Here is a 72,089-nt window from a genome sequence, read left to right on the forward strand (position 1 = left end):
GAACAAAAAACAACAACAAGTAGAAACAGACTCACAGGACTCAATATAGGAATAGACTAAACCAACAAAATAAGAGTCTCTATATGGTGATTTTTACAGTAGCTTTTATGACAGTATCAATATCAAGTCATTGGGATGAATAAAACATTGCAACTGTCATTCTGCATTCATGCCCAGCCAACAAGCTGAGCTTCAGTTAGGATTTTTAATTCCCAGTAACATTAAGCGTGTCCATGTATATTTTGACAAGGCAGATTCATAAAGAAATACCTGGCAGCATCACTTCAGTATCACTCAGTACCCTCCAGTCAGCAGTGTTACCACTTCTTAAACTAACACTTCAGTTTAAACGAAAAAAAAAAATCTTTAAAAACTGTAGGAAAATAAGCTTTTGAGTAGAACCAAGGACAAGTTCCCAAAGAAAGCCACAATCCTAAACCCTCACATAAATCTCCACTTGGCATTTAAGTCTGCAATTTTCTTTCTTTAGAGGCTGTACATTTTCACCATGCTTGTAGATGATTTTTAAGTCTACCAAGTCTACCATACCACTACTGGCATGGTTGGTTTTGAAAAGAGCCAGTGCCACATTCTCTGTCTAAATCTACTTCCTCCCGTAATGAGTTGAACTTCATGGTGAAATGTAAATTAATTGCAAATGAGCTTTTCCCTAGGCATCCATATGCTATAGTGAGTCCAGAGTTCCTAACTGGTTGAAGTGAGAGTAGCAGCAGAAGGCACAGCTGGATTCATCTACAAGCCATACACCACAGGGAAGAGCAGCTTAGAGGTTTCCTTACACACTGTTCTGTGAATGAATCACAGAATCACATCACAGAACGGTTGATGTTGGAAGGGACCTCTGGAGATCATCTGGTCCAACCACTCTGCCAAGCAGAGTCACCTAGGGCACGTAACACAGGATGGCATCCAGGAAGGTTTTGAGTATTTCCAAAGAAGGAGACTCCACAGGCTCTCTGGGCAACCTGCTGGCAACACTCTTCTTAATGCACGCCAAGATACCGTTGGCCTTCTTGGCCACTAGAGCACAGTGCCGGCTCATGGTTAACCTGCTGTCCACCAGGACTCCCAGGTCCTTCACAGTGCTGCTTTCTAGCAGGTCAGCCCCCAACCTGTACTGGTCCACGGAGCTGTCCCTCCCTAGGTGAGGACCCTTAATTTGCCTTTGTTGAACTTCATGAGGTTCCTCTTGGACTAGCCTGTCCAGGTCCCTCTGAATGGCAGCACAGCCCTTTGGTGTATCAGTCAGTCCTCCCAGTTTTGTGTCATCTGAAAACTTGCTGAGGGTGCAATCTATTTCATCATCCAGGTCATGGATGAATAGGTTGAACAGGACAGGACCCAGTACAGACCACTGGAGTACACTGCTAGCTACAGGCCTCCAGCTAGACTCAGTGGGCTACTGATCATAACCCTCTGAGATCTATCATCCAGCCAGTTCTCAGTCCACATCACTGTCCACTCACCCATCCCACACTTCCTGAGCTTGCCTATGAAGATATTATGGGTGACAGTGTCAGAAGCTTTACTGAAATCAAGGTAGACAACATCCACTGCTCTCCCCTCATCCACCCATCTAGTCATTCCATCATGAAAGGCTATCGGATTGGTCAAGCGTGATTTCCCCTTGGTGAACCCAGACTGACTACTCCTGATCTCCTTCTTCTCCACCATGTATTTGGAGGATGAGTTTTATTTTTTACAGGAAAAGTTGTCTGAAGGGGCAGACTCATCCCTGCTTACCCATTCTGTCCTGCTTTTTGCCTATAACTTCTTGCTTTGTCATGCAAAGTAGATGTAAGTACAGCCTGGACTATCCCCACCTGCCTTCAGCATGCACAGCTGTTTTATTGGCATCTTACTGTAAGCTGGCCAACAGCTTGTGGGTCACAAATGTGGTCTATCCAGACAGGTGTGCTTGGGCTTGGGCACTCTGTGTGCTTTGGAAGATATGCCTCAGGTGCCAGACTTGCCACAGTATGATCCACATGGAAGGGCATGCTGGTCTTGAGGCAGTGTGGTCATGCCCAAAATGCCATGGTGTCGTTAAGGGTGAATCCTGGTAAACAGAAGCTTCTCGTGAAATGATGGACTTTGGCTGCATGCCTCTGACGCCCAAGGAGCCCTGCAGGGAAATGACCTAAGCATGCCCCAGCCCTCCACCCCTTCGCCTTGGTTTCCACAAGGAGGAACACAAGAGATCAGGCAAAATGGAAACAACTGGACCTTGGCCAAGGCCTTACTCAGATGGCCATGGGCAAGAGACTACAGACAGCCTGGTGGAGCTCAGTTGAAGTACAGCCAGCACTTACCCACTTCTATGTACAGAAAGGCCAGTCTTGCCATTCTTCAAGGCCCAGCACAGAACATCAAAACGATTATTTAGGCCATGTTTTAAAGCATTGATTTACTTCACTGGCAGTAATCTGCACTGTGAAGTAAAGTGTGACTAATTGTACCCAGAGCACCTTTAATCCCACAGATTCAGGTAACCAGGTTACTATTATGTCTCTAACTTTTGTGTGAGCTGCACAAACCTGCTTGGGACTGTGGGGACCTCTATGGCAGCCTCTTAAACACAGACACATCACTGGGCAGAGCACAAGATAATGAATAACAGTGTCTGCCTGATTTTATCCTCTTTCTGATGCAATTGAAATTCTAGCATCAAAATAATATATCCTTAAATTACAAAAAAACAACAACTTCACATTTGAGAGGCACATATTATCAGTTCACAGAATCACAGAATTTCTAGGTTGGAAGAGACCTCAAGATCATCGAGTCCAACCTCTGACCTAACACTAACAGTCCCCACTAAACTATATCCCTAAGCTCTACATCTAAACGTCTTTTAAAGACTTCCAGGGATGGTGACTCCACCACTTCCCTGGGCAGCCTGTTCCAGTGCCTCACAACCCTTTCAGTGAAGAAGTTCTTCCTAACATCTAACCTAAAACTCCCCTGGTGCAACTTTAGCCCATTCTCTCTCGTCCTGTCACCAGGCACGTGGGAGAACAGACCAACCCCCACCTCTCTACAGCCTCCTTTAAGGTATCTGTAGAGAGCAATAAGGTCGCCCCTGAGCCTCCTCTTCTCCAGGCTGAACAAGCCCAGCTCCCTCAGCCGCTCCTCATAGGACTTGTTCTCCAGGCCCCTCACCAGCTTCGTCGCCCTTCGCTGGACCCACTCAAGGACCTCAATGTCCTTCTTGTAGCGAGGGGCCCAAAACTGGACACAGTACTCGAGGTGCAGCCTCACCAGAGCCGACTACAGAGGGACGATCACCTCCCTAGCCCTGCTGGTCACACTGTTTCTGATACAAGCCAGGATGCCGCTGGCCTTCTTGGCCACCTGAGCACACTGCTGGCTCATATTCAGCCGACTATCCATCATCACTCCCAGGTCCTTCTCTGCCTGGCAGCTCTCCAACCGCTCATCTCCCAGCCTGTAGCTCTGCTTGGGGTTATTGCGCCTCAGTTGCTGCAGCTCAGCTAGATGCAGCCACATCTTTATCTCTGCTACTCTTACCAGGCATCCAAACATTTGAGCCTGAGCTCCCAAAAGTACTCAGAAGATTTCCAATGATACTTCAAACAGTGTTGGGAAACTAGGTGGGATATTACTCTGATGTCCAGACAATTTGGGAAACAAGCTAAGCTGAACTGAGTGGCTACATCAATCATCCACTATACAGTGGAAATGAAAAAGATGGACAGGACAATCTCTTAGTCTGTGCAAGAAACTGTCAGGGTAGTTACAGTAGGAGAAGGTGGTCTTCTAATTTCTGTGTGTTTCATATATTTCCCTTACATATTCTGACTGAAATTTCCAAAGCTGTGTCCTTACATATTCTGACTGAAATTTCCAAAGCTGTGTTATGATGTTGACCCACCATCCCTGTTAAAGATTAGAAATTTAATATCTGAATCTCCTAGGCAGATGTAAAAGCCTGGGCCAAAGTATTAAATATGTAATTCAACTTGTTTTACTGTATTTTACAATAAGTGGATGAAAACACAAAATGAAATTTCCCATGGTATTTTTCTGGCCTGTGGGTTTGAGCTAAGCAGCTGTTTGTCCTACCACTACTGTGGACTCACATGTGTTTTCCAGTGTAGATGTTGGCATGTTCATTACAACCAAAAAGGCAAATGCAGGCTCTGAACAGCCCACTTGTTTTAATCTGATCTCACAATGGCCTGTTTTCTTTCAAAACATGCCCTTTGAGAATGTCATTATGCTTGTTATAAACTAAATGGACTTCACTTCCTCACCACCACAGCCATTAGGCTGACAAGGACAGCACGCAAATATAATCAGCAAGTGTAGTCAACAACAGACGGAAATAAAATCAAATTTATTTTAAATAGCCTTTTACTAATGACAATAAGGAACATTCAGCACCTCAGATACTTATTTCCAGTATAGTACAGGAGGAAGGATATCCAAGATGCCATCAGATGTAGCCAAGAAAATCTGCCCTAATTAACACTTCATCCATAACTCATGGTGTTGTGGAAAATGGAAAAGGAACCATGATATCTATTCAGGACAGAAAATCACATCTGAAGTTTCCTGATTTTCATGAGTCTGGATGTGAAGAGGCTAAGGGGAAGAGGGTGAAGATAGATATTCATGATCTACACCTTTTTTTCCAAAAAAGCAACACTATTTTTAATCTATTTATCTATTTTTGAAACCACACACACACACATACAATTTCCACTGGAAAAAAAAAAAATAAAAGAAAGAAAAGTATAAACTGCTGAACATCCACAGTTTCAGAAAGTAAAGCTATTTTACAGCCTCTCTGAAATCAGGTCTAATCAAAATTATCCAATTCACTCAAAATCTATGTAACTACCTGATCTTTGACCAAATTTGATTATGTCATTTTATGTGTGTCTGATCTGGGATAACAATGGTCCCTTGAATACCCTGTTATCGAGTCTCGTCTGCCTACTGAGTCATTTCTTATGTTGTGGTCCTTCTTAAATCTCTTCAGCTTTACTTGAATATGCAGCTCAAAATTTCTGTTATCTTTATGTCACACTCATGTATCTTTCACAGAATAGTTTTGTTGAAGTGTCCCAGAGTAAAGGAGCTTGGAGATTACAAATTTTAAGAGATGTAGAAAATGTGTGCCCCTTAAAGCCATTTTTGTCTTCTTACTCTGACGGCTTGAAGGAAAACATTCTTTACCACATCACAATGCCTCTTCTGATGCCTGAAATGTCCCTTCTGATTTTTTTCTCTTTGTTCTTGACCAGCTGTTCACAAAGGCACTGTTCTGAGGTGCAACCAGCTAAGGCTGATATTAAAGGGGAAAAGGAAAAATCCCCAAGGCAGATTTTAAAGTTGCCTTATAGCCAAAGATACATATATATATATATATAGATTTACACACTATGAAATGCCACTGAATTAACCTAATTAATTAAGAGGTCAAAAAATCCTACCACTGTATTTGATTTCATCAACTGAAATCTCATAGAAAAGTACTATCTTCCTATCTATGGAAGATAATATGTCACATGTTTGAAAATGAAAGTAGAAAAAAGCCCTCCCTGACACAATATATGACATAATTAGCTTCCTTCATGTGTTGCCCTGGCCAATAAATTTTATGCCTGAGACAAAATGGTCGAGTTCTTAACCAGTATGCTTTCAAGAACTAATGTATTTTCTCAGACACACTGTAGTATGCTTCAAAGTCACTTTCTCATGCCAAATTACTTCTGCAGTGTAACTTATTTGCCCTCAGCAGAAATACACTTCCTAAATTAATTGGTCCTATTTGTTAGTTTTATAATCAGGCTGTTTGTAATATTTATACATTTTCATTAACGTCAGGACTCCAACTGGTGCATTAGTACATCTGTAATGTTTGGGAGTGCCCTGAACACATCAAGATTGTCATCACCGACCCTCTGTAGTTCTAGACTGACGATTTCCACATGGACTGGAAAGAAATGCAGTCACCAATTTAATAGTTAAATCAAAGTTTGGGAGGTTACCAAATTGTCCAGATGTATCTCTCTTGCTGCTGGAATCCCATGTTGCTTTGCATGAATATAGAGTTCCCTTCTAAAAGTGATTGCAAGTGTTTGTGTACAGTAATGTTGGGAGGAAATAAGGAAATAATACTAGAAAAGTTCATGGCAATCAGTTCTTCATTCCAGATAAATAACGCCCATAGTAAGGAGGGACTTCATGACTGCATCAAGAGTCTTATAAGACAGCAACTAGACATAATTTTAACAATATCAGAAGTTGAAAAATATGTTCACACCTTCCTTCAGTTGCTTGTTCTGTGACCAACTATAAATGTCCATGGAGAACAAGAGTAACTGAATAAATGATAGAATCATAAAATATCCTGAGTTGGAAGGGACTCACATGCATTATCAAGTCCAACTCTTGAGTCTGCACAGGACCACCTAAAAATCAGATCAAGTGTCTGAGAGCATTGTCCAAACACTTCTTGAACTCCAGCAGACTTGGTGTCACGACCACTGCACTGGGGAGCCTGTCCCAGTGCCTGACCACCTTCTGGGTGCAGAAGCTTTTCCTAACACCTAGCCTGACCCCCTCCTGTCCCAGCTCCATGCCGTTCCCTCGGGTCCTGTTGCTGTCTCCAGAGAGCAGAGCTCAGTGCCTCCCCCTCTGCTCCCCTCATGAGGGAGCTGCAGGCCGCCATGAGGCCTCCCCTCAGTATTGGTTCCCACAGTAGTTAAGAAGTGGTTCTTTCTTCTTTCCTAAACTGTTTGTTAAAATACTCTTGTCTGGACATTGTTCTGAATTGGAGTGATTTAGTATTTAGAATGCAGAAGGGATTGGACCAGGATCCTAGCATGCTATGTAATCAAAGACAAAAAAGAGAAAGTCCTTGCCCTGGAGAGTTTGTAGCCTATAACTTAAGAAACAACAGATAAACACAAACAAATGCAGAAAATTAGTGGGGATAACATGACTGCATTTGCAGTGGTAAACTAAATGGGTCTGCCCAGGACCAATTGGTTGCTCTAATGCCACTGGGCACACTATAAGCACGCTCATCTTCTGAAACAGGGGTGGCATACTCCCTCCACCAACTGGAAATGTCCTTGGCCTGCACTAATCTCTAAACCCTGCCTGGGGATTGTTTGGATGATGACCTCAGCAGACACTGTGCCATGGACTAATCCAGCAACTTGGCAGCAGAGACCGCTGAGCTCCTGTGTTCAGAGTGTTTTGGGGTACAGGCTAATTTACTAGCATAGATGGAGTCACTAGCATAGATGGAGTCACAGGCCATTCTGATGGGATTTGATCAAAGTAAACCATCTGCCTCTCCAATGACCTAAAATACAGGAAACTATATAAGAGTTGGACTAGATAATCCTTGTGGGTTCCTTCCAACTCAGGATATTCTATGATCCTGTGATTGTATATACAGTGTGTTCAGATCATTATAATAAAAATGTAATCTGAGCAAGTAGGCTCACTGCTTGGATAAACCATATGAACTTTCTTTTTTCCTCCACCAGAAAAGTTTGTAAAACAAACATATCCAAGAGTTTTAAAAAGGTTATGGACCCTCAGGCTTTTGTGCATAAATCATCTTCTAATGAACAGTGGGTTAGCAGGTGATTTTCTTCCAGTGCAAGTTATTACTCTGTACAACTTCTTTTTCTGTCTCTATAACAGATGGTAGAGTTCAATGTCTAAAAGAGATTAGTGAAAGAGATGGACACCTTAGGTTTCATTTTTTTGTGCATTTATATTAGACAAATCTATTTTATTGAGACTTATCTGCATGCACACATGCAGACGTTAAGGCCATTAACACCCAAAGTATGAACACACATGATATTATATAGAGCAAAGCCACAAAAGCAATCAAATATATCTTTCAACCATCTATTAGTGTACTGCAGTGTAAACCACTTATGCTTTTTTTCTGGAGGAAAATGTCTTCCCTGTCCCATAACCACTACATTTCAAAGCAGTGTATTATAACACTGTCTGTCCTGTAGTGGTAATGATGGATTGTATGATGAAACTGCCATCATAATCCCATAAAACGAAAGTGGGAAAAAAAAAATAATAATAAAAAATTAAAAAATAAAAAAGGTTTTACAAAAATCTTGGACTTGTTCACAAAAGGAAATGCATTAATTTGAGCAATTGAAAAATATATAGTCTGTGACCTGCCTTGCTGTAGGCTATGGTCCCTGCATGCTGATAATTGGGTCTTAATAATCCAAGGATATTACTAGCTGTACTAGCGCAGTCATACTCTCATGAATATCCAGTCAGACATACTCAAGCTACTGCTGCTTAACTGTGCACTGACCCTTCTCCCTCTCCTTTATGCCCCCACAGCTTTTTTTCCTTTCATACCATTTCAATTTTCTCTTAGAGAATCTTCAGGGAAAAGCTCCCTCTGGCTTTGCAGTAATGAGGTAAGAAATAGAGTTTCTGTTTTCATAGCTGTAGTAGCAATGTATCTCAAAGGGTGATAGTGGCTGCAGAATTTACAATACCAAGATTTCTTTGTGTCCTTTTGAGTTTTGATGGTGGTTATTTAAACACAGCACCAAACCTCATTAACCCTTAATTCTTTGCTATCCATTCATGTCAGTTCTGTTGGTTGTAATGATAGCATCTGTTCATGTTCACAGACAAAAACAGGCAGCATGCAGTACAAACAACTAGCAGATTCTTTCTAGATACTTTTTTCTTTAATAGGAAATTATTACATATGGACCAATTGGACCCTTTTTCTCCTCCAGACAACATGATTTTATTGGGCCAACCAGAGACACAACAGTGAAATTTGAATACTGCTAGAGTTTCCCAGTGTTCTGCAATTTAGCATCTAGTTAAGCAATTGGTATTTGAAGGAGCCAGTGTACTGCAGATGGTATCATTTTCTTCATTAGTGAAACAGAACTGATGGCTTATCTTCAAACTATTTTCACTGAAGAGCTGGTGGCTATAGTGGTGCTGGTCAGAGGTATGCTTGCAAAGCCAAAGGTTGGATCCTGGTCCCTAGACACCAGATCCCACCCCCCTGTTGTCCCTTTCTGTTTTATCATAGCATACAATAGAAATCAGTTCAATTAAATTATTGAGACTGAAAAAGAGAAAAAAAAAAAAAAGTATTTTTAGCCCACAGAATTTCACTGATTGAAAGCCTAGCATGAACTTCCCAGCAGTGGGACCAGCACTGAGAAGGCAGAGGGCTTTAAAAGAGGGGATGGAGCTGGAGGGGAAGAGGGAGGAAAAACCAGCCCTGTGGGCCACTTGAGATGGTGTCATTATAAAGAAAGAAAAAGTGGAATCGTTTTTTTCTGTGTCTTGGAAAATGACTGAGCAAAGTACCATTTAAGGAACTGGATGTGAGACTTATCAGGCTGCAATTCAACTGCCATGAATGGGGCAGAAATACTTTCTAATGAGCACCAGGCTTTACGCTGTGATTTAAAGCATAAAACCTCCATTTAAATGGCATGTAAACTAATTAATGGCAATGCAATGAAAATAAGTAATAATTTTTTAAAGGCCACAATGGAAAGAAGTTTAACTGCTGCTTCTTGTTAAGTAAAGAGTTCTAAACCTCAAACATAATTTATGGTACTTTTAATAAAAAGTCTTTAAAAATAATACAGAAAATTCATCCCCCTTTTTTAAACACAGAAGATTATTCAACTTCCACTATATTTTCTACCTTAACACTTCTTATTTGTATGTTACTAGAAATATTTCCCAATAAATATTTTGGGCTAATACTAATTTCTGAATGCCAGCAAGTTCAGTCCTGATCTATTATGTCTGATTCTTGAGACATACAAAGAGGAGCTTGAGGAGAACCAGAACCAGCCTTGAACATGAAGTAAATGTTGCTTCCATTAAAATCAGTGGAAATGTACTATTCACTGTAACTAAGTTTCTTGTATATTCATTGCAAAGAGAATAAACATGTTTTAATGGCTTTGATATGATCATATAAGATTCTGCCAGAATCTTGACAAGCAAGAATCTTGACATTAGTGTGCTTGATTGGACAATTTGTTATTTTTCCAAAACCATGGTGATGGGTAGACCTGTTTTAGTTATCCACCTGAAATCAAATTAAATATGCCAAAGACTCATAAATTGTTAAGGAGAAAAAATAAAATTAAAAAAAATTTCCAGGCTCCCTCTTCCCTAGTGCCCTAGTGTCATGCATAATTTACAAGTAAAATTAAATCTCTAAGCATGTTGTTGAGCTTTTTACAAAGCAAAGATCATACTTAGGTGTTGAAGAAATTCAGTTGGCCTCTGGAAGGAATCCTAGACATGTGGAAGAGCTTATGCCTGTGTAGGAGCAGAGCCAGGCAATGTACAGGTATGAATGATGACAGCTGTCCTCCTCTGCAGTGAGGGCATCTAGAGAGACAGCCTATGTAGCGTAGCCCTCCCCAGACAACTTAATGTAATCTTTTAGCCATGACATCCCTCTTATCATTCCCTTTTGCCATCACCTCATATATCACAGAAGTGTTATCCATTCATTATTAGAACTAGGCATTGACAAGTATATTTTAGTAACGCGTATATGTATTCCTTGCAAAGGCTGTTTATGAAGCTAATATTTCCAGGCCTCTTTACAATTAATCATAAAGTGTCTAAGACATACATTTTCATTATCTCTCTGGCTTTTCACTAGATCAAAGCCTAAAAAACTCGTATCCTAAGATGAGAATGCATTAGTACAACCATGTGTGTTTGGTACTTCATGTTTTGGTAATTCTCTTGCTGCAAGAACCATAACCAATATTGCACCTTTGCTGATTTATTGACTTGGCCAAGTAAAAATGCACTTTGTCCACTCAGTTAAAGAGAAAGAGAGAGAGAGAAGTTTCTAGTTTAAACATAATTGGAAAAAAAAACAAAACAAAAAAAAAAAAAACACACAAAGAGCAGATGTACTGCAATTTCCTTGAGAACTTAAAAACATAATATAAAGATAATCCTGAGACTGACAGCATTTTCACTGGCAGCCTTTCTCTGGCCTGAGCTGCAAGTTTTGATAAATCTGAAAGCAAGAAGCATCAAATAGCCAATGATTTTTTTTTTTTTTTTTTTTTCAATCTGAGATTTTGACTGCAATTTTAGGTCTGTTTTTTCAGTTTAAAGTTTTCTTACTGGAAAAAGATGATTCACATAAATCTGACTTCTCTGAGATATGGACCAGTGTTGAAGATATGCTCATTGAGACAACCTTCTCTGACCGTATTGACTATCTAGTAGTCCTGCAGCAACATTGGAGGCAAAGCTGAAAACTGACCTGGACATGGGAAATCTGCTGTAACTTACCTGCTTGTCCTGGTTAAATTATAATTTCTGAAATATGTGCAAAGAAATTAGAGCATAACTTAGTGACAATATAAATGATTAGTCCTGCGTTCATAACTTGCAATAGCAGAAAGATGTTAGGAGGAAAATAGATAGTATGGAAACGGTAAATTATCAGTGGCCTTAAAACCTCCCCCTTTCTACAAACGCGTCTTCACAAAACTCTTATTCCTGTGCAAAGCCCAGCTCAGATCTCAGGTGCATCACATGAATCTGGGTATCCATATAGAGGCAAAGGACTGAGGATTAGGAGCTTATTATTGGTCCTTGATTTTTCTATAGCAAAGCAGTCTACAGAACCTTTTAAAGCAAATGTTTCTCAGTTTCTTTCCCATAAGTTCATATGCTTTAACTTGGCCTGGTGACAAATGTTAGATAAAAATGGTGGGTGTTACAACTATCACACAGCTTTCTCCATACTGCAATTCTCCCCTACTAGAGAGATGCCTCTTTGGGCCTGAACCCTGTTTTCCAATGTGAAGAAAAAGCTCCTACAGCAATAAAAATTGAGAACTTCTCATAGCAATAATGGATAATTTACATATAATTTTAAGAGTTTCTAGAGTAGTGTTTGAATGGAAACGCCTATCTAGACTGAAGTCATAAATGAACTTTGTTATTTTTTTAATTAAAGCTTCTCTTGAAATGTGGCACAGTCTTCATAAATTTTCCATCACTACATTTCACAATGTTTCTGCAGAAATCTACCAAACATCATTTAATCTGACTCTGATTAAACAGAGCAAAATTACCAAGCATAATTGATTCCTTCCTAGTCTTCCCTGAAAAACTTAATAAGAATAAAAAATTCTAAAATTCCTGGTGTCCAGTCAGCACAGTATCTTCACAGAAAATGCAGGGAAAAGATCAGATATGCAACACAAGCATGTTGGGACTTTCTCTCTTTTGAAAGAAGTTCCTGAAACAAAAACCTACATAAAAAGCTGAATTAGAAGCTGTTTGGGCTCTTTTGCTAGTCAGTCACTTTCCCTTTCCCCATGACTTTACAAACTTACACAGGTTGGGCTTCCAGTGAAGCCAAGGATAAATCAAGGAAGGGGAATCCACAAGGGAGCAGGTAAATGGTTAATGAAGAAATATTTGTGTCATAATCTTCAGCCACCCAAAAGTAGCTGTCAAACAGCCAGTGAGCCATAAAATGGCAGGGGTCAGCTGTTCACTGGGGCTTGTTTTCTAAGCCAAATATAGTAATAAATTCAGGGCTACACTTAAAAGAAATTTAGATTCCTTGGGTACTGGATGCAGATGTTTACCAGATTTCTATAACATGATATTCAAAGATTTTATTCTTGTAAAAACACAAAAAAGCCTTCTAAGAAAATTAAAGAAAACCTGCAAACATTTTTTTTTCCTTGCTATTTTCATCGATCTTTCCTACTTTAGCATTTCTCTATCCCAGAAGCATTTGTGTTCATTGTCAGGAGTGAAATATGCCAAGAAACCTAGGATCCAGGAGAAGTCTAGTGGACACAGAGCTCTTAGTTTCCCCACTTCCCTAAAACAGGAAATATTTCTTTTTTGTACCTTCACTCACCACAAACTTTTCTTTTCAATATGCTTTTGATGCAATGCTTTCAGAACAGAAGAAAATAAAAATGCACACTGACATAGGCCGGTGGAGATTTTTTCTTATTACATAGCACTGTTGGTCTTGTTAACAAATGCATGTTTGTCTTTCTTCATTTCATACTATTTAAACTTCCTTTTTCGCTTTGGTTGGAAATCCTTTATGTATTTCTGAATCACAAGTTCTTGCCACTTTTTTTTTTTTTTTTTTCTCATATAGTCTATTCAAGTAAAACCCAGAGCACTTATTATTAACCTGGATTAAGTTTTGAAGCTCACTCTTCTAATTTCAAGACCAAAAGCAATGAGCAAACCATCAAAGCAATTGTCTCGATATCTTTTCACTTCAGCCATCAATATTTGAAATCCTTATAATGAAAGTGGAAAAAAAAAGAATTGTTTGAGATTGTGTCCTTATACAAACTTGGCAAATCATAGAATCATAGAATCATTAAGGTTGGAAAAGTCCTCCAAGATCACTGTCCCCCTACCAGCAATATTACCCACTACACCATGTCCCTAGTCTTTGCTTATGTTTTCTGATAATGCTAATTATTAGCTATTAATTTAATTAGGAAATGCCCCTATTATATCACACATTTGTAAAGAGGTCAGCACATTCCCCCAGTGGCATTCCTGACAACTATGGAAAGACAGCACTTTTATTGAGCCATCTTGACTTTCCTGTTAGACATACAAAGATTAGGCAAAGTTTACATGCTGCAGATAGGGAACCACATTGGACAGTGACAATAGCAGGGGCAGGGAAGAGCAAACCCTAACTCCAGATCTCTGAAGGCTGAAAGCAAAAGAACTGAAGGATACCAGAGGTACAGAAGTGAACCTGGGGACAGAGGAGGAGTGTAGGGCAACCAGGATGCAACACTGGGGTATGGTGTGGATGGCAGGTCTGGGATTCTAATTAAATCAACAAGAAATTTCAGGAGTTAGCTAGGAGTTGTAGTGTGCAGAAGTAATTAATAACCCTGTCTCTGAATCTTTCCAAAACAACCTTCTCTAACTTGTCTAGCATCCTTGTGTCTGTGCTTTCGTAGATCTTTATTATATTCAACCTTTTTGTTTACTGATGCTTACAGTAGAAAGATCCATTTCCAACTCTAAACTACCCACATTGCACTTGTGAAATTTCAAGAAGACACTTCAGTGCTTTTTCCCCAAGCTGTCCTTCAGTCTCAGGAGAAGATCCTATAAACTCCTGCAAGTTAACCTCATCAGTCTCTTTTAGATTCTTCTATAAAACCTTTCTTCACTCCAATAGATCTGATCTGCTAGACTGCTAAGACCATAAATGTTCTGCCTGTCTCTCTGACTGCCATTGTCTCACCCTGTCTTCATGATTTTAAAAATCCATTTATTGTCTCTGGCCTTACCTTTTGTTTGTAATTTCTTGGGGAAGGCTTCATATCTTATCAGCGCTTGTCCTGGCTCAGGTCAATGGATTGACCTAAACATTCAGGCACAATAGTACTACCAAAAGATAGGGGTGGCTTTTGTAGAAAGTTTTTTGGATTTGTACAAGTTTGGAAAGCCAGCTGGAGCCTATGGGACCCTGGTAAACTTGCCTTCATGCCAGAGCACTCAGGAATAGTCTGGAAGGACTCTTTTCTATGTGTGCTGGGAATGGATAATGTACTACAGAAGGGAAAGGAAAGACCAAACCTCCCACAAGATTAGGATCAGAGAATAGCCCGGATTGGAACAGACTGCAGGAAGTTGTCTAGGCCAACACAAAATTTTGTGTTGAAAAGTCATCTTAAAAATTTAGTTCCAATCTCATTTTTCTGTTGAGGGGAGGTGCTGACTTATGGTATTTGAACTCTGGGTTGGCAAGAAAACAGCGGCAGGATCACAAAGCTGGTTTCTGACAGTGTATTTTGTAGCTGTACATGTAATGGAAAGCTAATTATATGAAAGGACACAAATAGCCCATACAAGACCAGATTTTCAAAGCTATGCTTTTGAATGTCTCCTGGTTTTTGGTCCAAGTTATTAAGACATCTCATTCTCTGGAAGCACTGAGCATTCGAACCTTTGAAAATTAGGCCATAGAAAACTGATACAAATCAGGCAACAAAAATATACAGTTTCAGAACCACCAACTATTTTTTTTTAATCTTGCTGTGATTTAGATATTCCCTTTGTTGATAATCATTAAAATATGGTAATTGTTACCAGGCCTCTGCTGAATTTCAAGAGAAAACTGATACTCACTTAAAAGTAATAGGAGTACTGTTTTTTTCAGTTTTAAAAAACAAGCACATCCTTATCTAGTGATACTTCTCAATGAAGCATATCTCGTGTCTCCAACAGCCAGGCAAACAGGGAAATAAGCTGTCCAAATTTTGTGTAGCCAGATACTTGCTCACTCCAGGAGAACTGCCAGATTGCTCTCATTTGAAAAGAGTCTCCTTCAGTCTGGAGTTGACTTCCATTTCTCCTAGCTGTGGTACGGGATTTAGCATCGTGTATTTTATTAAGCATTGTGTTTTATTAAGGAATTATATATCTGTGAGGCTGCCACAGGCTGTGGTAAGCTGCCTGTTGCTCACTCTCTCCTCATCATAACTCTGTTTTAATACTGCTGCTTGATATTTCCTAACTGATACACAGTTCACTGCAAAGAACGGTTTTCCCCATTCCTACTTGTCTCCTTACATGACATGAAACGCATTAAGCTCTTCTGGTATTCCAAGGAATTTAATATACTCAGTTCTGTATGGTGGATCCACCCATGAAGGAGCTGAGAGAAAGACTATCTGACTGCAAAGTGATAAGGCAAAAATAGTTAAAAGAATACTGTTATCAGTAAACAAAGACTTCCCAGTCACAGCAACAAAGAAAATGTCATAGCAAATTTGTCCAAGTGGTGGTTCATCTAGCTGTGTTTCCTACCTCTAGAGTCAGTAGAAGCTTAGACATTTCATCTTGAACAGATTGATCTCACAGACATCAAGCTTGGTAATAGGTATAAATCAGACAGCAACAGCTACCTGAATGAACTAAGAACCTCCCTTTGCAGCAGCCATCACATTACTGGGTTTTATGACTTGATTACAGAGCAGACAGGCTCCAAATGGGTCTGATTTGGCATCCAAATCCAGATACACACACATAGTTTGGCAAGGATACTCTGAAAAATTGTGGCATTCATGGTGGCCTTGGGCACATGGAAAAGTGTTACAGATTAAAGTGATGTTTTAGAAATGTAGCTGGGATGGTTGAGACAGAGGAGCTGGTTCTCTAAAATAAGAAACTAATCTCTTTTTCCGGAATATATATATATTTTTTAATGATATCATTTTGAGTGCTACATATCAGGGGCATAAATTTCTCACCTCGAATTCAAAATCTACAGGTGCAGCCTCACCATTACTGAGAAGAATTGCTTGTGAAAAGACATGCAAAATATCCCTGTGGTTCACAGCCAACAGTTGCTGCCTTCTGCTGACAGCCCACGGTGGACACACCACCACTCAGGGACTGGAGGACCCAAATCGCTCCTGCCTTACAGCCCAGGATGGGGTCACTGCACAGACAGAGATTTTCACACCCACCAATGGAGGCTGCATTCTAAAAAATAAATAACAATATTCTCTTATTTTTTCCAGAATAAAATCCTTTAGGGACATTTTATCTTCTGTTTATCTTCCTATCGAAGGAAATATTAAAACAGCAAATCAGCTACTCAACTTATTAGCCACACTGGTTTCCGATAATCTTTGTCATCCCCCAGATTTACTGGCTAGTTTGATGGATAAGTATCTTTGAACAATTCATCATTGTCTTTGCAATCCTCTAGTCACCAAACATGTATTTATGTGTTGTATGGTTGTTGCTAAACAAGAATAATACAGAGCAGCACTCACGTCATCACGCCTGGGTTGCCATAGGGATGAGTCACAACATTTCTCTCTCTCAGGATCGCTTCCCGCTCTGGGAGCACTTGAGGGTTTTCCCTGACTTCACTACACAGTAAAAGCAGCTTTGTGTAGCAAAATTGGTGATTAAGTTCTGCTGTGCAGGCAGAACCTCCAGCAATGATAAAATTCCCTCCAGCAATGATAACGCTTTTATAAAATTGACTTCTGTAGCCATTCAAAAGCTCCCAAATTTATTTATTGTGTGAAAACAATTTAGGTTTGAATCCTAAAAACTTGTCTTCATCAAAGGCAAACAAAACAAAACAAAACAAAACAAAACAAACAAGCAAACTAAACAAAAACAAACAAAAAGAAAGCAAACACAGAGAAAACATTTAGAACAAACCACCCACCCTTTTGTTGTGCACTAAAGCTTGAAAAGCAGGGTCTGGTAAGGTCCACGGGGAGGCACCCACTCATATCTCAGACAGTCTGTATGTATGAGGTCCAAAGGAGAATTTAGGCAAAAATTCAGTGGCATTTGTGGCTTCCTTATCTTTACCACTGGACCCGCACAGCCCAAGCAACCTCCATCTCCATCTGACTCCATGTCAGTCTCAGCACATGATCACTGCTGTTGATTTAGGCAGAGCACTTTATTTTTGTGTCAGCAGCAGGAGGACAAGCAGTTCTGGACCTGGATGAAGCCAGTGATGAAGAAAGAAAATAAAGCCAGGAGATGTACCATTACCCCATTGCTATTTTTTTGGACCAGCAGGGATCCACGTTTTGCCTTTTGTTCTTTGTGGCATTTCAGATCCAATATTTAAAGTCCAAATATTTGCCATTTCCAGTCTCCTTGTTCAGTGCTTGGGCATCTTTCTCAGGCAAGTGGATATAGGGCCAAGAGCTGAAAACTAAAAGCTGCAATGCAAAAACTGCAAGTTGTGTGCTACAAATTCATTCTCCTTGCATTGACACATTGTCATATGTTTTACGTACTGCTCTAATAAGATTCTTTTTGCCAATTCAGAACAAAAACCACCACATCTTGAAACTTCATCTAAAAAAAATTTGGATACAAATATTTTTGGATTGAACACAGTGTTTCATTTTGATCTCATGTAACACGTGAAAGAGAAAAATGATGTAAACTCAAGGTAATTTTGAACTGAAAACTTGAAGGCTGAAATGGTACAGAGGTTTCAGCTGTGTCATTGCTGGTCCACTTTCAAAATGAAATCTAAACACAATCGAAATGATTTCACGAATGGTCTTTCGGTTTCAAAAGAACTGCATTTTCCAGCTTTAAAAAAAAAAAAAAAAAAAAAAAAAAAAAAGCATGAAAGATTTTCTAATCAACACCAGTGAAGGAGAAAACTTTAGCTGTTGGATACAGCATGCAAAGCTCAGGGAGGGTCTTTAAAAGTTCCTGAAATGGTGTAAACACAGAGAGCTTTTTTTTTTTAATAAAAGATTTTTTTTAAGATTAAAAAAAAAAAAAAAAAAAAGGAGACAGAGAGAGAGGGGGGAGGTTTTACATCATATTGGAGAGAGAAGGTTGTAGAGACCCCACCCTGCATCTGGCAGGCGGGGAGGTCACTGAAAGCTGCTACAGGCTCCCAGGAGCCATCCCATCACAGGTGGGAAGCCCGGGGTGACAGACAGGGGGTTCTGGACAAAAGCAGCAGGGAGCACCCCGGGGAGCCCTAGAGAAATGACTCACTTGCGAGGGGTGGGGACATATTTGGGAAGGGGGGTCTGCAGGGAGCATCATGTTTAGCCAGCCCCAGGGATCAGGACTGCAAAAAGCCTGGGAGTTTTTACAGCCTGAGCAGGCTGCTGCTTCTCTTTTAACGTGGGAGGGAACAAAAAGGGGAGGAGGTTGGAGGGAGGGAATTGTTTTCGTTTTTGTTTGGGTAACAAAATCAGGACAGACAGTGTGGTGGGCTTATCTAGCACTTCCAGATTTTTGCTAGCCTGTTTTGCTGACATAAAGCTATGGGCTGCATGCTGTAAGCAAGACTTATGCTGCATTTTTCTTGTTAAGTGTCCAATACTGAGCTACTTGGGCAAAAGTCCCTGTGTTTCTGCTGGGAAAAAAAAAGAAAAAACAAAACAAACAAACAAAAAAAAAAAAGCCTTACTGACAGCTTATTTTGCTCAGTCAAAGGAGATGTTAAGGGAGAAGAATTATCATGAGCTGTGCTGCTAAAAGACCGATTCTGCCACAGCTGTTCACATCAGAGCACTGTCCTGATTTTAGCATCCCTTACACAAATTATCCCTTGGTAATTGTCTCAAATTCCATATTTATCTGACAGGGAATTATTTTGCCTTTTGCACTATGATTGCAAGTGTTATAATATAGATTTTTTCACTCTAGTGGAGAAGGACTCCAGACTATTCTATGTTTCTTGAGAAATGAGGACAAATTAAATGCTTAACTTCATATCATGTTTTATATTTGAAACTTTTCCTGGAGTCCACTTTTAAAATAAAAAGATTTGATATAAATGTTAACTAAACAGTGGCCATTATGGCTAGACTGAATTATTTTAGTTTTCTCAAAGCCCAGCTCTTCTAGTGACCCAAAGTATACTGCTAATATATATATATATATATATATAATATTCCAACTTCAACTGAAAGTTAGTTGTCTTCTAAATTTAGATAAAATTATTTCAAGTAATGTTAATACTTATGAAATGAAAACTGTGCTACTCTCACTGTTCTCCTTTTGTTAGTTTTGTATTTAATGACTCACCTTTTTCCAAGCCAAAGCTAACAGGTATTATCAGATCAGTAAAAGTACAAAAATAGTTTGCATGAATGCCCTGGGATTGAAACCACTATAGCCTTCTGCATACATTTATAAAACTTTGTCAAATCTCCTATCACCTATCTAAAGTCTTTACTGATTGTCTTTATTTGCTTTTTTGAAGAAGTGACTTGACATTAAGAGAAGGAAATATGTTTTGGAAAATATCCATTGGGGCATGAGAAACAGCAAAATCTTCAAACTGCATCTACTTTTTTGCCTACTTACTGCATGCACCAAAGGAAGAGACAGCATGAGTGAACAAGAGGTTAGGATCCAAGGAAAGATGTAGCATAAATGCATCTTTCATTTTAGATAGGTTCACACACTCCCTCTGGTCATGTTGCAGGGTCAATGTGGCCATGCCAATGTTAGACTTGCTGGTCTGGATGATGGTGGCTGTCTCTTCATAGTGGTTCAGAACTGGTAGCCAGCCCAGTTCCCATCATTTTGAGGCTGCTGATGGTAGTTTGTGTGTGTCTCCACTGTACTGCCATCACTGCCACTTTACAGACTTATTTCTACAGGAAATGTTAAAGAAATTCGGTACTTACTAATGTCTGCAATTTCCTTCTTTTTGTCCTTCTCTCATTTCTGCTTTCCATTGCCACCCCAGCTCATACTTTCCTCTAGAGTCACAGCCGATGGCAAGATGCGGAGGACACAGTATTCCAGCATGATGCCAGGCATGAAATGAGATGTGGGACAAGCTGTAATGACAAGGTTGATCTGGGACTGTGTGTGGAGGTACTGTTTGCAAAGAGAGCTGGGTTACCACAATGAGTGCATTTAAGCCACGCCATCCAAAGGGTCCTGGCAAAACTGCACTCCGTCTTCTCACCCAAACAGTGGCATTTTCAATACTCACCTCTACAAATGTGGAAAACTGAGTTCAGTATATGTGAGTGTTTGCTGTTTTGGAACTGCCTTAACTTTTCAAGGATGAACTAAGCAATGTGTTGCTCTTCTTGGTGTCCTGGAACCGCTGCTCCCCAGCTGTTGTCTGTGAGAGCTGTCAAGAAATCTGTCCCAGTTCCTGTCCCCTGGTGGATGCACCCTGGTGGTCTGTAAGTTGGTTTGCAGCTTGGCATGAGTTAGTGGTTGGCTGTGAAAAGTTGACATTTACAATTGCAGAGGTCTAGGCCTCTCCTGCGTCTCCCAGTGTGTCTCCCAGTGCTGTCTGGTTCTGTGACTCTGATTCTTATATCTCCTTCCGATGGTAGTGGCAGCTCAGCCCTTCCATGAAGCAATGCAACTTCTCTTCAGCTTCCCCTCACTGTGCTGGGCATGGTGAGTATCCCACCTGTTCCACCCACTGCTGAGGTCTGGGGTACCAGCAAACCACAAAGCTGTGCAGATAAATAGACCTGTGCCATTACAGATACAGCATCCTGCCACAGCCCCCCTCTTTTGTCAGTGCCTGTTAAGAAGCAGAGCAAGAGTCTTATTACCCCCAATGTGAAGCCTTTGTGTAACAACAGCCTGAGGTCTGATTTCCAGAATGCTGTGTTCGATTGAGCATAGAACCCATACATAAGATACTGCCAGACTGCAACCCTTCTTCAAGGTTTGAGTTTCCAGGGTTTGGGCTCAACTTCAGTTACCTGTAAAGCTTAATCTCTTTAGTCAACACATGAATCTCACTATAGACAGGACTGAACATCAGGAACATCCTCGTTCACATACATGTCTTCTTCACTGTAAGGGGCAACATCACAGAAACGTTCCTGAACCATGAGCTTTGTTCCAAAAGGCTTTCCTGGCAAGTCCCTTCATCCCTTTACCAAGCCTCAAAAAATGTAGGAGATAAAGACTTATCTCTGTAGCTGGCATTTGCTGTGATAGGTTGACTAGATAGAGCTGTTTCACAGAAATCATGAATCAGAAAATAAACTGTCTAACAGACAGAAGAGAAAGTATGTTTTCTGTAAATGTCATCTGATTAAACTACCTCATATCTTACATGAACAACTTTTTATTACTTTTGCTTTCCATTTTGCTCTATCAGATGTATTTGTTGAAATGACAGAAAGACACATAAATGAAAGCGACTTCACTGCTGTAGTTACAAAGCCATTCCCCCTATACAATACATCTAGAGTGCTACAGGTTTTTTTTCTGTGAGGAGAAGGTACTAGATTTTATAACTCACTCCCTGGCCTGATGGCTGTGTTTCACCAATGAGTATATGAAGCCAGTATTTACAGCTGAGTTTTGTGTGCTGCAGCACGATAGTTCACTTCCTATCAAAGGACTGAGCAGGAGGTAATCACCCTATGGGGTCCCTGTTGGAACAGAACAAAGTGACAGTATTTTCTCTGAGTGTCAAAAGCATTCATAGATGGGTCTGCAAGAGATTAGAGACTGTTTTTAATTCACCCAAGGGTGGATTTCCTCTGGTTTCTGATACAGTTTCCTCCCCTGCGATCACTCACGATCTTTCTGCTTTTGGGTGACAGTAACAATGCCCCAGAAGAAGGTATTTCTCAGGGTGGTCATGGCCATGAAGGAGGCGTGGCTCTCCTACTGGTTGAATTGCCTGGAAGAAGTCACTTGGCCTCCAGCAGGCCAGGTATGTTTCAAACAAGTCTGTGGCACCATGAATGTCAGGGGGGCTCTTACCTACCTGAAAAGCACATGAGAATGAGGCATCCCGTTTTCAGGACATGTTTAGTTTCAGGAAGTTACATTGCTAGGCAAGCCCTATCCTTGTTGCTGCTGACCACCTGGCTGCATTTCACTTCAGGGAGAAAGTGGGGGCAGTAATGATTATATAGTACACACAGGAGAGTCAATAATAGTGCCAAAAGGCAACAAACAAAGGAGTATTGAGACAGGGTTTGTTGTTGTAAGATTATACTCAATTCAGTCATTCTATGACTACATATATTCTTCTGTTTATTTATGTAATAGGCTGCCCTTGTAAGACTCAGCAGATAAAAAAATGGAGAGCCTTTCCAGATGTGTGAAAAAGGCAGTTACTTGGAGAGGATTTTATACACTGTGTTGCTACAAGAGATTTTAACTCACCAATCATAATCAAGAATATTTGGATTTTCCTCACAAAACCACAAAAACCTTAATGGGAAAAATCATTAAACATATAAAGTTATAGCAATATAAATATTTGACTAAAACTGTTATTGAGATGGCTCTTGGGAACCTGTGTTTCTGTAAACTTTAAGGGCTATAATGAATATACACATACCCTTCTTCCTCTCTTCTTTCTCTCCTGCCATGAAAGGCCAAAATTGCTTCACATTACAACTGGAAGTCTGAGTGGCTTTGTGAAGTTTTCAATCTTTGCCTTGTCCTAAGAACACAATTTTCCTCCCAGTGTATGGAGTAGCAAAAGCTATGTTAATGTCCAATGAACAAATGTAAATGTTTAAAAATGAGCTGAGAAAGCTATATAATAGCAGAGGCAGGGAGGCCACCTTGTAGCTCCTGTGTTTTATGATCTGTGCTTTTAACGGCACAAGTGTGAGTATATTATAGTTCATATCTGAAAAGAAAAGAAAATCTTTTACACGTCTTACCTAAAATGTGTAATCATAGCAAATCTCTGCAAATTAACCCCTGTGAGGCTGTTCATATGAGGGGCTTTATAACAAAGAAAAGCTGTATGACGTATGACCCTCAACATAATTATCCATTTTTAGAGGGTATTTTTTCCCTAATATTAGCTTCATAGGTTTTTGTTTTTTTTTTTTTTTTTTTTTTTCCTTTTTTTTCTGGAGAGAGATTAGAACAAAACCTTTATACTATTCAGGCTTTGAAACTTCATTCTTTCCACTGCATGGACAAGGAAATTCACAAGAGAAAAGCTTAACTTGGATTTATTTTTATTCACATTTTAGAGATTTACCTAGGTTTAAAATAAGAACGAGAGCCTAAGATTTAGTGAGCATCCTCTGTATTACAGCCTGAATTGTGAAGGGATAAGGTAAGGGGAACTAACAGTGGGCTGTTTCCTTGATCGAGGATGCCACTCCAACTCCTCTGGGAGCCAAAGGACTGGAATATTCCTCTGGCTTGTCTTTGAGGAGTTAGTCTGTCATAGATCTCCCCCTATCTCACCCTCCTTCAGCTTTGAAACAGATTCCAGAACTAAATTTCACAGCTATCTCTGGTAGGACAGAAGAAGTCCTTTTGATCTCTCACCAGAACAAGGTAAACCCCTTCACAGGACTGCCGGGCATTGCCCTCTACCTTGAAGCTGACCAGTGCCTGTAAGCTCTGACCCTAACCTTACACAGCTGCTTTATGTAGGATGCACCGTTTGCCTTAAGAAAGAGCTTTTCTGATGCAGCCCAATTGATTTCCTTCTCAGCCCCCTTTGAAGTGATGTCACTGTTTCTGAATTTACGTGGTTAAACCAGAGTAGCCTTAAACACAGTTTTTTCATGTGCCAGGAAATTGTGGATTTAGTGAAAGCTCACAACAAATCAAAGCAAAGTATGAAGTTCTATATTTTATATCTTTATTAACAAGTTTAATAAAATTTTAAATTTAATTACCAGTATAATCAAACAAAGGCTCCATAGACTCTCAGTATATTGCACAATTTTAGGGCCCACAGATATTGCAGAGGGGGGTATGCCTTTTCCATAAGCCTTCAAGGGATTTAATTACAATCACATTTCAAAAGTCGTTTCAACTGGAAATTTAACTGGAAGTCATCAAATGAGTTTGCCTTAAGATATAGTACCTGGCTATAGTGTGCTTGTGTGGGAATAATGAAGGATATATTCTTTGCACACCCACCATACGATTTATATTCCCTTCCTTACAGTACATCTTAAGCAAAACACACAGTAAATTGCTGTTACTGGCTAAGCACTGACTGTCATTAAAGCATCCAGGACTCCCCCCACAAGCTGTGCTGTTCAATAGGAGCAACATCCTTAAGATATATAACCCTTGTGGTGCTCTCTTTGCAGGTCATGCTGTTTGCAGACACTGCAATTGCTGAACACTTTTGCATTCTTCTGGAGATAATCTTATACCAGTAGTCTGCCAGTTTGGCATCCGCTAGTGTGTATGTGAAAGAAATATGCCTTTATTTTACAGCATTTAGGATATGACATATGGGGAAATATGTTTTTTTCCCATTGCAGCATATGATTGTCAATACCTGCACCAGAACTTCTTTGGGAGAAACAGGTAAACAAAACAAAACAAAACAAAACAAAACAAAACAAAAAAAAAAGTTTTAAAATACTAAGGATAATACAATTTCAAAGTAAATCTGTCAAAATATAGAGATATATTATTCACAACACTCTTGAATGGAGTGGAAAAGATCCATCCAAGGTATACCATAGACATATAAGGACAGTTATGTCATTTCTTTGCATTGCAGTGAATACAAATATACATCAGAAGTTTGGACATCCTTTCCATGCAACAGGAGCAAAGTCTGGTTTGCCACCCAGATCTTGGTTTTCTCATATTGATGGTCATGACAGATATGGCTGGGGTAAACAGAGCCTTGGCCAGCAGCCTGAGGAGTGAGGGACTGTCCTAAGCATAAACGAGGTAGACACAGAGCTGCTGTGTGTGTAAGTGGGGATGGGGATGATCCTACTGACTAACCCTCCCACACGTCTGTAGCTGGCTTGTTGTGTTGGACAGCATGTAATAACACTAGCAATGGGAGCTGACCTGGTAGCAAGGCTTAATTTCTGTAAAATGAAGAATTATTCTCTACGTGGATATCTCCAGCTGACTTAGTGGACAGCTGTTGGAAAAAAAAATCTGGGAAGTAGAATAATGGATCTAGATGGGAAATCACTTGACAAAGAATAAGAGAGTCATTTCAGGACATCTCTGTGTTTCCTCATCGCAGGCTGAAACAGGAGAGATGTTTTGTCAGTGCAGAGCATCCCTGAAATAAAGAGACCTGAAGAAAATTACAGAACTAAAAATCCTTGCTCAGGAAAAAGGGGAGAAAAACAGATAGTCCAATGATGCTCTTTGCAATTCCAAATTTAAAAGAGATATAGATGGGGGAAGGTAATTTTCTTTAAACTTTATTGCTTTTTTCTTTTTTCTTTTTTTTTTGGGGGGAGGGGGGGGGGAGGGTGGGTAAGGGGGGGAGAGAAATACAGTTTGCTCTTAAATGTTTTAATTCTAAAATGTTCATGTGGGGTTTTCCCTCAAGGAAAACTGCATCAGTCAGTGCTTACTGTGCTGGGATTAAGTCCAAACTGTAGTCCAGTTAGTTAAAGAAATCACAGTAAATAACAGAAGACAACTACTGCAACCGAGCTATGACGGCTAGAGAGCAGAGGAGGTGAGCCTGGAGAAGCCACAGAGGTTAAGACTCTGCCCTGGGACTGTGGAGGGCATAGGGTGATGTTTGCTCCTGATTACCATCTCCTGTCCAAGCCAAGGAAGACAGAGGTAGAGAGCTTGGACTGCAAAGCAGCTGTAATAAAGAAACCTGCCTTTGATTTTATGAAATCCATTTCAACTGGCCATGGAAATCTTTCTATAATGAGATGTCTATACCTACCATGCGCTCTGTTGTTGTCCATTATACACCCTGGAAAATCAAAGGAGGAGGTGGTGGGGACTGCAAGACAAAAATTCCCTGGTGAACTTCAGCCTGCCACCTCAGACCATCAGCGAGGGCTCCCTGGATAACAGGCAGTCTGCTTCACTGCCTTGAACCCAAGCAGTTAAATTCTGTCTTAACTGGCATTGGTTTGCAAAGTAGGTGGTCTGAGCAGGAACGGCTGCTCCTGGGGAGGAGTACAGGTGGCTGACGGCTGAGCATGGCCCGCGGCCCCACAAATGGCAGCAGGGTGCAACCTTGCTGGGAGCTCGGAAACCCTTTCTTCCCTCTGAGCACACGTTTCCACTGCTCCCTGTCCCCAGCATGCTGAGCAGCCATAAATCCTGCCTGGGCCTCCTCGCTCTGCTTGGTTGTTAATTTTCACACATGATTTTTTTTCATTTTTTTTTTTTCCTGGATTTTGCAGTGCTGAAATTTCACCAGGGCTGCAGTAATTTCAAATTTTGGCCCATTTTGTGTCAGGACAACTGTCCAAGTCGATTTATTACAAACATGTGTTATGAATTCAGTTAAAACAAACAGTTTCTTATTTTCTTAAGTCAAAATAATCACACTCCAGACTTACTTAAAGCAAACATCATTTAAAAGCAGTATTTTTTTAATAGCAAAGCTGTTCTAGTAGTGGGTCTGAGATCAAAAGGTAGGCAAAGCCCTAATGCAGGCTAAATGAAACAATAAAATCTATCAGAAAAGGTGAAATCATAATGCTTGCAAGGCTCTCTCAGTCTTTATCTTCATCTTCCCACTTCTTTTCTTATTTTTTATATGCAAGACAAAACTAAATATATATATAGGTTAACATATGATATAATATATATTATATATATAGAGAGAGAGGATAGCAAAATAATGCAATGTTCAGAAGACAAATTGCAAACTACAAGCGGCTTGGAGCTTTTCTGCACCCTATCCAGCCTTGGTCCATGGTGCTGGTGGCTGGAACAAGTGCCTGTATGCAAGAACTGATAATGCTATGTTGTCTGTCCTTGCTTTTCTTCAAAAGAAGTCATCCCATAGCTTTGGAGTGGTCTAGGAACAGGGACAGCTTTTGAAGCGTACACTTTAGGCTGAATGATGCCACACAACTGCTTTAGGAGTGTTGCACTTGGATGCTATGCCTGTGACAAGTTTCCATCAGCAGAGCAGCTGAGACCTCTGTGACAAGACAGGCCACTGCCAGTCAACATCACACATTTTAAGAGGTCAAAGGCTGAAGGTTACCTCACCTTTACTGGGAGGGATTAGTTAATCTAGCAGAAAGCTTATATATCTCTTCATTAAGTATAAGCAGTCAGTTTAATAAATTTGGGTGTATGAGAACTGACTTAAAAAATGAAGGAGAAAATATTTTTGCAGTTCTCCTTCCTTGGATCAGCACAGAACAACACAGCTGGAAAGGTCTGGCAGGGTCTTTAGACTGTGACCACTGCTCATCTATCTTGTTTGTTGGCCAAACAAACCTCAGAGAACCAAGAACCAGTACCAAGGTACCAAGACACACATCTACCAAGAACCAGTGGTGTTCCCTGACTGAACAGGGAGAACTTATTTAGTGTTACTGTTTAGGGAGTGTATAGCATATAATGCCATTAAATCTTGTTTGGAAGTACAAATTGTCTGTGAAGAGTTTTCATGCTCTGCAAAGTAAGCTAGGTGATAGGCAGCTCCATAGGCTGGGGGACAATGCCCAGGCAGTCTGGATGACTGACCAGATGAGAGTCCATTTCAAGAAACAAAGTCATTCCAGTCATTCAACAGGAAAGGTGAAGATGAAAGTTAAACCATTATCCTTTATTACTGTGTTATTTTGTGTTACAGACTTCTGTCTCTGTCATCAAGGTGTCTCCCCACCTTGCTGTTTCAGGATGTCAGTTCCTCATGTTATATAGTACGGTACAAATGTGACTGTAAGACATAGCAGAGAGCTGAAGACTCCATCCTCCACTTACGTTTTGTCTGGAGTAGCTAGTGGTGGGGAGCACTCACTGCTCGTGGGAGTGAGAGGAAGAGGGACAGACAACACAGACACTTGGTGGTGGTAATCACAGAACTGTAGGGTTTGGAAGGGACCTCCAGAGATCATCAGAACCAACCCCCATGCCAAAGCAGGTTCCCTACAGCAGGTTGCCCAGGTAGGCATCCAGACAGGCCTTGAATATCTCCAGAGAAGGAAACTCCACAACCTCCCTGGGCAGCCTGTCCCAGTGCTCCATCACTCTCACCATGAAGAAGTTCTTTCTCATGTTGGTGTGGAGCTTCCTGTGCTCCATTTTGCGGCTGTTGCGCCTTGTCCTGTCCCCATAAACCACTGAAAAGAGGTTGGCCAAGTCCTTCCATCTCCCACACTTAAGATATTTGTAAACACTGATAAGATCCCCTCTCAGTCTTCTCTTATTAAGGCTGAACAGAACCAGGTCTCTCAGCCTTTCCTCATAGGGGAGATGCTCCAGGCCCCATATCATCTTTATGGCACTCCACTGGACTCTTTCCAGAAGATTTCCGACTTTTTTTTCTATCGGGGAGCCCAGAACTGGATACCATACTCCAAATTATTCAGTAGGTCATCAATCAGGTAGCCATCTGTCTGGGGCTCCCAATTTTTTCCATGCCACAATCATCTCCTTCTGTATATAGTTCTCTGAAGATAGTCTTCCTATGCTCAGGGCCTCTGCCAACATCTATCAGGACTATACTTTGACAAAAACCATGAAGTCTCAACACCAGGCCACAACAGAGGAGTAATTAAACATTTCTGCACTTCCACAGCTCTTTGGTGCACACGGGAAGGTTCCCAATAGGTGCCAGTTGGTGCTGTTCCATCAAAGCCTGTAGTAAGATGTCATTCCAGCCCAGCTGTGAATCTAATCCTAGTTTTGCATTCCCGTATACTGGTGCAGGAAGCTTCAGCTGAAAATGATGTTACCTAGTATTTTGAAAGGCATCTTCTACACGGAGTGGAAGGCTGCTCCCAGTAACTCTCTGCTTGACAGTTATTTAATACATTTCATCTCTGGTTTCAGTTCTACACTCAGATTTAGAAAAAAAAAAAAAAAAAAAGGATTCCTGACATTTTGTCAGCTTTTTCATCCATGCCTGTATTCCCACTTCATCTCACATTTCCTCACTTCGTTACAGCAACCCCTGCTATGACAGAATAGAGCCATATACAAAAAGCCCTTTCATGGCTACTTTACATTGATATCTATTTTTGAGACAGAAACTGAACTGAAGCTGCTTGACTCTTCAATTCACTTTTCCTCTTAGTCAGCAACTGGACTGACAGGACTGAGGTACAGACAGATGAAATGCCACCTCCAGTTTAAATGCTCCACTAGGAGGTAAATTCAGAGTAAAGGGAGAGAAAAAAAAAAAAATAATCAGTTCAGCCAAAATGTAAACCATATTTATTGTACATGCCAGATAAGGACAGCTATCATCTCTTTCTGTGAAAAGAAGCTTGCTTCTTGAGAGACAGCTTCTGTACTGGAGAAGAACTGGGTTGTGTACTCCTTAGAGATGTAAAAGTTCCCCTTGTGCTTGTTGCCTGAATGCCAAATTATCTCTGGACTTTTTCTTAGCAGGTATCTTTCTTTCAGTGCAATCTATTTAAAAGTGATTTGCTCTAATGCTTATTTTCATAAAATGATTAGAAGTCGGGGACTTTCTTTTTCTACACCTGATTCAATAAAGGTGGAACAAGCTCAGGAAGCTTTTCTGTTTGTTTTATGTCTTCTTTTAACTTGTAACATAGGAAGGAGAGATTTAATGAAATGCAAATATGCTAACTTCACATAGGAAGCAATAAAATAAGTACACTGATTAGGTGTCTTAATATACTGTTAAAAAAAAAAAAAAAAAAAAAAGGAATTTTTCAAAACAGGATTAAATTAGGCAATTTTTTTCTGAAGAAGACATAAAGACACAGATGGTAAAAGTCAATGCCAGAGATTTTTTGGAAAAGACTGGAACTCTGTTCCTCAAGATGTTTCTTCCTCTGTTCCTCTAGTGTCTCTTCAGGATTAGTAGGAAAACTAGGATTTAGTTGATAACACAACTGTTTTACAGGGCATTGATGGTATTTTCTCAGATCAATCAGTGTTGACCTTTGTCAGAAAACATCTTGAACTAGCCAGGCTTCAGAGCAACTGAGAAAATCCTACATTATCAATAACTCTACCTCCTCTAAACCTTTTCCAGTAGTGGTTTATGTTAGCCTAAATTCTCCTGCCAGAGAAATCAGGCTCCTCTGAATCCATTCTACTTCTGATTAGCTTTTCTCAGTCTTGAGCCTGGAAATGCCTCCTTGGCCCTCATGTTGCCCCTCTGTCCCAGCCCCTGAGCTAAAAGAATGCTGCTCACTTTGTGGCTGACTCACTGCTTTTCCCATTATGTATAAGTTAAACCATTTCAAGCACAATTTCTGCCATCAGGATGAAAACAGGTGCTGAGAAATAGGAAGTGATCCCTAAGCATTTGCTAAGTTGGGCATTTAATTAATATAATCATTTTAATTTTTTGACTAATTGAAGTAATGTTGGCTCAGACTGCTGAACAGAAGTAAGTTCTGTCCTACTGAAGTCCATGTAAACATAGCCATGCCAGAGAGGAAGGCAGTTCTGTATTGGACCCTCTCCCTTCTCCCTCATGAGCTTTTTTCATTGCCACAATGCACCCTTGTGAGTCTCCTGGTGCACTCAGGTCACTGCATCTAGCAAAGAAGGTAACACTCTTCCCTGCTTCAAGAAGGGACTGTGATATTCAGTACATAAGAAATGACAAAAGCACCCAGAGCCACTAGATAACCTGGTCACAATAATTAACTTGATAGACTTTCCCATGAGCTGAGGGTGAAGGAGTGAATCCGTGCACAATCGCACCTCAGACATGCCTCCACCAGCGTCAGTTGCTCTGTACAGTAATGTCAAACTCATCCCAGAGCCAGAGCCAAATTCCATGTCCAGCTACTCCCAGAAGGCCAGGGTCTGAATTTCAGACAACGAATTTTTTTTGACAGCCCAGACTGGCACACCCACTGACCTCATGGGGAGGTCTGCACATACTTCAAGCGTAGAACATGGATTTAAGTAGTAAATTGCTGTTTATCTGCTTAATGCCTTCTTGCAATCAGTCTGGCTGAAGATGTGTTCCCCTTCTAGATTTCCGTGCTTCTTTCTCTCCCACCTTCCTCCATCCCCTGTTCTTTTCTCTCTCTCCCCACCCATCTCTTCTGCCTTCTATATTTCCTTCCCTGTAATAGCTCTCATTTTCCATCACAAAGCAAAGAAATACTTCATGTCTCCATCCTTGGACTAAGAGCTGTTCTTTGATTAAACGTATTCACTCAAAAACAAACAAACAAACAAAAAACACCCAACATTAAAATGGATTTCTACTAGGTATGTTTTCCACAGACACAGAACCCACCCTTTCCTAAACCTTTGGTTTAACCAAACTTGTATTATGCCATTTTAGTTTAAATCCTATAATTTTAGATGAAAGTCAGGTGTTAAATTTGATTCCTAAATAAGATAAATCTTTCAGGCTGCCTGAAGACCTAGGAAAGAAATCCTGCCACAGCTACATTAATATAACATTTTGCCAAGCTCTCTTGCAGTTAAGGCTTTGGGAAGTATGTAGACATTTAGCTTCTGTGAATTGATGACACATTATCGGTGTTTCAGACAATTCTTTACAGTGAAAATGTTGGTGAAATTATCTGTTTTTAAGTAGCTGAATGTTGTTTTTCTAGTTCAAATGTATTAAGCAACAGTAATTCTTTCCTTCACCCTTTACTTCACTGGGAAAAGGGGCAGGTGGGAAGCTTATATTAAATGAGGAATGTTAAACCTGGAGAAGAAATGGAAGAAGACTATTAGGTATACTTTTTGGCATAAAATGCCCAAAGACTTCTAAGCATTTTAACAAAATAGATAGAAAAGATAATAGGAACGTCAAGGCAAGAAGCAGCAATATTTTACCAGAAGAGGAACTGAGGAGGAAAACAACAGAGGGTTTAGCCTTTCCTCTGTCATCCTACCCATGTTAAAATACAACCTGAGGAAATATCCAGTCACACATGGTGCAAAAGTCCAGTGCAAAACCAGCGGTGGTCCAAGAGGGAAATTTTGAGAAAAGGAGAGAGAAAAGAGGGTGGTAGTCAGCACACTCATGTGTTCCCTTCAATATGAGAAACTGGCTACTAAATTTAGACGTGTTAATTCTGACTTTGACACAGAGATATGCAGCCACATGGATCAGATGAATTAAGGGTCATTCTTACAAAGCCCAAGGTGTGTGATTCCTCCAGCCATGGGAAAACAGAAGCTCAGAGAAGCAGGTTGAGCAGACACCTTTGCCTGTAACCCCCTTGGAACTGTTTGGGGACAAGAAGACCAAAGCTCTGCTGTGCCACATGCCAAGAAGAGGCCCTTCTCCACTTGCCAAGAGCCATACATCAAGATCTCAGTCAATGGCCTTGATGTGTGGCTTGAGGTTCAGATAAACCTGCCCACAGTTTGATCCACTGCCTTTGTTGTTGATGGAGCCCAGAAGAATATGAGGAAGGCTGGTAGTGTCTCTTGTCTGTCACTATAGACCCGCAAACACTTCTCTCCTCCAGGTGGGCCAGCAGCAGCCATCGCAGGACTGGTACCCCCTTCACGGAGTTTAGTAGAAAACTCGCTCCTTGTGATTATGGAGAGTCTGCAACTGAATTACCCAATGCTCTGTCAGCCCTGGGTTTGTTCCCAGTTCTTTCCAATAGCAGTGGGGTGTCAGGGTCAGGGCTCCCAGAAAAGGCTCCTGCACATCATCCCAGAATCCCCACTTTGGGAACCTTGGAAGGTCAGGCATTTTCACCTCTCTGCCATGTTAGCAGCATCCCTTTCCAAAGCATCTGCTTAAAAAAGCACACACAGCTCTTAATCAAGGTGAGAATCATCCATGCTATGTAAATTATAAACACAGCAAGAGGGATAACAGTAACAGTGAGGCCTGGAATAGAGCCTCTACATTTGGCGAGTTTCAGTAGACTTGGTAAATGCTTAAGACAACGTAAGTAGAAATGTAGTTGAGGTTTATCATTCGCCTGGCTGCTGGTCTGCCAAGTAGAGGCACTCCTTTGCACTCCTGCAAGTTCAGAGAGCTTCTGCAAGGGTCCTGAGTGGGGAATCTGGACCTAATTTACCCAAGAAAACAAGAACTAGTTTTAAAACCAACAAGAAAAAAAAAATCAAACAAACAAACAAAAACCCCAAACAACCAAACAAAACCAAACAAAGGACAACAGAAAGACTCATTGGTTCTTCAGCTGAATGTGTTTATTTTCATAGCAGCAGGTGAATAATGACAGAAGAGGAACTTTAATCACAACCAGAACAAGTATACAACTGTGGCTTTAATTGAGGACTAATTAATTCTAAAGTAGAGCAAGTTACATTTTCTCAGGTTGCTCATTACATGGAGTTTGTATGTAATTACTCACACACACACACACAATGCATCTTGGGACACATTAAGCATTTCATTTTAGTGTATTTAAAAAGTAGCTTCTTGTTGTTAAATTGCCCTTCCACAGTCCTTCAGTATTTATATAGCTTTTGCCAATGTTTATATTAACAGCAGAGGTGCTAACAGACCAATAAGACAATTTTTCCTCAGGTCTACACAGGAACTTTCTGTACTTTCCCAAAGGGATCTAGAAGATAATCCACAATATTTAACAAAAATGGATTCATTGCCAAATACATCGCTATTGTGCCAATCTTGTGGTTTCTTAGGTTATGACTGTTATGGTGTCTGTGTTTCTCTCTCATACATACTGACACACTACCTTAGACACTGTTATAACTGCTTTTTAGGAGTATAATTAAGAGAGGCTGACACAGCTCAATAAAGTTCTTAAAACAAAAAGCCTTAACTGCTTTTTGTCCTCTTCCTGACCTCCACCTTGCCTGGATGAAGGCTGTAGGTACCCTGGCGCCAGTGTATGATTTCTTTTTTCCACAAGCAAACACAAAATCCATCAGAGACATCCTGCCTGCACGACAGCTAGCAGACCAGGCATTTTCCTTACACAGGACACTGGGCAAAGCCACTGCCTTGTCCTCCCTACCACTTCTATTCACTTGCAAAAAGCTTAAAATTTGAGAAGCTGTTGGATGACAGGCTGAAGGGACAATCAGTGCACCTTGTCTCCAAAAGACATAAATGCAATACTGCTGAGGCGTCTCTACAAAGTAATTTTCATTGTAAGGAGTATCCTCATTAGGACCAGCCTGACCTACCATCTCGCTCAGGGTGTAACTGGGCAGGATCCCTTTGGGTTCTTGCCAGGAGAGAGCACCACAAGAGCACAGACAGACATGTAATGGGTACCAAAGCAAATCCGCGTCTGAAGTTACGCCTAGGCTGGCGTGCACTGACAGAAGCAATTACGCATATTGGCTAAAATCAAAAAAGCAATAAACATTCAACTATTAGATTCAGAAAACATAAGGGCACACAGAAAATCATGAGTTTCTGAATGTTTGTCAGGAACACGCAGCAATGATGGTGTAATTATACTGATCCTAGAGCCAAGGGAATGTTTTCTGCACATCTGTCAATGTGCAAAAATAGGTGCACAGATTCAGTATATTATATGTTTATGTGTTAAAAGTCACTACTCAGCAGCAACTGTTTTTTTCTTAAGGGAGGAGGAATTTTCACTACTGAATGTTTTTTAAAGATTCATTGTGTTAACGAAAAACCTAAATGATGTATTAACATGTTAGATTTCCTAATTAACAAATCATTCTTATTATGACTAGATTTCTTTTTTTCTTTTTTTTTTTTTAATGATTTATTAGTATGTTATCCTCCAAAATTTTATATGTTAATATACATCCATTAGTTACTAGTTTTCTGAGATAAAATCCCAGATCTCATGAAAAAAAAAGATGGGGGGGGCGAAGAAAAGAAAAATCTGGACAGGATCTTGTAGCTGCTTCCTCTATCTTTACCAAGGCTACTTGTTTCAGTACATCTGTACTACTTGTAAAGATATAGCATTCAATATATTAGATCAATGTGCTAAAGGACAGTTTTAAGTGAATTTATTGAAATATGATGTTCCTTACCTGGCTATTGTAGCCAGCCATTTGCAAGCCTAATCTGGTTCTCAGCATACCTTATAGAACACGTTCATTCATATCTTCATCCCAGTTTTCAAATGTTTGATATTTAAAGAAGTATACTTGGTCAAAAATAAACCCAGAAAATGGAAAGTTTAATATCAGAATATTTTTTCAGTAACTGAAGTCACAAGGTTTCATATACTGTCTTGCCTATTTTTTCCTCTTGCATCTTTCTTTGTTTCATGGTCCCAAATTGGTTTACAGGTTTTGTCCTGATAGCATACTTTCTTGTCATCCCAGCATCAGTAATTGTTTCTATTTACCAAATTTATCTTCTCTTCCCTTGTGGTGAGCAACATGCCTGGTATTTTTTAGGAACAGACTCATTTCCTGGCAGGAAATATGCCTCATATTAGAAACTTCTACTTTGGTTATCTTGTTCCTATACCGCTAGGTGTGTTTGAAGTTTGTTATTCCCGATTTTTTCCTTGTTGCTTTTTAAATTTGCCCCATAGAATTGCAAGTCTCACCTACAAAACACAGGGTTGCTTTGTCTACCTACAAGGGTGTTGCTTTTAGCAAATCTGCATTAGCAATCTTCTTATTCCCAGCCTCATCATTCCACTCTTGCTGCTGGCATCCTTCTGCCAGTTGGGGAATCTCTCTGCCAACTGCTGTTGGTCTTCATTGAAAATGAAAGACAACACCAACATTCAGAGGATGTATTTTACTTCTGGGAAAAAACTAAGTAATGCGAACTCTCTAAGCAGGTTAAGCAGTCTCAGGAGCTAAGACAAAAGCATGCAAAGTGTCCAATCTAACTTGCACATGGCCTTAAACAGCCCATGTCTTCCAGCCCTTTGTTCATAGAAATTTCCCATGTAGCAATTTTGGGGCAGGGAAAAGCTGTCCAATATTTTGTATACATAGAAGCTGTGAAGCTCTCTGTTCAGACAGACACATTTGAGGAACAAGTGACCCTTGTAACAGGATATGTGTGATCCCAAAAGGCAGTGCATCTACTTAGCCAGATGACATCGCAGTCTTGCATATATTATCATAAAGATTCCTACAGGAAGGGATTTTACTGAGAATACAAGTTATCCTGCAGAACAAAGGTGAGTTGAAGGTAATGGCACTTAAGCTATGGCTGCAGCATTCTAATGATGGGACATCAAAGTGAGTCCTGGAGTCACAAGTGCAGTTGTCTGATGAACACAGGAACAGCCTGGACTGGGTCTAATGTTCAGCTGCTGCATCTTGTATGTTGGGCATGCTAAATTCACTACTGAAACAAGCCGGCGGAGGAACAGCAGAACTGATTTAACCTCTTACATTAGTGAAAAATTTATCTTTCCTGAAGCCTTAAGTGCTTTAATTCTACACATTAGATAACACTGAATAAACAGGGTTTCATATTGTTAAAATAAATCCCAAATCATTACAAATATTTGCCCATTTTGATAAAGACAATTATATCAAAGCTTAGCAATTGTTTGTAGCTGTATTCTGAACCATTCTAGTATTCCTATCTTGGCACAAGGAGAAAAAGCAAATCTTCCAAAAAAATAAAAAAAAATAAAAGGCTGTTGTGATCATTACCAGCAGATAAGATAAGGACAGTTCCCCCTGCATTTATTGTGCTTTGAGCAAAGGGAGAAGAAAGTGTTTCTTTTTCCTACCTTGGGTTTTATCCAAGATGTCAGCATCCTCAGAAATGGCTAGTACTTGTGATCTGGTACACTGGGATGACATTAGACAAATACCACAGCACTGTGGGTAGTTTCAATATAGTTTCTTTTGTATACATTGGTAGATGTAGTTTACGTGGTTGTGTGCATGCTTGCTGCTGCTCTTTGTCGGATACCTTCAGACTCCAAAATGCACTTGTGCCAAGGTTTTCAAATGTGATTTGGCATGATCCTGAACTCACTTCTTTTCTACTGAAGATAAGGTGACTATTTCATGATGGCTTTATTTGTTTATTTAATTATTTTGGTCTAAAGCAGGAGAATAAGAATAGCCCATATCCTGATTATCTTAATAGGGATAATTTAGGCAAACAATGTCACCGTTTTCTTTGTGCTTTCTGTCTCTATCTCTACATTGCATGCACTGAGAATAATGTTATTAGTTTCAGACTGTTTCATCTGTGGTGTCACTTCTTTGTTCAAAAGTTCTTCAAGTTCTTCGGAAATGTGAATGATAGTTCCACGGTGACAGAATGGAAAAAAAAAAAAAAAAAAAAAAATGCACCCATTTCTTTCATTTATCCATCCAGAGCTCAGAACAAAGAGAAAACAAAAACATACTTGTTCCACTAATAAAACACATCACTGATTTTCCTAAGGCTGGACAGAGATCATGTTAATCAGATGTCTTGTTATTCCTATTGTCTTCTTACTCGTATGAAAAGAACATTTTCCTCAGCAAGGTCAGCTTCCTAAAAGTTCATCCTATTTCTGTGCTCAGCCATAACAATTCACAAATGAATTCATTATTTGCTCCAGGGTGGGAAAAAAACAATTTATTCTAATTAATTTGCAGTTTCCTCTGTTGCTTTGGCAATCTTGGATGCCTTGTCACCCTCAGCAACATATGTAGACTCTGAATCATGTGAGTTCATGTGAGCCCTGTGGTCCCACATTAATCGGAAGCAGGGATGAACTAGCTGTCAGATATGCCCTATGACATTAAGTTTCTGGGAACTCCAAAAAACACCCACCCATAATCTTTGTTCAGTAGCAACACGACAAACTCTGCCTATTTAACACAGATGTGATCGTTCTTACAAAGATGCTTATACCATTTCCCAACTACATTTTTAATAAGAAATTGCTAGTAACAGAGTCTCAAAATGTAAGTTCATCTATGCTGTTTCTGTTTAAAGAAAAAAGAAAGTGCAAGCATTATTATTCCTGGTGAGTTCGTTGCTCCTTGGACTTCCTTGTACAGGAAACAGATGTAAACCGAGACGTTCCAGCTATCAGAGAAATATGACATGCTGCCTTTCTCCTCTCTCCCCTTTTTGAAGACTTAAGCTTCCAGACTCCCTGCTAGAAAGCCTAAACGTTGCACAAGGAGGTGAGGAGGGGCGGGGGGGCATGAGGGGGAGAAACAAAGAAACAAACTGTCTTTCTTTTCCCTGAACTCAGTCTTTCTCTTTATGTCACTGATTTACTGCTTAGACTCTCCAAGCAAAAATATAGAGGAAAATATCCACAAAATTCTTCGCCAAGACCTTTGCTTTCAGAATGCACCTTTTCTTCATTTGGAGTTGTCACTTTCAATGAAACAATTCAATTTTATGGACAGAAGGGGAAGTTTTTTTTTGTTGTTGTTGTTGTTTTGTTTTTTTTTAAAGAGGAAGGGTGCAGAAGAAAGGCAAAGATCCAGGGAGGGATTAGCCAAGTTCCTTTTTCATCTGTGAACATGCTGCTGGGGGCAGTAGATTCGCTTGCACTCCTGCTTTGGCCACAGTCCTGCTGATAATTCTGCTGGTGCTTGGATTTGCCCAGGAATGACAGTCTGCTAAGAGCAGTGAGGAGGCTCAGGAGTATCTAGTGAAGGGGACTCAAAGAGGCTTGAAGCTTCAGCCTGAAAGAACAAACTTAAGGAAAATCTCAGAAATGACTAACAAATCAGCCAGAGTACATATAGCCAGGGTGCAGCGCAGTGCACTACATCCCTTTCCAATTCATATTTTCTACTTGTACTTTGGTATTGCCTAAGGATCCCAGTTTGGACTGAGTCTCAAAAATAGTGTCTTAGCTGACTACCAGATGCCCTTGGGCGTGCATCCTGCACACACTGGCCTCACTGTCATTACAGCTTGCTGCAGCTGCCTCCTGCCCATACACCCTAGTTACCAAAAAACAAGCTGTGAAGAGAGATAGTGTGTCATCACATCACACAGCTGGACCCCAGAGGTGAAGTGCTCCTGGACCCCATGGTTAGATGTAGACATAGTGTCTAGCATTGTATGAACATATAGCGCTAGAAAGTTTACAGCCCAAGCAGCTTCTGGTCAAAAAGACAAACCAGATAACTACATATAACCACAAAAGCCACTGTTTGAAAGCATGGTTTGATAAAAGATCTGTGTGTTTTCCCAGTTTCTTAATCCTGAATCATTCATTTCCTTTAACATCACCCACAGCATCCGTTTGCCAGTCAAATGCCTTCATAATCCCCACACTGTTCAATTACCCTCTTTCCCTCCTGTCATATCACCCGCAGGGTAGCTGCAGACATTTTCTGGAAGCATATTTTTTATACTATATGGCAATATAATTGTGGGTATGTTGGCCTTAAAAATAGGCTAGAAAAATAAATGAAATATGCTTTGCCTAGGATGTTCCCACAGACTGAAGTTTCAGCACTCAGAATACGAAAACCTGCAAAGTCACAGACATACCAGAAAACTTTTTCATCTGGGCATGGGCCGAGCAGGAGAAATTAAAAGGCAATGTATACCCTATGTCCTTCGTGCTGGACACTGGGGTATGTCACTTCCACTTGTGATACAGCTGCTGCACAGCCCTCCGGGAACATCCGAGTTGTGCTCATCTCACTTTCTCTGTGCTAAAGATCCTCTGTTCTCCTGAAATCGAGAGGACAGGTCAGACCTTTTCTGTTGTAACTCCTGCCATTGAAGTGAGCTGTACCACATTTCCTCGTTGCTGCGGAGGCTCCAAAAAAATTCTTAAGCAGTTCTTGGAAATCCTGACAGTTCACCTGATGCACAGTAATTTGTAAAGCTGTTGTAATTTGACCATACATCTGGGCCTTCAAAGGAGCCCTTTGATTCTCATCCAGAACCATCACAGGAGTCGACTCTAAGATAGTCATTTTATCCTCCCATATGTAAGAATGGAGTTGCCAATACTAAGATATACATTTTGCAAGATACAGATGTGGAGAAGCAACTCCACCTGCATTTGCCTGAATATCAGCCAGTGAGATTTGGCACCAGTTAGCTAGCTTGAGAAAAGGACTTGTTATTAGCTTCTGCATGCTTCACTTCACACATTTTTTGCATGATTTTCTTTCCTGTCCAGTAAATCAATGACAAAATCATGTCAACCTCATCTCCATTCAAATCCATGCCAAATCTGGCAAAGACTTTTTAAAAATATTGGGTGGAGACCCTACAGAGACCTTGAAAATGTTGTTTGTTTGATTAATATTTTACAGGACTGGTAGAAAAAAATAATGGTGCAAAGTGTTTAAATATGATTTGCATAGTCATTGAAACATGACTCCACTGCTCACAGATATTATCTTGTATTATAGAAAGTTCTTTACAGATGTGGCATAATTTTGTCAGTGCATTTATGTAGTATCTGGAATAATTACACTTCTAACCCTTCTTAATTCCTTTAAGTATACATCTTCTCAAATCTACAGATAAGAGCTTCACATATTCCAATCTGTATGGGTGACTGAGCACAGGAACAAGCTGTCCACAGAGATTGTAGAGTCTCCTTCTCTGGAGATATTCAAAAGTCACCTGGACATGGTTCTGGGCAACCTGTTCTAGATGCCCCTGCTTGAGCAGTGATTGGACCAGATGGAACCCAGAGGTCTCTTCTAACCTCTGCCATTCTGTGGTTCTGTGACTCTGTCTCTATACGCTATAGAATAATCTTCCAAGCTAAAATATTGCTTTCTTATTAAACAAACAAAATAATAATAATAATAATAATAATAATAATAATAATAATAATAATAATAATAATAATAATAATAATAATAATAAAACATAGTAGAAGAAAGGAAGAAAGACAATACAGTACCTGTCTAGCTTACTACCATCCAACAGTCCATTTAGTGGTCCTTACACATTTTAATTCCCTGGATGTATCTTTCCCATTACTTTCCCCATGTCATGGCTCCACAGCTTAGGTATTACCCTGTACCAGTAACAGGATCTAGATTATTCTCTCTTCTTCATTAAATATTAAACCCCAGTCAGTTCTATGGTCATATTCTTATAAGAGAATTATAAAGAAGCCATTTTTTTAACTTGCTTCAAGACTTTCAACCAGGCCCCAGGTTTGGAAAACCAAATTTGCAGTGTAGAGGCAGAATGTAATAGTTAAGGATCTTTCTATTTTTTTTCCAACATTCTTTGAGATGATGCTACTTTTGGTGGGGGATTGTTTCTGGGTTTTGAGTGTTTTTGTTTGTTTGTTTCATAGAATCATAGAATCATTTAGGTTGGAAAAGACCTCTGAGGTCATTAGGTCCAACAGTTAACCTAGCACTGCCAAGTCTACCACCATGCCCCTGAATACTACATCTATAAATCTTTTAAATACCTTCAGGAATGGTGACTCAACTACTTCTCTGGGCAGCCTTTTCCAACCCTTCAGTGAGGAAATTTTTCCTTATATCCAACCTAAATGTCCCCTGTCATAACTTGAGGCAATTTTCTCTTGTCCCTCAGCTGCCCCTCATAAAACTTGCTCTCCAGTCCTCTCACCAGCTTCACTGCCTTCCTTTGGACAAACTCTAGCACTTCAATGTATTTCTTGCAGTGAAGAGCCCAAAACCGAACACAACACTTGAAGTGCAAACTCACCTTATATTGCTTTTTTCTTGTGGCAACTCACAGTAAATGAATGAATTGGGCATAGAAAAGGGCATAGCAAAAATCCTGCTAGTGTAATTACACAGTTATCTCAAGTAGTCACACAGAGCTTTCATAAAATGACCCTACATAAGGTCCACACTTCCCATAGCCAAGAGAAAATGTTTTTTTTTTTTTTTTTTTTTACTCCTAGGTTAATCAAGAGTCCTTTAGTACCATCCTCACACCTCAGAAACAAATAGTTATCCAGACAGAATAAGTAGGTAAAAGTCTACTCTAATGAACATTAAATATTCATTTCCAGAACACAGTAATATTTTGCATGTATTAGTTGAAGAACTTTTATGTCATGTTATAACAGTGAGCTTTAAACCTACTTTAATGGGTTATAGCAATTTTTGTAACTTCTCCAGCACTTCAAAATCACCTTAAGTATTTATAGTACTCCAAGCATCTTTGGATTATGTTATAACTCCATAAGATGCACGAGATGTGTTACTACGAATATTTGTTGACACAGTGACGTGTCTCTGAGTCAGACTTCCTTCATTTTTATTCATCTAGTGGGTGGGACAATAATTATTGCTAGCCTGTTCTGTGTCAGCCGTTATAGTAGGGTGGATCTACAGACGTCTCCGTCTGTTCCTTAGCATAAGCAAGGACACTATTTTTATTTATTCTTCTATACCTAATGTAATGTTCTAGTAACCTGTGGGAGTCAGACACCCTAACTCACTGCGACCCAGCTTTAACACTCCTTCCAGTATTGGTGTCTGTTTATGGCTCATCTGCATTTAGAAATACCCCTCTTTTATCTGATGATTTTCTGGCATGGATTTAGAGTGGTAGGTACATATATGAAAAACATATCACTTTAAATAATTTGGCAACTCCATTACTATAATAAACATTTTATAGCAAAAGTGACATTTCAGGGAGGTGGGGGGGGAGGTGGGAAGGGGAACAGAGAAGAGGGGGAGGACGACAACACTATATCTCACTTTAACACTATTCAGAGCAATAATTCGCTGTTTCTTTTCCATTTGGTCCTATAGCTGCCACTTAATGGCAAGGGTGGGAGCAAAACCTTTTGCTAAATGTAACAAGAATTTAAATCACTCTATTGATAAAAAAAGAAGGGGTGTTTGGCATTCTATATCAACAAATGGGGTTCCTAAACAAAATGCTTTAGTGAGCTGGTTGCCAGATTTACTTCCCAGTGATCAAGCACTGCCTAGCTCCCTCTCAAAAACATATGGAGAGAGTTAGCTTCCCAGCAACAGGAGAGTCAGAAGCTGAAAGCAAGGCTGCCAGGAAAATCAAACTGCTGCAAACCCAGGAAATATGAAAACTTTTGAATCCATCTAGGAACATCCACAAGGACACCACTAGATCCCAGACTTGCCATGTTCTTTTTCTCTAGCACATATGTGATATTTACACATCACATCACAAGGTCAGGGGAAAAAAAAAATGGAGAGAAAGAACAATCGTGCAAAAGAAATATCCTGGGATGCATCATCTCACTGCACACACAGTTTACACCTACATTATTAATGCTTTCAAAAATAGAGAACTGTATATACCCTGACATTTGTAAGGCAAACTTGAAGATTCACAAAGAAATCAAAGTTATCTAATCTGAAGAACTGTCCCAAATTACTGAACCTTGCAGGATCTTTTGACATCTGTAGGTATTAAACGAGCTGACAGACATGGCAGAACATACTAGACATGAGCAAAAATACAGTACATGTTTCTATATGTTTGGCAGGTGAATAAAGCATTGCCATAAGGACTGCAAGATATTTGGAGGGAGGCCAGATTAACTCAGGTAGAATTTGTCTCAAGATGAAGTGCTCCCTGAAGTTCAGGTATATTTTTTCTTGGTTCTGAAACTGGTCCCAGATGCAGTTTCATCTCATGTTTTTCAGAGTTCCTTCAGAGTATGTGGTAGTAAGAAAGTTGGCACTCACCAGGCACTTTTATACTGATAATAGGGACAGCCGGCTGTCTTTAACTATGATGATGTTTAATGATACTTACATATTTGTAACTGGTTCCTTAAGAATTCATTTCCTCTTTTTCTTAACAGTAATCTGTACCACTTAGACAAAGCAGACACAGCACCATGATCTAAAATCTCAGCACTCAGCCATTCATACTGATTTTCACAATGAAGAAAATGTAAACATATCCTAGTGAGAACTTCACCCTGTATCAGCTTTAATACATGTGCATAATGCTTGCATACATGCATCACCCAGTCTCGTAATGGGTGTGACCCTGTGCATAAAGTTAGAAAAGAAAGGCCCAGCTCCTCAGACTTCCATGGAAGAGTACACCAAATACATCCTATGTAGTTATGTTGATCCCACTGGTAATTATACACCTAGGTAGGATTTAGATATGGGAACCATCTTGCTGAATTTTGGATGTCTGTTTGTGAACTAGCTGTCAAATCTCCCTTTCTAGACAATGTAGGTGTACACAGTACCATCAATAACATGGTACTGTGGTCATTACTGTGATAACATGATAACATGATACTGTGGCCAATGGTCATTTTAGGATCAGATTTATCTACTAAGCATAAATTATGCTGACTGTATTGATTAACTCCATGAGTTGCCAAGGGAATCTAAGGCAACTAACCCATAGACACCTTCAATGAAGACAACCACAATTCAGATGAATACGCTCTCCTTTTTCTCTTCAGACAACATCTTCTGAGCAGGAACTGGCCAATATCTGGAACACTCATCCCTTTTCCTGAGCTAGGAAACATGGTTGACATTTATGGCAAACAAATGCGTTTATATAAATTATTGTTCAAGATATAATCTTAGAAATATTTGCATATGAGTGCTACATATTATATGGGCAAAACTACAAAGCTACGGAAGAGTAGAGTTCAGCTCATGGCAGAGCACAGTTTCTGCTTGACTGAACAGACCAGTGATACCAAAGTTTGAAGTCAATGAAGTGGAGTTTTGATGAGATATTTTAAAATCTGATAAGCCAGATACCAGCAGGAAAGAGCTGCTAGGTATCAGCTGCAGAGAGTTCAGCTGACCCCCAGTGTCAAACCTGCTTCTAATACTTTTTGCAATGTGCCTTCATATTTGTGCTCACTGAAATATTCGCTTAGACAATTGAATAGTATGTAAATCGCTCACTCTGTAAATGTGATAGCTATAAATATCAATCACCTCATTGGATAGATTTTTCTGTATCAGCAGAAATTAATTTCTTTTCCCCACTTCAGGAGAGGGAGGAGGTGGATAGTGAGCTAGAGAAAAACCTCATATTTAGAATGAGAACCCCACATCTCTCTCTGTTGTAAAGTTGAGAACCTCTCCTTCTCTCTTCATTCCCTACCAGGTGAATCTCCCCAGCCTCATCTGCAAATCAGTTGCAGAAAACTGATGAAACCAAAAGAGGTGAAAGACTTCTGGTGATGGAGACACAAAGCAAAAGACAGACACAGGAGGTGAGTTGTGTGCAACAGCTCTCCTGCCCAGGAACACCCCGCCATCCCAAAGGGACACCGAAGGAAGCAGAGTCATGGCCTGTTCACCCACCGCCTGCCTGGCCACAGGCACAGTGGGAAGTAATTATGACTACAAAAAGCCCACTAGATGACCTCAGAGGAACTCTAGCTGTAGTGATTGCACTCCCACATCCAAGCTTTCTGCATGTCTCCCCAAACTTTTTTATGTTGTTTTGTTTTCTATAAAACGAAGAGAAAAAAAAAAGTCTTAAGGCATCAGAGATTTTTATGGTGATTGTATAATAATAAGCAGATTACAAAGACATCTTTACATGATACACAGTTTAGATAAGCAGAGGTTTCAGCCCAGCTTCATGGATATTAAAAATGGCTTAAAAACATTTTTGTTCAGAATACATTGAATGTGGAAGTTATATGCCTTCCTGTAATGAGGAGATAAGATGTATAAACAGTTGTGCATGTTAAAATGCCTACACATCTTCTTTTAATTAAGTTTTACTCAGCCACTCTGATACAGTCCTTCTGTGTCCTGTGAGTCAGCTACAGCAAAAGGATCTGTCAGATTTCTACTTGATTTGAATTGTCCAGGGGTTATCAGATTCAAATAAGAAAGGAAATATCCTGAGCTTTTGAACAAATCTCACACCCATTTAGTCCCCTGAAAATATATTTTTTTTATAATTTACCTACAAATTCCCAGCACTTTTCAGGGTAATTCCAGTCAAAATGGAAGTAGACAGACCTTTGGACCTCAAAATAAAGTGCTCTCTTTTTCTTTTGCAGTTTTTCCAATATGAATTCACAGGGCCATTTATATAATCTTTGCTGATCCTTCAGCTTTCTGAGGTGAACAATTTTATAGGTGACCAAAGGTAGGACTTTCCCTAAAATAGGCACAGAGAGAGTCAACTCTTCTGCAGGGACTGCTATTATTACTGAGAGAACCAATATTTCAATACCAGGTTACAGAAAGAAATAGAAATTTAAAACTAGTATAATAGAAGAAACATCTGCGTGACCTAACTGTGTTATTCAATATAAAATCCTGTTCAATAGCTCCCATAACATATTACTTCTTATCTGCTTGAGGGTGGTCCAACAGTACTTTGGATTATATTACAGACATAGATGGATTAGTTCAAAATGTCCCAAACTATCATTTGGGAACTGACCAGACAATACATGATTCTGCCCTCTAGTTAAAAGGAAACTGAAGTGATTAGCTGAGTTCAGTAAGCAATGGGTTTTTCAGATAGGAAAGAAAATTGGTTTGGTTCAAACCAAAACTAATTTTTTTTCAAGTTTCATAGTGAAATGAACGAAGTGAAAAGATGTGTTTTGGTTCAAGCTTTAATGTTTCCTGTAATCTACAATTTTGTTATTGTTGTTATTGTCAAACTGTTTAAATGTTTTGCTTATATTTTTTTAATTTTAATTTTTATTTATTTGTTTAAGATTGGGTTGATTTCTAACTCAAACCAACTTTGTGGAATGAGAAGGCAGAGTCTTGCTGAGAGAAAATATGAAATCCAAAAATTCGGCACTTCTGACACAGAGGAGTTTGATATAATTTAATTATTTCCTCTTTGCTTCTTCCCTTTCTTTCCAAGTCAGACCCATATGATAATTTGAGGATTAATTTTCAGAGGAAAAGAACTTCTTAGAACTTCATGCTGTAAGCATTTCATGCTGGAAGCATTTTACTACTGGTAAATATTTCAGCTGTAGCAATTGGTAATAATGTCTTGCATGAGAAAGACGCTTGATCCTGTGCTGAGGTCAGGGTTCTGCAGTGTGACTCCATTTTCCTTATCAGAGTGCTTGTTGTTATGCCCTGTGTTGGAATAACAGGAGAATTGGGTCCTAAAGAAGATATTAGTCTGGCATTTGTGTCCATAAAACTTTTTGACATTCCTTTTGCTGTTTCAGCGTTGCTGTTCAATGAAGGATGAACTCTCCTAGTGGGAGCTGTCTGCTCACTGGTACCCCAAGGGTGGCTTTTGCTGAAAGATCTGGACACAAAGCAGGGTATGATCCTCTACACTAGAGTTAAGGATTTAACACCACCAAAAGTGAAAAAAGAATCAGGCATAAGCAACTTAGTTTTCCAAGAAAAAGACATGGAAAGGCACCCCCATAAAATGACTGGGCAACCACTGCCAAATTCACCTATTTACTTGAAAGGTGAATATCCATTTGCCTTAAAAGAAAATAGTTCACAGCATAGCAATTCTCACTGCAGCAGTGAGATTTATTTTCTGATATTTTCCAATCTTTGACCAACACAATGTCCCAAAGAAAGTAAAACCAACATACTAGATAATAGAAATGTTGTCAAAATATTTTATGGGCTAGCATGTTCAGCGTGTAGCTTTCAACTTTTTCTTGGTGTTGAAGTCTTATTTTATTTGCTTTCTGATTTACCTTCATGGTGTCCTGCTACAGCAATAATGAATCTATACTGTATTATGCAGGGCTTTTATTTGTAGATACTCAGAAAGCACAGTCCTTCAATGTGCCAGAAAAGACTGCAAAAATACCTGTCTGCTTTTCAAGAACAAGCCCTGTTCTGTATTTGAAGGAGATAGATGCTCGCTTTCTTGTTAGTCAGGTGTGGTAACTGGAAAACTTCCCTCTTTACTAAAGTTTTCCTTGAATCATATTTTAAGAGCTGCAGGAAAACAGTGAAATGAAATTAAAGGAGGATGTTAGGAACCACAGGGGAAGAAAAACCTTCAATTTTGAGTTGCAGAGTTTGCTGCTCAGTAGTGTTCAGCTGTTTGAACAAGCCACAGATGTGCAACACATGACTGCAGGTGAAGACATTACAGGGAAGAGTGTGATGAGGTTTCTGTGGAAGACGACATCCACCCTGCACCTCCACCCCGTGTCTGCTCCACCCTGAAGCACTTGGAGCTGACCAGACCCAGTGAGATCTCTGCTGGCCATGTTCCTCCTCCTATAGCCCTAGCGCAGGGGGATTACAGAGGTGGCACAGGAAGGAGCTTGGGACTTTGTCATCACTACAAGTGGGGGAATGGTAAGAGCTGAGTAGTTTAGGGTCCCTATCCTTACAGGTTCCTCCTGAAATTCATTTCTTAACAGATTCTGTGGGCAAAGCCCAGCAGATGTTTGGCCTGAGCAAGGTCTGAAGGATCACACCAGCTACCTCAGGACATGTGACACCAGACATGATGTAGCAAGCCCTGATTAGTGAGTGCCTAAGGAGAAATTCAGGTGCCCAGATAGGAACATCTGTCTCTTAAAGATGTTTTGGTTATCCACAACATTTGCTTGGGTGCTGGGCAGTATCACAGCTTCTCCAGGGGACCTTCATGCTTTCAGGACTAGCAGCAAGAGGTTGGATAAAATATGTAAGACTGTCTAAATTACGTCTGGAAAACTGTTTCTAAATACTGGATTTGCTTACCTAGTATCTCATGTCTGGTGTTGAAACAAAAAAAAAGTTGAAGGAAGGTGAGTCCAGTGAAACTCCTAAATTGAAAGGGAAGGGTCTTTTCTTTCTTTCTTGGGGGAAAAGCAATCTTGCCATTCCTGCCGGCCATCTCTTTCCTCCTTCCTCATTTCAGTCCTGCTAAGGCATAGCTGATTTCATAATTCAAATCTTTTGTCTGTAGGGTCAGATACTAGTATATGATCTTCTGCTGAATAAAGATTATTCTGCTGAATAAAGATTATTTTGATCCACAGACCCTCAGATGGAAGAGAGAAGAGAATGGATTTTGTCACCAGCCTCTGAGATACATGTGTCTGCCTTACAGATAGGTGGAAGTCAATACTGTGTCATTGAGAGGTCCTGCCTAATGTCCTCTTTTGGCCTTCAAAACTGAGAATCTCTGAGCAACTTCTGGTGTACTGCTGAAGACATAACACAGCCTTCTGGTGAATTCAGTGGAATACCTCGTTACCTTTCATGTTTACATGTGTAGCATGTTCAGTTTTTGTTGTTTTTCTGTCACGTGAATGCTCAATGTTTTTGATTGTGGCTATATCCTTTGCCAAGACCCACCATTTCTTGAATTTTAATTTTAATTTAATTTTTTTTTTTTTTTGTGTGTGTGTGTATTACTGCAGTGATTCATTTCCCTTATGAACAAACATCGCTGCCTGCAAATCTCTTTCAGGGTTAACCTAAGACACCCCTTGGACTCTCATCATGTTTGGGAGTTACAGCCACATGTGGGAGCCATGGCTGAGCTGTGTGTGGGAAGGGGGGAGGATTGTAGCCTTGTTCTCACACCCCATTTCCAGGTGTTGAACTGCAGACATAGGAGAAGAAATTACTTCATCTTATCCATCTGGCAGCACAAAATTTAGGCTTTTACTTTCATCATCATGGGAATTTTTGCATTTAGGTGGTCATGTGTTGACAGATCCACCTGATTTAGAGATCTCATCTTTCTATTAGTAAATGCATTTTCTATAACAAATACTTTTATTTGTAGCTTATTATTGAGCCAACCAGAGAACCAGTCATGAACAATAAAGAATGAAGGACAATTCTTACTTCCACTCACAGGAGAACAGAAAAGGGGAAAACAAGCAAACAAACAACAAAACAAACAAACAAAAACAAACAAACAAACAAACAAACAAAAAAGATATCTTCCCTCTGTGGAGAAATCCTTCATTCTCAATTGTCTATTTCTAATGCAGCAAGCATTTTCTAAAGTATTCTTCTCCCTTGTTGTAACTCATTAATCTAATTTTTGCATTAAATTATATGGCAGGCAAACATATACTTAGCCTCTCAGGGATGGTACTTTCTTACCACACTTTTTTGCATTTAAATTTAGCCATCTATCGTGAGTTTATACAAAGAGGCATAGGATACATAAAAGGCATGTTGTACTGGCTCACTCAACAATATACACATAAACTGTTTCACATCAGTGTGAAATTTCCTTTTGGTAACTACTTAATGCTGAGATTTCAAATAATCAGGATACCCGGGACTTGAGGAACTGCTGCTGTTCCTGCAGGCTGCCAGCAGAGAGAGCAAAAGGTGCCCAGTCAAAAACCATTAACTCTCTATTTGTATTCTTCATGCACAGCATAAGAAGGAGGAAAGTGTTTCCTTATGCCTTGTAGGGAACCCATGATTTTCTAACGTGTTGTAGAAAGTAAGTATAGCACAGCTACTTAACTACAATCAATATGGTTCATTTAACCCTTTTAGAAAGTTACTGCAAAAAGGACTTTTATGTTGGCTGCATACCTGTGTGGAAGCCACCTCTGTGGTTTACCTGGTTGAAGCTCCTGTTAGCACTTGAATTTCATCCATCCTGCAGCATGACCTGGTGGTTCTGTGATACCACCATTGGAAGATGTAGGTAACCTTCAATCTTTTAATGTGTTCACCTGTCCTGGGACAAGTGAGGCAGAGAAACACATCCTGGACAGGTTGGAGAGCTGGGCGATCACCAACCGCATGAAGTTCAATAAGAGCAAGTGCCGGGTCCTGCACCTGGGACGGGGAAACCCTGGCTGCATGTACAGACTGGGCGATGAGACGCTGGAGAGCAGCCTAGAAGAGAGGGATCTGGGGGTCGTGGTAGACAGCAAGTTGAATATGAGCCAGCAATGTGCCCTGGCAGCCAGGAGGGCCAATCGTGTCCTGGGGTGCATCAAGCACGGCATCGCTAGTAGGTCAAGGGAGGTGATTGTCCTGCTCTACTCTGCGCTGGTGCGGCCTCACCTCGAGTACTGTGTGTAGTTCTGGGCACCACAGTATAAAAAGGACATGAAACTGTTGGAAAGTGTCCAGAGGAGGGCTACGAAGATGGTGAAAGGCCTGGAGGGGAAGACGTACGAGGAACGGCTGAGGTCACTGGGCCTGTTCAGCCTGGAGAAGAGGAGGCTGAGGGGAGACCTCATCACAGTCTACAACTTCCTCGTAAGGGGGTGTCGAGAGGCAGGAGACCTTTTCTCCATTAACACTAGTGACAGGACCCGCGGGAACGGGGTTAAGCTGAGGCAGGGGAAATTTAGGCTGGACGTCAGGAGGGGGTTCTTCACAGAGAGGGTGGTTGCACACTGGAACAGGCTCCCCAGGGAAGTGGTCACTGCACCGAGCCTGTCTGAATTTAAGAAGAGATTGGACTGTGCACTTAGGCACATGGTCTGAACTTTTGGGTAGACCTGTGCGGTGTCAAGAGTTGGACTTGATGATCCTTAAGGGTCCCTTCCAACTCAGGATATTCTATGATTCTATGATTCTATGATCCTTGTATCCTTGTTCGGTAGCTGATGAAGTAAGGGCCTGAGAGGTGGGTTGTATGGTGGCAGCAGATGAGTGGCTTGGATGTCTCCAGCCCTTAGGCTGGAGTCTTGTTTATTAGCCCAGTCTTAAAAATGTATAAAATCGCAGTTACAAATGATAGGCTGTGGCAGTTGGCTGTGCCTGGCCTGGCAGAATTAGGGAATTTGTGTTTCTTTCTCAACAGCAATGACTGAAGAGAAGGGTGCTGTTCACACTGACACAGCCACAAACACTTCCACTGGCTCATTGTGAAATATTTGGCATTTCGTGTTGCAAAAGCCAAAAGGGAAAGGATTTAGGCTGACAACTGGAAGTAGAGGTGAAACAGCAGTCAAGGTGTACTGAGGATGTTGCCAGCATTTCATATCTCCATGGATCCCAGCCCAAAGATGACAAATATTTAGTGCAGGGGACTAGAAATGGCACTGGGAGAAAACAAGTTAAGGGGAGTGACTAAGACAGGTTTCCCCCGTCATTTTCTGTTTTGTAATATTAGAAAGATCTGGTATGGATCAGTGTTTATGAACCAGACAGCAGTGACCTTTTAGAAATGGGATTTGGCCGTGGTCTTACAAAGGTCCTCAATAATGTAAACTCTACTCACACAAATAAAGAAAACAAAGTGAGATTTCTGCAGGGTGTGTAGCCAGAACCTGCTTTCCACAGCAGACAGTTGTAGAGGGCCCTTACTTGCTGCACTAAGCTCTGCTGATGGGCAATTCCTGATCCTTGCCAAAGGATTTCCAATGACCTGGCCCATGGCAGATGTACAAAGAGAGGCTCGTAAGAATATACATCTTCTGTGTGGCCCAGGAATCGTAACCATGGGATTTTTCTAACTGGGTAATTTGATTTGCTATTCAGTACAGGCCTGATATGCAAAAAGAGAGAAGAATGGATGTTTTCCCAAAATGGTCAGTTTAAGGACAAACTAAAATATGTAAAATGTGAGTTAACAAGGAAAGGAACAGCCATTTTCATCTTTGCTACCTTTGACAGCAGAATATAAATTACTGCAGGGTGAATCTTGAGGCCAGCATCAAGGGAAAAATATTCTTAGGGTCAATCATTGTATTCACATCAGGAACACTTAAATTCAGCCAGATGAAAATTTAAGATGGTTATCTTGTTCTGAAATACTTTTGAAAAATATTTTGTTACTATTTTTCTCCAGATTTTCATTATGGCTTCAATCTATTCACTCCATAGATATCCCCACCTCAAATTGTTTCTAACATCCCATACTGGTGTGAAAACACCAACTCAATTAACTTAGAATTGGAAAGTAAATGAGAAAGGAAAATTGGGGATTGCATTATGACCATAATATAAATATTTGGTCAATATAATCCTGGCCTGAACTGAATTATTCTCATATGAGTTTTGCAACACACTCTGTCTCTGCAAATAAAGTCACTTAGAGTTGGAGGCCTAAATGTGGATAATGTGGATTTTCTTTTTACATTGTACTTGGTATTTGTCTTTGTTTAATTCTCATTAGTTGCAATGCTGATCTAAAATATCATTATGGAACTACAATATCACGGAGGAATTTTGGTAAAACATTGGAAATCTTATTCCTCTCTTTGACGGTGATTTCATTTTACTCTATTTTCTCTGATTTCTTTAAATCAATATAAAACTTGAAAGTACTGTCCAAACAGGTGAAAAGCTGTCTTTCACCTATGTGGTACTCATTATGCATGCTGTACAATTGCTCAACCTGTGAATCATAAGGGTATTTCTGCTCTGGGACTTGAAGTTTTCCACCACAAATTTTCATTACAACCACTTCACATCTGACTGACAGTCAGGTGTGTTAGAGTATCAGATGAATCTATGATTAGTGGCAATTTTTTAGACTTTTTATTTGCTAATCTTTTCTTACACCATTCAGTCAGCTATAATGAAGAAGAAATAAATAAATACAGATTGAGCAGGTGTCTTCTGACAAAGGCTTCTAGTAATGTGCAAAAGGTGGTTAATGGTGAGAAATGTGTTTGATATGTACTAATTCAATAGGTCTCATGGATCTCTGACATTGCCTCTTTTATCTTTTCATCATATTTTAGCTGGAACTGTAGGTTTATCCAAAACCTACACTTCACTTGAGGTTCTTTGCCTCAAGTGAAGCATAACAATGCCAAATACTGAAGCCACCTGGGGTACAACTATACCAAAAAAAAAAAAAAAAAAAAAAAGACACAGTCTATTGAATGCAAGAATGCAGAATGGTGTAGAAAACTTGCAATTTCCTTTTACACATTTTCAAGATATTTCCTCAGTTACACTGTAAGCACAAGGTAGTGGGCAGCAGGACAGAGCCCCAGAATTTTGTTTAAACCTAAAGCAGATAAGCCTCTTGCTCTGCAGAGAGTGATTCCCCATTTGGACAAGAACAAATAACCTAGGAGGATACTTCCATCTTTGTCATGTGATCCAAGGACAGTTAAACTGTTGGCACAAGATGAAGTGCATGGGAAGAAAAGAAGATGAAGGGGATTACCTTTCCCGATAAAGATTCCTTGGGCTTCTTACCTTTTACAGGGCGTGATGGGCGCTCTCATTTGTTTCCCATTAGCTGTAGAAATAAGGGGAAGAGATGCTGCCTTCACCTGAACCATGAGAGGAAACAGTCCTCCAAGCCCTAAATAAAGTTACTGAACATGTTCCATTTCTTGAAGTAAATGAAATGTGAAGAAAAATATAGGCCAGCCTATTTTTTCAGTAATTCTCAATTAATTTCAGTGATTACACTAGGACTGAATTTCATCCAAGATTTTTTTTTTTAGTATTTTTCCATTAATTTGAGATTGCTGAAGCTAGTGCTTGCAGAGACAGAAACTCGATTAGTTGAGCCAAGTAAACACAAAAATAGTGTTTGAAGACAATGAATAAGTCCACACAGGCCTGTGTTGCACAGGGCCTACAGATTTCTCCTGAACTTATATTTGATGTTGGTCTGTTGTGTAAACTACTCGGCTTTCATTAAGGTCATCACTGAAGAAAAAGCACAGGCAAGGAATTACAAAATATATTAACAACATGTATTATTACCCTTCAGAGGGACCATTTACGAGCATACGGAAATAATGTACTCTTTGTTTATTATTATTTGCAGTGCTTTTTTGGTGCACAAAGCAGATCTACTCTGCTAACCCTCACTGAGATTTAAAAAGGAGCAGGAACATGCTATTAAGTATATTGTTTTCTTTTAATTATTTTTAGTCACAACAGTTTTTACTCTCTGAAGGATGCTTATCTTGTGATGTTTCAGTCTCTCTCTCTTTTTTTTTTCCTTATATATTATTATATGCTAACCCTGAGACAGAATGAACATTGCTGAGTTAAAATTAAGAGTTGTTTTAAGCTGCAACTTGCAACTGGAAAAAGCTGCCTGACAGTTGATCTTGAGAGTTAACTAAGTCTCTAAGCACAAAAAGATGACAGGTCTTGCTACCTGGTCACTAAAGATTTCTTTTGCAATTAAAAGGGAAGACAGAGATTCAAATTACTACACACTGCTCTAATTTTGTCAAATAAATTACCATTATGAATATTCTATGGATATATTTGCAGTCCCAGAAAAACAGCATTGAAAACTTCCATTCAAAATAGGCAATATGTAAGGTAATGTGCACCTTACAACATTTACGTATGAAGAATAATCTCTTTAAGGAAAGACTTTCTTATCTATGAAGAAGCAGCTAATTGATATTAAACAGTATCTGTTTAATATCAATTATGTGTTCTGCTTAATCAAGTAAGTGTTCTGCTTAATCACCACTGAAGTTATTTTTGATCTGGACCTGTTTCACTTAAAAAATATCCCATAGTGTACATAAAATAGTTACGGTATTATTTATGAGATAAGCAGCTAAGAGAAATGGTAGAACAAGGTGGTACACTGTTTCCTAAAATTAAATAAAGAACAGCATCAATAAATAAAAACCCAAGCAATATAAATAGCTTCATGGATGTAGAAATTACTCATTTATATTTCTGAATATCTGGATCAATGTTCCTGTGGTAAAGGCACTGGTGTGTTCCACGCCTCAGTTGTACATACTCAGTTCAAAACAATATACTAGTACCCATATGTAAGACATGAATAACGCCTTTTCCCTGATTTCACAGCTGTTAGAGAAATAATTCATTATTGTCATTAAGTCATTAATGTCCATGAAATAACAGGACGCTCAGGTGAAGAGCCAGGGAATACAGAACAGGATTTCACCCATGAGATTATTATACTCCATTGCCCTTGCCCATGTAGTAGTACTAAAGATCAGCTCTTGCTCTGTGGATTGGACCCACTCCAAAGGAGTCTCACCTGACATTGGCCATGTATTTGTAAAACACAACAGTTGTCAGTACACTCAATGTTTTTCTGCTCAGGCCTGTGGTCCTCCCCAAGCTGCTCTTGTGCCCAGAGCACAGAGAAGCAAAGAATATTACTGAGATGTACTCCTCACAGTGGCACAGTATACAGCCATAGCATTCAAAATGCCAGACCACCACGGTTACTTAAATCTGAGCTAGGTTTCCAAGAATACAGTGGTTTTCATACAAAGACACTGCAGGATACCCTAGAGTTCTGGATATTCTACGAACAGCTTAAACTAGCTCTTACTGCCAGAAAAATAATCTGGAAATCTTGCAACATCACCATGATAATGTAGTATGTCTCCATAACATTTTCAAAATTTATGGCATGCTGCCTGCTGGATACAGCCAGTAGGTTGTAGCCTGGGGTAGTATTGCAGCTTTTAATCTAGGGTTTTATTAAATACAAAGCCTTTAGATAGTCAAGCATGCTTCAGATTTGTGTGTAGATGTGAATGATGAATGCTGGACAAATTGTCAGAGCTGTTTAGAGGGGCTTTGATTTCTTCTTCCAGTTGGTCCCATTCCTTATCTGGAATATCAAGCACTGGGATGCAATTCAGAAAATGACAAACCACATTTTTAAGGAACTTCTACTTCCTTAGAGTACATTTCTTTTAAAGAGGAGCTGCAACTTAGTATTTTCTGATAAAGAGTTATAACAAATACTTGCATCCCTGTGTTTTGATATTTTTTTACTCTAATTGTTTTTCCTAACAAATTTTACTCAGAAAGCACATTGACATCAGAGTAGGGGTCTGACTCTTAACAACTGTTAGAAACAAAGAGACCTAGCATGGAACTAATTAGTAACATTGACCATAATAGTACCAACGCTGAATGCTTGAGCTAATATTGTATAAAAGGTTTCTGCATCCATGTAAAGTCTTAAAAATTATTCACAAATAAAAATGGTGCTTTGCCTCCCCTAAGTCTAGAGCAATTGTCAGAGAGCAGAACAAAGGTCAATATAAGAAGAGTCTGCAGGACCTATCTGCTTTTGGGGGCATTTTGACCTTGTCCTCTATTCAGAAGTGTCTGCTCTTTGCAGATCCATAGCACAACAAGGAATCAGGTTATGGATCTGAAATCCCCCTATCAAAACAAAGAAGTGGGCACCATCATGTCCATTTTAATAAGATACTGTATCTCATAACATTTATGAAGTGATCATAGAGTTTATATATGTGACCAAGTGCATCATATTGCTATCAGCTTAATTACACTTATATTTACAAGCTTTTCAGCAGTTGGAAAACGCACTGTAGTGCCTCTCCTAGTTCCAAATGCAGTAATAACTGGGTCTTCCATCCATGGCAATGAGGACTGTGATCCATTTTACCAGCCAACAAATTACAGGTCCATACAACAAGATTTCATGAGGAATGAGGACATTTCTGGGATACAGGATTGTGCCTTGATCTGAAAGACCAGCTGGTCTCATTGGATTAATTGAACTATCATCTACTTTTTTTTTTTTTTTAATTAAAGACTTTATTATATCTTTTTTGTTTGTTTGTTTGTTTTTATTATTATTTAACAGTGACAAAATGAATAAGTAGACTGAATTCAAACAAAACAAAAAGTTTGGGTAGTGTATTTTGCCTGAATATCCCTGAAACAAACAACCAAAAAAAATAAATAATTGTTATAATGTCTTACAATATTAGATTTGTGAATATATCCAAAAGAGACGCGTAGAAAGAAAGAAAGAAAGAAAGAAAGAAAGAAAGAAAGAAAGAAAGAAAGAAAGAAAGAAAGAAAGAAAGAAAGAGGGAATAAATTGTTTATATAAGATTGGATAAGTATAAAACAAAGATCTAACTACATTATTGTAGTTGTTTTCCTTATAAAAGAAAGAGATACATGTTCAGAAATCATTGCAACATGAATAAAGTGGTTTTTTTTAGCTCCATCATACTCTCTTCTCTTTTTTCCAACAACATATTAGGGTGTCTTTTTGAGAGATTCCATATTTATTGTTTGGATTCTGCAACAGGCCATTTTTTTCCCACTCATTCATGACCTTTCTCAACCATCTGGCTAGTAATGGGTTTACAAGAAATTTCATATTTTCTGGGGCTGCCTCCAGCCAAATCAATGTAGAAATAATAGTAACCATTTGGGATAAAACATATAATTTCAAATTCACCCAATATGACTGATCAAAGACACAATATGGAAAACTGCTTCCTATAATTTTATGGCATATTTGTTTCAGTTTTTAGATGACCTATAGTTTCCCGGATTCAATTCCCTAATTTATTTAGAATATATTCATATTCTTTTCTTATACAATAGGCAAAATGATTTATTATCTATATTGTTACAGTACTCAAGACAGGTACAGAATATACGACACTGTAATTTTCTGCCGGTTATTTTCAGGACCTTCCTCTAGACTGATTATATCATTTATTTCCTTTCAAAATAATTACACTTTCCCAGGTCATGGCCACATCAGAAATGAAGGAGGGCTCTCTGTATCTTAGCTTCTTAACATCTTTAAGTAATAGACACTAAGCGTCATGATGAGTATTCTGAATGCTTCATAAAGTGGTGCTGGAAGGATCAGAGCGTGGTGTCATGCTGGGTTTTGCTGTGGCACTAACTGACTCTAATAACCTTGCTAATTCTGCAATAATTCTGCAACAGGGAGTTTGCAGGTTCAGGGTTATCACTATTTGTGGTTTGTACAGGCCTCCAAGGAGCATGGGGGCACTCCAAGACATTTCAGTCTGATGTTGAAATGCCAGTGGCTATCCATGCCTAGCAGACATCCTTCAGATACTGACATTTCCATAGCTACACACTAACAGCAGCCACATTTGGATAATATCAAGCAGCGGGAGATCAGTTGATATTTATGTACTGTCATGCTTCCAGATCTATGAGATCCCATCAGTGTTAAAGGAATATAACAATAGCACTTCCTTCCTCAAATTAAGGCCAAAACCCTCTTCTAGGCTTGAAATAAAAGGTGTCTGTAGGAAAGAGATAACTAATTGCTGAAAAGGGAATCATTTTCTCCTTTATCTTGTGAAAGAGAGACTGTAAATCCTGTCCTTTACTCTCAGCAGTTCCTAATGAGAGAAGCCCAAGTGGCTTACTTAGGGACTTTCTCCTTCAGACAAGCTTCTATTCAAATAACTATCTCCATGCAGTGGGCAGCCATGTATTCTTTCAGTCACAGGTGTTCCTGTATTGCAAGAGGAACATCACGACATTTGCATCCTTCTTGTCAGTCTTTCCCCTTTTTGGGTTCTAGAGAGTCTTAGTATTTGCTAAAAGACCATTTGGGCCCTGAGAACTCCATGGATGTTTTTGTTCAGAGCTCTAGGCATTACTTGGGAAATACAAATCTACTCTATTCTAGTCTCCTGGCTTTGTGTAGACTTGTGATTTTTTGGGTATGCCAATGGAAACAGAAATGCCAATTTATTGCTGATTGAGGAAGGACTGTGTCCACCAGACAGTGTTTGTAGAAATTAGCATTATGTGAAGCACAAGAAGAAAGAAAAAAAGGGATAAAAAGGAAAAGGAGCTCTTTTATGTATGCAGTTGCTCCTCTCAGCAGCATACAAAGTCAAATGGAGTCCAAATTCTTAAACCTGGACAATATTTTCAAGGAAATTTTTGTGTTTTTCAAAAGGGGACTAGCAAGTTTTCATACTGGGAACTCTGTGGCACCACAGGGCTATATACAGGCTAATTTACCTCAACAAGAAGGTAATCTAAATCTTTCTGAGCAAGCTAATATAAAGCTAGCAATGTTATCTTTACCCTGTTCTGCAGTCACTTTTCTTATTTGTGATATAAAAAAATGACCTGTTCACGTCATCCCTTGATGTGATCATTGCAATCAATCTCTGTGAGGCTGCACTCTTGAGTAGGATTTGGGTGATTGCTTTAAACTGAACTCTTAAAGAACTGAAACATGCTTCTCCTACTCCACATCTATGTGCTGGAAGATAAATGAGACCAGTGGGTGTTACTTTGGAGAACGTCTCCATTCAACATGACACCAAAAGCGCAGACAACCATCCCCACATACATGAAAGTCTGTATCTCTTCTTCTCATCCTTCTACAAAGTCTGTCTGTTCCAATCTGTTCATCTGCACCTGAATATTGTGCTTATTGCAGGACAGCAAGTGATTTTTGACAGACTGGATTGTAGTTTAAAGAAAGACATATAAGAACAATTATGGCTCTAAAGTGAATTGGCTTTTGAAAAACAACTACGAGTTAAGTATAAAAGGCTGAAACGTGATGATGGTCTACGGATATTTGAAAAATGTAAACAGAAAATGGGAAAAAATATTACCTGGATATAGAGATTGTGGACCTGAATGTGAAATAAAAATATATTATTCAGTGCCAGGAAAATACACATTTAAATGAAGCATTCCTGAAAGAATGAGGAAAAAACACCACCAGTGGAGGGGAAACGTTTAAAACAAAATAGGGCTGCTTCCTATTTCTGTACACAAGGGAACATTTTTTCACTGACAGGGACATAGGTGATATGACCTCATAAACCTTTTCTACCTCTAGCCTCCAGGATTAAAATTCAAGTGCTATATCCTGAGCTACTGAAAACATGACTCAGGACAATGGTGTTATGCCAATTTCTATCACTTTAAAATCTGGCATTACCTCAATTTTTTATTTTTATTTTTTTTTTTTTTTAAGAATAAAACTGGCAAACCCATTTCCTGCTTCAATAAACCTGTGTGATAAGTGTTGCATGCAAGGAAGTATCAGATGTACTGAACCTGTTCTGCAAAAACATTATTCTGTTTGGAGGTACTGCTACAGTGCCAAAAAAAATCAAACCTAATCAGACTTGTTGGTGTTTAAAGATTTATAGTTCATTTTTAGCCAAAAACTGTGGTAATTAGTACCACACCATGGCCTGGACACAATCCAGTTCTTTAAGGCATAACTAGAAAAGTGCCACACGGAGCAGTTTTGCTGAGGTCAAATCTGGGACAATGTTTTCTACATGCAAAAAGCAAGTCTCTGTCATTTCTTCTGCCCATTATGGAGACTATTTTGCTGTCATCGAAGAGGAGATTGAGAGTGAAATAGCCAACAGCAAAGGAGTTGACTGCAGGGCAGTGGACTATGCAGTCCTGCCAGCCAAATCTCCCAGCTACAGCAACCATCAAGGCTGAAGGAAACTGCAAAATGTATTTCATGTGTACCAGCAAATTAATCATAAAACAGGCAAGTGAATGACTGACATGATTCATGCCACTCTGTAATGAAATGGATTAGTTGCCAGTTCAGCCTTCATGAAGTTTACTTGATCTCGAAGAAGGTTAGCCTGGCCTTGATACACTGCCCAAATGAGACTGCTGCTAAAGGTGAAGACAGGGCACACAACACATGGTCTTCCCTGAAAGGGGCTAGAAATTACAAAGCATTACAGAAAAGCTTAACATAGTTATACAGCAAAATCCAGTAAGCCAAATGTTAGTTGAAAGGATGCATTCTGGGTTTGTGCCAAAAACCACCTCCGCCCTTCTTCCTCTAAAGATATCCTTCACAGGTGGCTTGAGTGTATTTCTGAGCCTGTGGTGGGGCTGTAGATTCCATACATGGTTTACTGACTGAGTCAATCTTTGTGTATTAACACACAAAAGTCAGGTAGAAAGTGAGATACATCATTACAAAGCCTACAGCCAGCAAGAAACGTGAGTCAATGCAGTTATTTATAGCTAAAGCCCAGTACTTTTTGCTGGGATGTAATATCATACTGAAGAAAGGAGATAATAGTGGCAATGTCACAGCAATTTCTGAGTTTGGGCATTTGGTCCTGTAGTTCCTGAACAAGATGTGCAATTGGAAGTTTTGCTGTTGTGTGGTCATGTGAAATATTGGATTGACACTTGTACCTGACTGATGCAGGAGAAAATAACACGGGTCAAGCAATCAGGGCACAAGTTTAACAAGGACCTTGATGTAAGACAGCATGCCAATTTTATCATCTAACAGGTTAACCTGGGAAGAAAACACAAACTTTTGCACTTCAAGTCCAAGACTACTTTTCCATTGGCTTTAGTTCTTTCTGTGACTGGTATTATTCATTCATGAGATGATGTACATAAAAAGGACAGAAGTGGTCCAGACTTCTGAAATATAACAGGGGCTCTGCAACTCTGCCTATATTACACACTTCCTTCTGTGTTGCATAGCACTTTGAAAGTTGTCCTACTTTTAAAATACTTGTACTTTTCTTATATATGCAAGATCCATCATATTAACTTTCTTTAATCATGCAACATAGCTATAGGAGAACTTATCTATGCAAAGGTATGTAAGGTTTTTGCTAGGTAAAAGATACTTGAAATTCTTTGAAAATTGATTTATTGCTACACAGGGAACATATTTTCAATTTCAGTAACAAAATGTGAAAATGACAAAGAAAAAAATGTCTTATCTGAAAACTTCTCTGTGTAAGACAAATTCTAAAAAGCTTGTGCCATGTATCTAGATTATATATCATCTGGGTATGGTATGGATTCTCTGAGGGATGAATGTTGTGAGCCTCCCAATGAGCAATACAAAAGCAGTTCTGGTGGTTTGGGATGATTCCTACTTAGCTTGGCCATTTAAGGATAGACACTGATCTCACAAAAATGACAAGTTTTGTATGACTCTACTGCCTTTCTGTGGTTTTCTGGCAGCACTGAGTGGCTGCAATCAACAGGCAGAGATGAAGCCAGAGCAGTCTTCCAGGAAAGGGAAAAACACTCTTCTTGATTCATCACTTTTTTATGCCTGCCTGTTAAGTGACAGCATTTCCTCCAGCAGCAAATGATGACTCCTGGATGATCCAGCAGGGTTGGAATTTCATGTGAAAAAGGTTAATTTCATAGTTTAGTGCTTTAGCCAATGGTTGCCTAAGGTAGCATACGAAATTGCAGACCTCTATATGGTAGAGATAGCATTAAACTCTTCTCCAAACTATTGCAGTCTTTCAGATGCTGTAAGATTTAGCCTAGAATGTTTCACACAGTCATGAGCTAATAGTAGTTTGTGCATATAACTTGTAGAGCTGGAGACCCGTTCCGAGTTTCTTTTCTTTTCTTCTTAAAATTCCTCTTTAATAGCATGCCAAGGACAAACTGTGCTCAGTCTTTGTTCTCCATCCACATTTGTGAAAGTGGCTTAACTTATCTACTCTCTAAAACCATGTGGTAAATGATTAAATATCTGCAAAATTATTTGAAAAAAAATAGAGCACTGAAACTGTGCTTTTTATTTTTATTTATTTATTCATTTATTTTTCCAAAAGGGCGAGGATTCACCTCACCAACTGTTCAAACAAATGGAAATGACTTCAAAACTCATCTGTCACTTTCTAATAAGGTTTGACAAGGTTCTTCTGAAGTTGAAGAGTTTCCTGCATCAGGTCTCGTAAACCTCAGCCTGAAACAATTCCAGCTTGGAAAGAAAGGTTGGACCCATTATAGGAAGAGTCTGAATCACAGAATATCTCTATAAGTCCTTCTTTTTTAACTCCCCATGGTGGTTGGCGCTGCATTACACTGTGCAAAATAAGGTTAACAGCCCTGGATTTTGTATAACAGAAGAAGCACTCAAATTTTGAAGTTTATAAGGGACAATTCATCACCAGCTGTCTGGGAACTGGAGAGGGGAAATTAGCTACCTCTTTTCCCAGACACGTCAGCTACTGCTCTGGAGTGAAGGTCAGTTATGGCCATATGGACCAGGGAAATCCAGTGCGACTGCTACAGGTGCTCCCCCAGCTGGTGGCACAGCCCCTCTTCTCACAGGAGAGAAATGAAACACAGAATATATTTTAATTCTACATCAAAGTTGAGCTCTTCAACAGATTGAAAACTTCAAGGTGCATTTCTCGCTCCCACAGCAGTGGGAGTCCACTTGGACTCTGAGCGTTAGAGACTGGCATTAGGTCTGGTGATTCCAGACCATGAGGTTGAAACTTCAATATCCATCTTTTACAGAACACAGCAGCCACTTGAGCCTCAGCTTGACTCAGCAAAGGTTGCACTGTCTGTTCTGGTACGTGAGAAGACTGTCCCTAAATTGGTTGAGATGATTATTGTTAAAAGAGGTGACAATATACAGTAGGCTTACAAACAAAACTTCTGAAACCTTCTATTTCACAAACCAGTCTGCTAAAACAGGTTCCAACTTAATTTACTTTGAAACAACAGATTAATATGGGCCTGAGTCCAGGGAATGTCATGCTGGGAAAACCCACCAGTGGTATTTTCATAATAAACTGGGATTATGAGAAAGCAAGATGTTATAACTGAAGTCCTCTCCATCCCATGAGGACTATTCACTGTGGAAGCAAAAGAGCTGTGAAAAATGTCTTCTAATTTGGGAACATAAAAAATAAAAGATCTAGTTATTTGCCACCTCTGACAAGGGAAAAAATATATATCTGGAAAGAAACCTCTTCTCTTCATGTGACTGTTCCACTTCAATATCTGTTATCTTAATCTCCCTCTATTACTTTTCCTCTACATTTTTCAGTCCCTCCCTTAGCTAGGAAGTCTTTCTATTCTCACATGTACTGTAACTTCTATGCTTCAGTATCAGGTTCAAAGATAAAGAGTGTCTTCAACCATTAGTATGAAAACTCTTTTTGAAGCTGCCACCAAAGAACAGTTCTCGGATTAAAATTGCATTGATTTAACAAGTAACATTCTTCAGCTGCACCACATATCTGCCCACCTGCCCTAACTGTCAAAAAAATGTGTTAGCATATTTCAGCTTGCAAAACTTTTCTTAAAAAAGGAGATGATTGATGCAGCAAGATTTCCTCTTCCTTTCTAATTATATGATATTTTATGATCAGTGTGTTACCTACAGAAACAAGTGCAAACTAAGTGGAAGTCTGTATTCATGACTCATTCACATATAAACAGCAGAGCTTTAAATTTGTGTCAAATATTATTTTATTCGTAAGAATGCAGTAGTCATTTATTTGGTTTCTAAAATTAATTGACAGGCTTTTGGCAGAAAGATGGTACTTTATGTGGTTGAGCCTGGAATAAATTGGGTTACACCAAACTGTTCAAATGTAATTTCTTTTTCTTTTATTTCTGTTATGATAATTTCATTGAACCCTAAATAGGTACACAATATGATGGAAATTTAGTCTGAGTTAACAGAAGAAACAGAAAAGAGAGGTCATTCATTCTCAAGCAGTACATCTGACAGGCAAACATTGATATGACATAACATTTTTACCCCAAAAAGATTTTTCACATGTGCAAATATTTAGAACATTATGCTGACTAATTTACCTGGATCTGTATTGGGCACTAGCTCAAGTAACACAGAACTGAACATACCACTTAAGAACACCACAGAATATTTAGAGCTCTTCATACAGAAGATTCCATTGTAGTCTGACCTTACAATTCTCTTTTGTCATTAGCCTGCCAGGAACTCTTGGACAGAAATTAAAATTACTGAAAAATGTAAATTGTCTTTTAATTTCACCTTAGATACCATCCATCCGTAGTGAATATGTACCTCATATTTTCTCTCTAGCAGTAGAAAGTCTGAGATGTCATAGAAAGTGCCAATAAAATAGATTCTGATAAACTGTCTTGCAATTAAATCTTTAGTTCTTCGGTTTTCTCACCAATCACACGTGCTTCCTTTTAGCAATCTCAGGAGTCTGTTACAAACCTAATTTGTAATGAAGTATGCTTGGTTGTAGCAGTGGTAGTCAGACCTATAACATATCTACAGAAGGATGTCAAAACTCCATAATTAATAGAGCTGGTAAACGATATTTACCTGAGTTGTAAATGACAGCTATAAAGATGTGGTAAAGTGAATATTGGCTGATATTTTCATAGAAGCTGTTCACTTAAAAATACAGATTGACGAGTCTATTTGTTTCCATGGGTTTGAATACACTATGTATAGTTTAATTTAACAGTTAAACAAACTCTCAGATATTTAAAAGAATTAACCTCTTCCATCCCTAATGAAATCACTACAATTTTAAATGATGTTTTCCACCCTTTTCTTAAAATCTCTGGTACTTCCATTTAAGACAACATTTCAAAGTGTTGCAGTCCTACCTAATTCTGCTAGGAACAATTATTTATTACTTTTAGCCATCTTTCCAGCTCTCCTGTTTACATGAATAAAAACTGATAAACCAATTTCAAGTTAAGCAGCTCAAAACTAAACTAAGACTGATGGTTAAGCATATATGAGGATCTTCCAGAGCTGCTGATGACTAACAAACAAACTAGATTTGATCAACAAACAAACTAGATTTGTTTAAAAGATGCGAAGTCATTTTTTTACAAGATTTTTCACAGATATCTTTTCAATGTTTAGTTGAAAAAATTAATTAACAACTGTATACAGGTTTATATGTTACAGTCTGTACTACTACTTTCTGAACACTGAAGCTATCCCAGCTGGCAAAATAAATGGATCTAATAAATGGGCTGTTCTGGAAACAATGGGAAGTTGTATAGGACATAAATTCTAGCTCTACTGCTCGAAACACTAGACATTCTGTTATTCCATTTTTTTTAATTACACCAATTTTCTGAAAAGAAAATTACACTTTTTTTTCCAGGCAAATACCAATAGCGCTTGATATATTATAATTCCCAAAAAGCTATATGCAAGATTGAAATTTAGAACAGATGAAAGGGACAAGTTTTTTTTGTGACTGGTACTTTCAATGTAATGCATCTTGGATTTGACCTCATTCTGTCATTCCAAAGAACATAAATATTACTGAAGAAAACAGACTAGTGATATTCTTCAAAATTGCATAAATATATTCCATATTACCTTATGTATATGCAACTCTTGATCTTCCTCTACTGCAGCACTGATGTTATTGTTACCATATGGTTGGCCATGTGCCTTCATTTACCCTGGTTCAGTGGTCCAACAAACAAGGGAGAAAAAGATTGGAATCACATTCAGTGAATATAACTGATGAAATAAGGATATGTAAAAGAAAAACCAATATGCCAAAGGAGAAAAACCTCCAATGCACATAAAAACATGCCAAAAACTCAGAAATTTCACTTTCAAAGACAATTCTACTTTGTGAGCAAAATCCAGTGGCTATAAGGACAAAATATACTTAATGTTTTCCCTTATGTTCAAAGTTTTTGGATTTCCTTGATGAAGAAACCACTTAAGGTGATGAAATATACAATATCCCAACGCCCATCCAAGTGATATATATCAAGGCTTGCCTGCATTATATTATTCTTTTTTCTATGAATTAATCCTGGCAGTTGTTTTCTAGAAAATATCAACCCTCAGTGGATCATGTTGAATCACTTACCTTGAAGTATGGGTTTCATTGTCATTCAACTAAACAATAACGCCTTGTTTATTTAACTGGATTCAGACACTGTACGTTACCCAGGATATCCACAGAGCAAATTTTAGGGTATTATCTGTGTGCAACAATTCTGCCAACCTGAAAATGCATGTCTGTATTCCTTTAAGTCTTTGGGGTGAAATAGGCTCAGTTTACCACATCTAAACATTATGTTGCAACCTTATCCACTTCCTTTCATTGTCTCCTTCCAGTTATCCCTCAAGCCAACCAAATATCCTTGTCTGAAGCTAACAGAAGATTCTAATAAAAATTATGAATAAAAATAAATAAAAACTGCTCTACTAGTGCAAGACGGAGCCAGAGGAAGTTCACTGTAACAACCTTTATTGCCTGAGTTTCAGAATTTGAATCTCTATTACACCGTTGTTCTCAACACATCAGTTTGGCACTAGGACTCATTTCTGTATGCCAGGAGCCTATTTCATAAAGGGCAGAGCCTCTCTATACACAGATTTATGGTACACTAAAGAATGACCTTTTCATCATGGTTAATCATCAAATGAGACTGTTCTAGCTCTATATGCTCTTCAGTAGCACTATATGGTAAATACTTGTATTCAATTTTTGATACTGCCAAATGGTTAACTGGTATGCCCCTGCAGAAGGTCCATGGCCAGCTTGGAGTCCATATCTTCTGCACGGGGAAGTCTATGAGAAGCAAAGAAACAACATAATGCCAAAATATGAACATTTGAACAGTGTAGTACCTTATTCTCTTGTTGTTAGTGAAAAAGAATCCACTACATTTGTCTGACCCTCATCTACCTACCCCTGTGTAGCTCTGAGTCATGTTAAGAGCACATTGCCCTTGGAAAACAAACAAACAAAAAACGGTTCAACTACATACATTACTACTTAAAAGATTTTATTATAGTGAACATTTGGTAAAATGAAGACACAGGAGCACAGCCTACAGAGCTGTTGAGATATCATGATGGAAATTCTCTGCAGTGCTTCCCACTATTTGCGAAACAACATCTGCAGAACTAGAGGTGAATATTCTTGCATGGGATAGTGTCAGAATACCAGGAAATGGTTGAAAGGGGCTGCCCCAGCTAGTAATGAAACATCACCATTGGAACAAGTTCAAAGAAAGTAAAAGCACTTGATGACTACGGTAGACCTTGATGTCCTTGCTCAACAGGCTAATCAGGGAGTGTAGTGATAGAACAAGGAGTAATGGTTTCAAACTAAAAGAGGGTAGGTTTAGATTACATATGAGGAGGAAATTATTTACTCTGAGGGTGGTGAGGCACTGGAACAGGTAGCTTAGAGAAGCTGTGGATGCCCCATCCCTGGAAGTGTTCAAGACATTGGATGGGGCTTTGAGTGACTTGGTTTAGTGGGAGGTGTCCCTGCCTGTGGCAGGGGTGTTGGAACGAAATGTTTAAGGTCCCTTCCAGCCTAAGCCTTTCTGTGGTTCTATGATTCTAATGTTTCCAGATAATTGACTGAAAAGAGCTTTTATTTTCTGAATGTCTTGTCCAGGGAACCTGTGTGTCTTTTATGCATTCTACTTGAAGTAGGGATAACAAATGAAAAGGCAGCTGTAATTTTTAGGTAGTTCACTGTTGGTGAATTGGAGTTTGTTAGTTTGTTTTTTGTCTTGATTTCTTTATGCTTGTTCTTTATATTTATTGTTTTTATTAGCCTTTTAATGTTCAAAAATTTATGTAATCTAATAATTTCATGCAATGAATCTTCATTGTGTATATATAATTATATTTTTACTTTGCAAATGGACACCGCTACACAGAAAAATAACATGTTTCTAAGGATATTGAGAATTGAAAACTGAAGCGATATTAAAGGCATAGCACTGGGGCATGACAGTCTGGGGTCGCCAAGCAGATAATGGCTAGGGGCATAGAAGAGAGATGCTTTAGCTGCTTCTGCTGTGCAGAAAAAGGACATGGACAGACTGCTAGTGTTTGGCTAATAAAGAGTTCAGTTTCATGGACCAAACCTGTTATATGTTGCATACACCACAGCCCCATATCATATATATCAAGCCCCATATATTCCAATATAAATGCTTAGAAGCAGCAAAACATAAATCCATTAAATTGAGGCATCACAAAGTAGGGAAAACGATGAAAGAAGGAAGCCACACAGGAGTCTTGTAATCCTGTGGTTATGCTCTATTTGCCAGAGAAAAGTGACAGGTTTGGTTTCTGTGGGTTCCTACTGAAAATTTAAGTAACTCCAGCTTATGCTTCCACCTGACAACATAGATAAGTTATAATATCAAGGATGCACAAGGATAAACAATATTTCCCTGCAGGCAGACACTATGTCCTAAGTCTGAAAACAAGCACAATATGACTGGGACAAATAGAAATTCTGAACAGCTTGAAAGGACCTGAATAACCCGTAACAGAGGATACTACTAACTCTCCCTGCTACCTATTAATAGAACAGAAGTTTCTCCCATCTTCCAATTCCTCCAAGTGCTGCTTCATTTCATCTGTTGCACCTAGATGCCTTCAGAAGTGTGTTAAAGAAATCATCAAGCAAAAATTTTAAAGGACATTAGAAGCAGAGTCCTAAATCCAGGACTTCCCATGTTCATCCAAATCCTTACTTCTAGCAGTGTGCTAGATACACACTTCATTCTCTTCTTTCCAAACCTATATCTGATAGTCCTGGCTGCACATGTCCCTTCTGCACTAGGAGACAAGTTGCCTCCTAATATTAATTACAGACTGGCAAATTCAGGTGCTTTCTTGAAAAATGAGACCTCTGGGTTTGAGACCTCTTACTCTGAAAGATCAAAAACCTCATTTAACTTCCTATGTTTAAAGCCAGGGACAAAAGGCGGGAGGAGGCTGCCTCCTCTGTTTGGTTAGGTCAAAAGTTATGTTCATAACATCTATTGTGAGCTGTCATGATGTGGACTTTAAGCAAAGCCCTTTAAAAAATAAAATAAAATACCATAAAGTGAATTTGTTTACTTCTCACACAGTATTAGTACTTGCAATATATTTCCTAATGCTTCCACTGGACCATCTGTGAAAACCCCAAACACTTCTATTGTTTCCCTTGAAAAGCAGTTGTGTAATGTAACAGGCCTCATCAACATGAAGTCATTAATTTTATACTAAAATTCAGTGAATGTTTACTTTAATTTCACATTTGAATGGTGCTTCCTATGACATACACAGCAAGCTTACAATATGAAAAATAATTTTATTCCTATTGTTATCATTGCTATTTGTGCTTCAGAGATAGGTGAAGCACTAAGCATTTGGCTTTCCATTTGCCAAATTTGTTTCCTACAAAAAAAACCTACAGAGGGTTTCACCAGAGACTGAGATGGAAATTCTTTAGCTGGCCATATTACTGGGTGGATCCTGCCTTCAGTTTCTGATTCCTAGATGTGCTTCACACCCATGTTAGAACAACCTCATTCACAAAACTATGCAGTAGAATTACCCCTGCTGAGAATGCTGAGTGACCACAGAGGAATGGGAAGAATGAGTCCTTTTTCACACTTGGTTTGGTAATCTGCTGTGAGACAGAAGCATTTGCCACTAGAAAAAAAAATACCTTATAGTAACAAATCATTCAGATTTCTCGGAAACTAGTGGAAAAAACTGCCGTCAAACAAGACAGTATATCATATACTTTTACATGAGTACTCACCATTTAATTTTGCAATATTGCATAAGCATGGCAAACAAACAGCCACTGAGTAATGCATTCAGATATATTTGAGATACTTTCTATTAGCTGGATTTCATCCAACAGTTTATTGCACTATAAGTAGGAAAACATGATAAATCTTATTGGAATAAATATATATATACACGTTCTGTTCTTACTCTCTACCAAATTTTTATACCTCCAGATTGTAGAAGTAGGTGCATACAAAATTAAAAACCTCTCATTCTTTGGGGAAAATAAACCAAAAGCATGTATCATGCAGAAGTCTTCTGACAAAAAAAAAAACCTCCACCTAAATAGAACCTGGAACTCATGAACCACAGAAAGATTGAATATCATGACTAGCGAAAGGTCTGAGGAAGTCAGAAAGACATTGTTTCCTATTCCTGTGAATAATTCATATAAAAAGAAATTTTTCAGATGTGAAAAATTTCATATTCCCAACCCCTTCAGTGGGATATGAAATCAACCCTCACTGCAAGCTAGTAACCATATTTAAACCTGTATTTGAACCTGAGCAGAATATCAAATTGTTCAGGGACAGAAACAACTTTACCAGCTTCCATTATGACACTGAGAGGGATATTTGGGTTTTAAACACCTTTTTCAGGTCATGACACATGAAACTGTTTAGAACATTGGAGGGCTACGGGGTGTAAAATAATAATGATGCACAGAAGTGAAATAAAATGTTAGCGTTAGGTTGGAGGTTGGACTCGATGACCTTGAGGTCTCTTCCAACCTAGAAAATTCTGTGATTCTGTGATTCTGTGAAAACTACTGCTTTTGTTAATGCTTAAGTTATGTTAACTTCACTGGTTGCTGAATCAGGATCTTCTTCAT

At 39.3% G+C, this 72,089-nt stretch overlaps 1 long non-coding RNA gene across 1 annotated transcript; it reads left to right on the plus strand.

Annotated features, from left to right (window-relative positions):
• Nucleotides 1-20,974: 20,974 nt before the first annotated feature.
• Nucleotides 20,975-49,244, plus strand: LOC309874317. Its single transcript, XR_014316817.1, has 3 exons — nt 20,975-20,988; nt 45,377-45,485; nt 49,218-49,244. It is a non-coding gene; the product is annotated as an uncharacterized lncRNA (long non-coding RNA).
• The last annotated feature ends 22,845 nt before the right edge of the window (nt 49,245-72,089 follow it).

This window comes from Aythya marila (genome assembly GCF_965140915.1).
Source record: "Aythya marila genome assembly, chromosome: 2".
Classification (NCBI taxonomy): Eukaryota; Metazoa; Chordata; class Aves; order Anseriformes; family Anatidae; genus Aythya; species Aythya marila.